The following is a 70,520-nucleotide window of genomic DNA, read 5'->3' as shown; positions in this document are numbered from 1 at the left end:
GGAAAGGAAAGGAAAGGAAAGGAAAGGAAAGGAAAGGAAAGGAAAGGAAAGGAAAGGAAAGGAAAGGAAAGGAAAGGAAAGGAAAGGAAAGGAAAGGAAAGGAAAGGAAAGGAAAGGAAAGGAAAGGAAAGGAAAGGAAAGGAAAGGAAAGGAAAGGAAAGGAAAGGAAAGGAAAGGAAAGGAAAGGAAAGGAAAGGAAAGAAAAGAAAAAGACCTGCAGAAAAAAACAAGTCCATATAGAAAAATTATTATTATTATTATTATTATTATTATTATTATTATTATTATTATTATTATTATTATTATTATTATTTAACTGAAAATATAAAGATGACTGAGGCTGCAGAATTCTTTTTACTAGAAGAAAGTAGGCAAGGCAAGAAACACCAAGGAAGAGCCTAACCACATGAAGCTGGTGCATACTGAAGTGTCTGAAGGACTGCAGCACAGACACCAAGTACATGGGAAAGAGCAGCCTGCAGGTCTCCCCCACACCCAGAAGGGCCGAGGCCCATCCCCCTGTTTCAGCAGTTCCACGTGGCGTATCCAACCATGGCTCATAAATCTCAGCTAATCGGGGCACTTCCTTTGGCCCCCAGATCTTTGTTTAATCACTTTCTCTAGACCACGCTGACTTTCCAGATCTTGCAGGCAACAGCTCAGCACTTCCAGCAAGTGCCCTGACCGAACGTCCCAGCTCGGCGTGGCGTCTCCACGGCTCGAGCTGCTGCTGCCTTCGCTCACCCACAAGGACTGGCAACTGCAACGTCCCCACGGGCTTCCTCGGGGCTGTCTCACAGCGGTGCCCAGCACCACGAGCTAGCTTGGACAAAGGTTTACTGTTAGATACGGCCGCTTGTGCGGTTTAACATGCATCATCTAGCATGCTGACAAAGATTAAATGAGTCATCCTTTAGCAAGTGTTCAGCTGGCCAAGCTCAATCTCGTGGGGATTTCTGACTGTAACTCAAGCTACTTAAATCTGGTCTACATTAGACCCCTGTCAGCCCAAATGGCTTAATTCAAAACGTATGTGGGGGTGTAATTGCACCTTTAAATGTAGGCTCAATGAAACCCAAAGGTACTTGGAAGCCCAAGTGACTTCTCATGAAAACCTCCGAAATATGTAAAAACAAGCAGCCTGCTACTCCAAGGCAGCAGGAATCTGACTCAAAATGCACCTCAGTGAGATCATGTCTCTATCTGATACTGATCCATGGGAAAAAGTTGGTAGCAGTACAAGACACAGTAGCAAAGAGTTTAAATTGTCCATGTCTGGGGACTGTTCTTTGAGCTTTCAGGGAGTGCCTGCTATTAAAATCCTCATGCTGTAAATAGTCCAAAATCAACTATAATTTTAGCTTGTGACTCAAGCAGAAGATAAAAATTATTTTGAAAGCAAAACAAAAGATGCTTCACTTTCGTTTCTGATGAGTTTGGATTGAGGGAGGGAGCACTAATCCACCTACAGAGATAAAGAATGGGACAGCTGGTTATCTCACAAACTTTTAAGCATATTGGCCACAAAACTCCAGGCAATGCAATATCCCTCACATTTTCCTGGCATCTTCCATCACTGGAGGACTCTAGCCTAACTTTTAAAAATTAGACATTGGTACTTCCATGGTTTAATCTTTTTAACAATGAAACTGCCTGGCTAGCACTGCTGGTGAGAATTAGATCTTGAGATGCATTTTTGTGAATGAGGACAATCAGTCAGAGCTGTCAGGAAGGCATTTATTAGGATTACCAAAGCTGTATCCAGAAGCAAAGGTGTTCAGAGGAAACCAAATGCCAAATGCAGCAAAGTTTCGTTGTGCAAAATTAGCAAACAGCTGGACAGCCACACATAAGAGACTGACCACGTGCACACATAGCACATATCTGCAAGGAAAGAGAAAAAAACTGATGAAATATGCTGTCCTAAAGACACTTTCAGAAAGCACTTAGTACAGAGCTCACACTTGTTCCCATCCCACTGGCTGCCCTAAATCACGCTGTGTATTTATACCAACATAAACCATTAAAAATGATGCCCTGTGTGTCACCGACCACTGCACGACAGTGTGATGAGAAACTTCAACATGCAGAAAACACGTGGGCAATAAGCTGCACAGGCAGCTGCATCATGTCTGTCTCCGTGCTTCCTCCTCCCTTGAGCAAATGTGCTTGCAAGGGGCTTGCCGTGGGCAGCAATCTCAGCTAAGACACAGCCACCCTGGGAGGAAATGGAAAAGCTTTTGTTCCCTAATATTCCTGGATGATGTCTCCTAGACCAGTTCCTGAAGCTGGCATGAATTCCTGTGGGCTTCTCTCTGTCCAGCTGAAAGACATAACACTTGTGGAAGCACAAGACAATCTCTCACATTCCACAAACACTCCAAAAACACAAACCAAAACAAAGAAGCACACAAAATCAACCACAGAGGGTGCGAAAAGTGTATTCTCACTTGCCTCTGTACCAAACACTGAAGCAAAAATGTAGAGACACACGAAGGGAGTGAAAGCAGCAGACGCAGGCAGTCGCTGTCTGTCATCAGCACAGCAAATGGTCCCTACAATTACGAGCACAGGCTCTGTCTAGTTTTGGCATCATTCATTGCTAGTGGCTGCTGCCATATAATATACAGATGCTGTAGGTGAAATTAAACCTGGAACACCAACAAGATATATCATTTTAATCCCAATCACTGATGTGAAAGGCATGCTCGTGCTGGAATGCAACAGTTTAAGTGTTGTTCCTGTCAATCTTTAAAAGCATTTGCAGGCAAATCGAGCTGCCCAAATTTTAAAAAACAGAGTAAGGCAATTCAGAGTAATAAAAATGGTGTTAGATGATGAGCAGCAGAGAGAGGAGTTACTGAATTAACACTTAAAATCTTGGGGACTTATCTGTATCTCCTTGTCCTGCAAGAAGCTGACCCTTGTAGTGTTTGATATGTATGGTTCAGGGTAGGAGACGCAAGTAGAAACAGTGGGGGAAAAACTGGTGTCTGTGAGCAAATCCTTGTCTAAACAGTGGGAAACATGGGGGTGATGGCAAGGAAGAGAGCAGGTTCTGAACAACAAATCCTGATCTCTGTGGGGCTTCCCCGAGCCTCAATTAGCCAAGCAATTCCCATTACGCAGGCGACTTTTCCCTCACCATTGCCCCAATCAGCCTGGGCGATGCAGGCAGCAGAAAGCACGCTGTGTTCACAGTCCTACACACGCCTATCCAAACACACCCTTTTTCCAAGTGGGAAGCCTGAGGAAGGCCAAACAAAGGGATTTTTCACATTTCAAGTGTGTGCTGTAAGTACCACAGCTATAGATGAGACAAGAACAGGACCCAGCCTCTCTCTCTACCCCAAACACACCACTGCAGAGACACTGCCTGTGCCAGTACAGTTGCATCTCCTTTTTCTCTGCAAACAGTGCCCTCAGCTCCCCATCCAGCCTGTTACATCAAACACGGGATTTAGTTAATCATATACAGCAAGAACACAACCCTCTTTGTCAGAGCCCTGCAAGCCTAAGAGGCTATTCAGGCAATGGGTGGGCATCACTTGAATGTATGCCACTGACGAGGGCCAACGACTCCTTGTTTCCCTGCCATCAGTCACACCAAGCCCGTGGAAGGCAGCAGCACACCCTCACCTGCCCATCTTTGCACATCGAGCCAGCCAACACCCCCAGAGGGGTCCTGGTGCTGGTCTCTGGCCACGGGCAAGCTGCAGGTGGTGGCCTTTGGCTGAGCACACAGAGGTTGGGGCTCCCTTCTGCAGTGAGGGACAGCTGTGTGCGCTGCCAGGGGGCTGGGAGAGGGTTTCCAGCCCATTGGTTTCAGTCCCCAGTAAGGTATTTCATCCCTCACCCTCCCACTGCATTTGCTGCCTCCCTTCTTTTGGCTTGAATGTTACAGTAATATGAAGTGGGGCTTGATGCACACTCCTCCAACTCCCTCTTGCTGACCACATCATGGCATCTCCACTTGTTAGCTCTACGTCTGCTCCTGGAAACTTGAATGGATTTAATTTGCTTGAGTGGCAGCAACTCAGGGGGCAGTTCCTGGAAGTGCCTCTGTTGGGAATGAACCTCAATGAGGCCAAAACTGTTCCGCAGACAGACCTCACACCTCCTTCTGTTCAGCTGCAAAGCTCATGAGGAAAGCCCAAGACTGAGGTAAGCCCAAAGCAGAGTTGGTAACCCAAAAGACCCATTCCCTACACTCCCATAACTTTGTTTTTCAAAATCAAAAATTAGGGATGAGCTAATGTTGGTTTGGGCCGGTGTGGCCACAGGCTGCCCTGTGTGGGCCGACCTACTGTCATCCCAGGACCTCCAACAGCAAGAAGAAATGTGCGTAGGCAGAATTCCACAGCCAGCCTCAGCCTCAGATAATATCATGGGAAAACACAGGGAGGACCCTCAGGGGAAGCAATCCCATATCCCCAGCAGCCTGCTTGAGTGGAACACGCAAGCTGTCTCCGCTGTACGTCTCTCTTTGAGTTTCCATACGTGCAGTAAATGCCCCGTTGTTTGAGGGCTGACTACCAAACACGCTACGCAGATCCGAGCAATTAGAAAAGTATATTCCACCAGCCAACTGTGTAATTGGTGGGCCATTAAATACAGTGCCCGATTAATAGACTGGCTGTAGATTTGCAGACCCAGCTCTTCTCTCTGCTCCATTTATTGGAAAGAACCAGAGTATGTAACGGGACGTGAGTGCAACTTGTTCCCATTGGTACCACCCATACTGGGCTGGAAATACCATGGCTCTGGGTACGTGCCCTTCGGTACGGTCTCAAGGGAAAAAGGGGACTGAAGTCCTTTTAAGAATGAGGCAAAATTCCCATTACGGAGAAAATTCCCTGGGTGGATGTGTGCTGCCCTATTACCATAGTTGGCTTTGTGTCATCTCTCCGGCCCCTCGGATCTGCAGGGGGCAGCCTCTGGTGGTCTGGAAGAGGACAGTGTGGAGCCCGGACGCTTCTGGGGGGATCTCACACTGCTCTGGCCCTGGAAGAGCTCCAGGGAGATAAGGCTGTCACTGAGCGATGAGATGAGCCCGCTAGGACTGCTGACACAGCGTTTCTTTTCAAATGTAAACATTTGTTCACGGTCCAAGAAAGCATTTCACAGTGCCCAGCCCAAACAGTAAAAAATAAAAAAAGAATCTCCCCTCTCTCCCTCGGTCTTCTTTAGGAATCTCAATTTAAGTTTTATTAGGTTACCAAACTCTGGGGTTTTTCATCTGCTTTCTGCACCATATTTGGGGTATATTTCAAGTTTTCCCCTACAGTCCTTACGAATAGAAGTGTCCTTTAAAAAAATGCAAGCAGAAAAGGAAGCTTCAAGTACAACTTTTGATATCGCAAGACATGATAAAATCACAGGGGCTGGCAGAACTGGCAGGCTGCCCCGTCCTACTCCATCCGTGGCCTATGTCCCTTTGTGAATTGCCCTTTGTTTGCTACAGATTCACTCTAGCGGTTTCTCACACCAAGAATTAAGCCCTATTTTATCCAAACCTGGCCCAGAGGGCCTTTGGCTCCTAGCCAGAACATACAGAATCACAGAATCACAGAATTTTCTAGGTTGGAAGAGACCTCAAGGTCATCGAGTCCAACCTCCAACCTAACGCTAACAGCCCTCCACTAAACCATATCCCTAAGCTGTACATCTAAGCGTCTTTTGAAGACTTCCAGGGATGGTGACTCCACCACTTCCCTGGGCAGCCTGTTCCAATGCCTCACAACCCTTTCTGTAAAGAAGTTCTTCCTAACATCTAACCTAAAACTCCCCTGGCTCAACTTAAGCCCATTCCCCCTCGTCCTGTCACCAGGCACGTGGGAGAACAGGCCAACCCCCACCTCTCTACAGCCTCCTTTAAGGTATCTGTAAAGAGCAATAAGGTCACCCCTGAGCCTCCTCTTCTCCAGGCTGAACAATCCCAGCTCCCTCAGCCGCTCCTCGTAGGACTTGTTCTCCAGGCCCCTCACCAGCTTCGTCGCCCTTCTCTGCACCCGCTCAAGCACCTCGATGTCCTTCTTGTAGCGAGGGGCCCAAAACTGAACACAGTACTCGAGGTGCGGCCTCACCAGAGCTGAGTACAGGGGGACGATCACCTCCCTAGCCCTGCTGGTCACGCTGTTCCTAATACAAGCCAGGATGCCGTTGGCCTTCTTGGCCACCTGAGCACACTGCTGGCTCATATTCAGCCGACTGTCCACCATCACTCCCAGGTCCTTCTCTGCCTGGCAGCTTTCCAACCATTCCTCTCCCAGCCTGTAGCTCTGCTTGGGGTTATTGCGCCCCAGGTGCAGGACCCGGCACTTGGCCTTGTTAAACTTCATGCAGTTGACCTCAGCCCATCGGTCCAGCCTATCCAGATCCTCCTGCAGAGCTTTCCTACCCTCAAGCAGATCGACACACGCACCTAACTTGGTGTCATCTGCGAACTTACTGAGGGTGCACTCGATGCCCTCGTCCAGATCATCGATGAAGATATTAAAGAGGACCGGCCCCAGCACCGAGCCCTGGGGGACGCCACTAGTGACTGGCCTCCAACTGGACTTGGCTCCATTCACCACGACTCTTTGGGCCCGGCTATCCAGCCAGTTTCTAACCCAACGAAGCGTGCGCCAGTCCAAGCCAAGAGCAGCCAGTTTCTTGAGGAGAATGCTGTGGGAGACGGTGTCAAAAGCCTTGCTGAAGTCAAGGTAGACCACATCCACAGCCTTTCCCTCATCCACCCAGCGCGTCACTCTGTCATAGAAGGAGATCAGGTTCGTCAGGCATGACCTGCCTTTCATAAAGCCATGCTGACTGGGCCTGATCGCCTGCTTCCCCTGCAAGTGCTGCATGATGACTCTCAGGAGGATCTGCTCCATGAGCTTTCCTGGCACTGAGGTCAAACTGACAGGCCTGTAGTTTCCCGGGTCTGCCCTCCGGCCCTTCTTGTAGATGGGCGTCACGTTTGCTAGCCGCCAGTCGATTGGGACCTCCCCCGATAGCCAGGACTGTTGATAAATGATGGATAGTGGCTTGGCCAGCTCCTCTGCCAGTTCCCTCAGTACCCTTGGGTGGATCCCATCTGGCCCCATCGACTTGTGCACATCTAAGTGCCGTAGTAGGTCACCAACCAGTTCTTCATGGATAATGAGGGCCACATCCTGCTCCCCATCCCCTTCCACCAGCTCAGGGTACTGGGTATCCAGAGAACATCCGGTATTGCCGCTAAAGACTGAGGCAAAGAAGGCATTGAGCACCTCCGCCTTTTCCTCATCTCTTGTAACTAAGTTTCCCCCCGCATCCAGTAAAGGATGGAGATTCTCCTTAGTCCTCCTTTTTGTGTTGATGTATTTATAGAAACGTTTTTTGTTATCTTTAACGGCAGTAGCCAGATTGAGCTCCAGATGAGCTTTGGCCTTCCTAATTTTGTCCCTGCACAGCCTCGCTACTTCTTTAAAGTCCTCCTTAGTGGCCTGCCCACTTTTCCAAAGCTTATAAACCCTCTTTTTCCTCCTAAGATCAAGCCACAATTCTCTGTTGAGCCAGGCCGGTCTTCTTCCCCGCCAGCTCATCTTTGGGCACGTGGGAACAGACCGTTCCTGCGCCATTAAGACTTCCCTCTTGAAGAGCGCCCAGCCTTCCTGGACCCCTCTGCCCTTCAGAACCGCCTCCCAAGGGACTCCACCAACCAATGTCCTGAGCAGCTCAAAGTCAGCCCTCCGAAAGTCCAATACAGCGGTTTTACTGGTCCCCTTCCTGACCTCGCCAAGAATAGTGAACTCCACCATTGCGTGGTCACTCTGCCCTAGACAGCTCCCGACGATCACGTCCTCCACCAGTCCTTCTCTGTTTGTGAAGAGAAGGTCTAGCGGGGCACCTCCCCTGGTAGGCTCACTAACCAGCTGTGTCAGGAAGCTATCTTCCACGCTCTCCAGAAACCTCCTAGACTGCTTTCTCAGGGCTGTGTTGTGCTTCCAGGATATGTCAGGGAAGTTGAAGTCCCCCACGAGTACAAGAGCTGATGATTTTGCAACCTCTGTCAGCTGCCTGTAGAATTCCTCATCCGTCTCCTCATCCTGGTTCGGCGGTCTATAGCAGACCCCGACCAGGACACTAGCCTTGTTGTCCCTGCCGATCCTAACCCAAAGGGACTCGACCTTGTCATTCCCAACCTCGAGTTCTACAGCCTCGAAAGCATTACATAGCATTTCTTTTTATTTGCTCTTCCTTTCTCAGTCTCCCTCCCTTCAGGGTCCTGTTATTATTATTATTATTATTTTAAATCCTGATTTTACTGATTAAAGAGCTTACTTTCATGTCAATACATTCGTTTTGTACTGCCTTTGGGGTCAGAAGGAAGTACGCATTATTTTGGATTTAAAAGGAGCTGGGAGAAAGCCGAGGAGAAAAAGGGATGTTATAAAACATTCCTTCTGTACTGACACACAGGCACCGATATCAGCGTGGTGATGATTCGGGACTAGGGAGAGAAATGACATTTGGATAAGAGATCGCCTGCAACGGGCCTAGGAAATGTGCAGTTATCAGAAGGACCGTGCCAAAGGAGCCACCGTGAGTGTGGTGGGACATCAGGACCCATCACAGCAGCTGATGGGCTGGGCACAAGCAGCTGACAGAGGGTGCACGGCAGGCCAGTGACACACCACGGGCTTCCTGAGCCCACCACAATGCATGTTGCCATTTCTCTTGCTGCCATAGCTTTAAAATTAGAATTTAAAATAAGAAATTGGTCTCAGCACAAGCCTGGAAAGCCCCGTACTCCAGCAGGCAGACACCTGGTGCCAGGGACAGCTACACCAGGCCATGCCTCTGCCAGCTGTGGTTACCTGCACCTGGCACACACAGGTAACCAGTCTGGGCCAGACTTTTTGTTTTACCTGGACTCATCCATGCTGCAAGCTGCTTTCCACCTGGCTGCTCCTCTCCTGCTGCAGGATGTTGGTTTTCTGGCTTTGCTTTCAATGAACTGCTGTCACACACCAGCACCTTCCTGCAGTCCTTTGCTGTTTGGATGGTGCCCTGACAGTAAAGAAAACACCAGGTCAGGAATCTCTAATCAGAGATTGTCTAGGCAAAGCCAAACCTGCCCGCTAAGCTGGCTATAAACACAGGTGACTCCACAGCTGGATGGAAATCTGCATCTGAAAACCAGCAAATTCTGGCCCTCTTCCAGACACGGAGGTCTAAGATCAGAGATCCTTCAGGTGCACAGAACATGGGCACTGCTGCCTTCCTTGTTCCCATGGCTTTGTGAGCACACAGCCAGTGGAGTCACGAGCATCCCCCAAATCACTTACTGCCCCCTGCACACTCACCCTGGACAAGCACCAAGGCTCCTTGCTCTGACTCAGCCCAACCTTTCCAGCTGTGGTTGCTCTCAAAGTCCCTAAGGCAAAATCTCTGGGGGTGCAGGATAACCAGAAGCAATTGGAAAAGCATCAGAGCCTGGTAGGACAAGAAAGGTTTTCCTGAAGACTTACAGGTCTTCCTTCCCGTCCTCCTATCTGCTCAGTTTCTCCTTCACATCTAGTAACCATTTTCACCTTCAGATTCTCTCTGCTGATCTCAGAGATCTGACTGTGTGCAGACCCCTTACAACAGACACCCAGCTCCTACTTAACCTCGACCATTTCCTTCCCTCCCTTCTCCCTGTGAGATGAGCCCCTGTGCAATTGCCTGGTTGTTCCCTGCTGAGAGCTGACAGCACCACCTTTTCTTTCTCTGATAAGACTTGGACCCCGCAGCATTTGCTAAAGGGCATGGAAAAAATAGCTACATCTACAGAGACTTCAAGCAGACCAAGGGGTGGTATCTCCATCCAAATTTGGAGTCAAATGTCTTTTAAAATCAATTTGTACTCAAAACAACTTCTAATCCTCCCTTGCTCCCTCTCCAGAAATCAGCTGTAATCAGAGGGCACTTTGAGGCTAGCACAGGCTGGAGAACAGAGTGCGCTTCTGCCAGGAGTACCGGGCAATTTATTACAGGAGATTGCACTCAGGGAAGGTGCTCATGTGATTAGGATTTTACAGTCAATTAAATAATAGCCACATTTCTAACAAAGGAGCTGGGATTAAGGAAGGACTCCAGAATGCCTCCTTTCCTTCCCATCTCTGATGCCAGCCTCGGGAATTTCCCCATTATTAACCCAGCTGTTCAGTTAAAGCTAACCAGAACAAGCAAAATTGCTTCTGAAATTTCATTCTAATGGGAATCAGACAGGCAGTTCTGCCATCAGGCTTTTAGGAAAGTACACATAGGAAGCCGTCCTGGGTCTTGGACTTTATCAAAAGGATTCCAGCCATGTGTTTAGTGCAAGGGGTTACGCTGTTGCTGCTCAGGTCATTTCTAACGAGCAGACAGGGATGTCCTGCTTCTTTTAAGATTAACCACTAGCAGACAGCAGATGAATGCAGTGCTGCTGCTTGGAAAGTACACACTCAGCTGTGACTGCTCACACATTTCCAGAGAACACACAGCAGAGCACTGCCTGCACAGTGATCTGAATGTCTCACGTAGTGAATAAGCACACAAAAAAACTTCCCTCCCTTCCCAATCTCTCCCAGCAGGCAGCAGTGCCTCCCTCCAGATTTCAGCGCATCTTTCTTTGGAATTTTCCTTGAGTCATGACCACTGAGCACCTCTCAAGCTTGGCAGCCGATCCCTCCTTGTTCACCCCCTCCTGCCTGAACGTGTCCATTGCTGCTACATTTATCTGGCTTTATCCCTCCTTCCAAGCAGGACAGGGCAGGGCAGGACAGACACGGAGAATCAACAGACCCTCTCCAGGTGCTCAGGGGTTCTGGCAGCATCAGCTCCAGTTTTATGGCAGCATCAGATCCAGTTTTATGGCTTCCCTGTTCTTTATCTCTCTAACGAGCCACCGTGTCTCTCTCCACATCTCACGTCTCTTGTCTGCTGTTGTGCTCCATTTACCCCCAGCTTTTGGCCACGAGAGAGGGTTGTGTGCAGCTGTGAAACCTCTCATTCACCTAGCACGATGCGTTTTGGGAGGGCAGCGTGGGGGCAGCGCTGTAGCAGGAGTTCCTCATTGCTTCCCACACCTTGCGAGGAGCTCAGCTGGCACCTCTTAGAGCTTCTAGCAATCATGCTGTAGGACCATCCACTCGTATGACAATTTTTATTGTGATAATGGGAGCAAAAAACAAATCCCCTTACAACTCTGGATAGCTTCCAAAATACGCCCCTGTCCCCCTCAAGAGTAACTTCAAATGTTTAAGTTAAACCTTAAGAATAATTCATGCCCCATAATTAAGCACCTCATTTTAGTATAAATGGATCTCCTTTTGAATGAACTATTTTGTGTACTCGGGTACCAGTTCTTCTGCCTCCATTGCTTCCATTTCTTTGGTTGCCGGATTACACTGCTGGCGTAGGCATCTGCTACGACTGGGCCTTTTGCCTCCATGGGCAGTGACGAAGAGTCGACCGCTGCCTGGAGACGATGTACAAATTGCGTAAAGCTCTCACTTTCACTTTGTTTTATTGTTGACCATGGCGATGGTTTGGCAATAACTCTAGAGGCTGTACGAATAGCTTCTCTGGCCACACGAGTAGTTGCCATAACTTCACGGGCCCGCAGGCCCTGGGCTTGCGCCTGGGGGGTGATCATTGTTGGGTCCGTACCCATTAGCCGCTGCTAGATCACCTATGGCTCTAGCCATACAGTGGGTGATCCGCCCCAGTTACTTGGGCCAGTTGTCTTGTACAGTTGTCCTCCCATTCCTGTTTAAAAATGATCATCCCTGCCCCGTCAAAGATCAGTCTACAAGTTTGTTTTATATCAAACGGGTGCATGTCGTCTCCCCTGAAAACGCCATCTATGAGGGTGGAGACCATTGCAGAATTAAGCCCTTTATCCGTGATGGCTTTAACAATTGCTTGTACATCCTTAGGGCTTATTGGCGAATGGATCCTCTGTCCCCCATCTGTCACCCGGACTAGGAACGCTAGCATGGCCGATGGAGCCCAGTTGGCGCATGCAATCTTAATTTTCCTCCAATCCATGAGAGGAATTTCTCCCCCTCGCGGTGCTGCTTTATTTCGGATGGGGATATTTTTGCTTTTGACTCTATCTGTCCCCATTTCCTCCTCCTCCTCCGAATTTGAATCAGTATCTGATCCGGAGTCGGAACTCGACTGACTGGTCACCTCCGAGTTCCAGTACCCTTCCGTCGAGCTCCGGCCCTGCCACCACCCTTGCGGGCGGGCTGTTCTCTCCCTCATGGCTCGCCCCGCATTCTGCTCGGTGAGGTGTTTGCCTCACAACAGCACCTCTTCAGATGGACGTTCTGACTGGCTCTCTGCCCCTTGCTCGCGCTTCTACCTCCTCCCCAGTCGCCCCACAACCCTTCTCTTTCTTGTTCTCCTCCACTATTTGCACGTGTTAGTTAGATCTAGCACTTCCTCCCCGTTCCCGCCAGAGGCATCTTCGCCTCACCCTTTGCTTTCTAATTCGGCGCCATCTTGGGCCGCATATAGCGGTGGTCTCGCCCAGACTTCCTCAGATCCTGGTTCCCCAGCGGTGCCCCTGGCTTCCTCAACTAACCCGCCCCATTGCTTATGTAATTTTGAGATGACCTTCACAATGGCTTCCATCTTCCTTGGTGGGCCGGGAGCGTACACGGTGTTATATAGCCTCGGCCCACAATGTGACTTTGGCTTGCTTACATCAAAGACCACACGCTACTGCCCATCAAGGGAGGGGCTCCATCTTTTCGTACAGCACGATATCTTCATGCCGCCAGACCCTAACTACCCACAAAAGAGTCTTCACTCCCCCAAATGTGGGGCTGCTCTTAGAATGCAGATGGGGGACATTGCTCCAAGGTAAATGACCTGACATTTGGATATTTCTCTTCATAGATATTATGCTTGATGAAGACCAGGCATGGCATTGCAACTACAGACTTCTGAGTTCACTTGCTGATTCTCTCCCTCTCGAGGTCCACAAATGTCCACCTTGGATTTCTCCCTTAATTCCCCATTCCGAAAGAATGGCTTGGTCTAGGGGAGAGTCCTTCAATAGTTTTGTTGGCCAAAGAGCTGGAGCCTGAAAGTCAGAAGTCTCCGTCATCCTACAGGAAGAGAGAACGTGACCTGACATGCGTACATGACCTGACATTTGGATATTTCTCTTCAGTATCAAAACCAACCAACCACTCACAAAACCGCCAACACGCATCAATGAAAGAAAACCAAGCACGGCGTGCCAGAGCTGCTCCAACCGTTCTTCTGGTTAGCTCGAAGATGGCATGTGAAGTAGTGGACAATAAGAAGGACAAAGTGATGCTCTCTCTGAGGGCTCTTAGTATCTACGGCCATGGTCTGCCCAAGAACTTGTCTCTAAAGACACCAAGTTCTTTCTGGACGTGCTTCTGCAGCAGCAACAGGTTCTGCCCCGGGGGTCTCTGGCCGGTCTTTTGGGGTAAGGAAAGCCGGGGTGCCAGCTTGGCTGTCTCGCTTTCCGTATGCCCATAGATGGAGACTGTACCCTGGCAACTGTGCACTGATTATGTGCTCATAATGCAGCCAGGCAGGATAAAAGGCAGCGCCTCTTCCTGCCGTCATCACTTCTTGGAAGTGCAGCTGTGACGAACGAGGTAGGATAAGGCTTGTCTCCAATGTTGCCACCAGCTTGTCTCCAACAGTTCCATCCTGTGGACTGCTGATCAAGCTGAACGTTCCTTACTCAGATGAGACCAGTGAATACGAGAAGGTTTAAATTTGCCTTCCTTTTAACAGGCACGAGATGGGTGCAGCGATGTCACAGGTTAAACGGTTCACTGAGAAGACCCTAGCGGTAAGATTAGCTCCTTCAAACTGCAAAAATTCATGCACGTTTTTGGACATAGGTGGTCTAGTGCAAAGCTTGATACTGTTCATATGATAACTGGGCAAAAAAAGGGGGCAAAGGAACTAAAAAGAGAAATGCTGCGGATACTCGAGGCTTTCCTTACCTGCAGCAGAAACTGCAAGCTCTTCATGTGATGGTGTCCGAAGCGTGCAGCTAGCTCTCACGCGCGCTTTCAGGGAGTCTTTAGTGGAGACAAGATCCTCTAGTACCATGGGCAGTGAATATTTGTCCCCAGATAGAGGTCTATGGACCACTATGGTCCTTCTCCCATAGTGGACGTACTTCACTGAAACACAATAACTTCACGAGTGGCCAGCCAAAGTTCGGAATCCCAGTCAGCAAAGATGCTATGAAAGGCTAAAGGCCACTGAAGCCCAACTCCAAATCTCTCTGGTTGTTCTTATTCCCCCAGTTTTCTCCCTGCATTTTCAGAAAGGCTAAGAAGGCTCTACGAAGCCCAGGAAGCAATACAATCTACTGACAGTTTCAGATGCGCAGTCGCCACCAAGTATTTGACTTAAGAATGAATTCCCATCAGCATTTGGTAGGGATTTCAGTGACTGTGAGCAGGTGGAGAAAGTGGCTTCAAGTCAGGTTGAGGCCTCAATTCAAATTCATTCCTGAGAAGCGCAGATGGCACAGTGCAATTTCTTCCATGAGTAGCCTTGGATTGCAGAACCCTAGCGCTTCTCCTGTGCCTCTTCCTCCCCTGTGAACTACTGCAGACCACTCAACCCCTTAGCTATTGGTCTCAAAACAAAGTAAGCAAACAAACAAAAGGCCAGTCAGTCCAACACTGCAGGCTGAAGCTCAGTCTGAAATACAAGCTATGGCACGATGTACCTGTTTCCTTGGCAGGGCACGATGCAGTCACCTGACGTGACCCCGCACAAGGGCTCTTTCCAGCTCCTTCTCAAGGAACGGGAGTCCGCCAGGGCCGCAAGACCCAGCTTGGTGCGCCAGCGCCCACCAGTGCCACGGGCACGGCCACGGGCACGCAAGAGACGCGTCCGTGTCAAATCTGTGGAAATACTCCGCGCACGGGGGCGTATCATGGAAACCATCGAGGAGGAGCCCCTGGGCGCCCCTGGCGACATTGAAAACGTCCCGACTGCTGACAAGGAGCTTCAGAGCCACTTCGACAACCTGGGTGGCAGCAAGGTGAGTGCAAGAAGGTTCTGCACTTGACAACCATTCCCCCACCATCACTGTGGCCTTGTGATTCTAGCACCTCTGTCAACATGAGGAAAGCATGTGCAACTCTGCCAAATCTCCTTGTTTTGCAAGGACACCACGGCAAATGGAAAGGGCGAGATACTGCTAAGCACCATGGTGCCATGAGCTATCAGCTAAGCAGCACATGAATGCACCATTCACAACCTGCAGTGCCACACAAATTCACCATAGAGCAGCCTGGAGAACACTGCTGCCAGCACAGCACCCCCTTCCAATCTGCTGCTGCTTCGTGTCATTTCTGCCCCCGAGAACCCTAGCAGTCTCCTACCAGTAGCTTCTAACTCCCGTCCCCTTGACGTCTTCTAACAGGGAGCAGAAAGTGAGAGCAGCTCACTGTCACCAGCTCGGACTACTCCGTCTGACAGCAACGCAGACGTAGAGGAGTCCACTGTTAAAGGGAGGAGGGCAGTCTCTGAGATGCCCTCAGAAAATGGACAAAGCACCAATGCCAAAGGTTAGTCTGACCACTTGGATCTGCTTTCTCGCTTTAGTTGAGTGCACTCGATCTCTGTTGTGACGAGGGGCAACCACATTCGTGTCATCAGGAAAAGAACGTGGTGTTCTTATTGATGCCAAACAAACTTTTCGGCTTTCTCCATTTTATCTGTGTGTTATGGAGGAGTGCCCGAAGCCCATTAAACACTTGTTGAGCAGAACACAACAGAACGGTGTCCTATGTTTAGAGAAGACAACCCAAATCTAAAAGTAGGATATCAAAAATATGGGCAGCATTCATCCCTTATGAAAAGCAGGAACTTCCTATTCTCCGTTGGTGAAGATAGTTTGGATTTGGAGCCGTGTTGCTTTCGTAACAACACCTTAGCTTTTAAGCGTGGCTTTCAGGTTTCCACAAGTCGAATGCTCTGTGCTTGATGTGTTCCAACGTAAAAGTTGCTAAACGGTTGCTAAAAAGTTGGCGTTCCTGTTCGTTTTGCCTACTGCTTTTCTTTCAAGATTTGAAACACGTGCACCCATCTCCCTCTCCCCAACTATGATGTCTCTTTGTAGTTTCAGAGGGTGGTCGAAAACTTCTCAGAGGACTTCGAGAAGCGCGCCCTCCGAAGCCTGGCAGCACGCTGCAGCTCTTTGAGGAGAATGTCTCCTTAAAGGATCAAGAGGCTCTTTATCAAGCTGCAGCGGACAAAGCAGAGAAGGGGAACTGCTTTCCTAATCAGGTGAGATCCCAATGTCCCATTAGCTTCTTAATTCTACGTTTGCTTTGCACAGGCTCAGACCCTAACTGTCTTTATTTCTACAAGCAAGCTATCAGATGGCTCATGGGGCGGATCAAAATTTAAATCCGAAATTAGGAAACTTAGCTGGCAAACATACTCATCCTGCAGTCTGTCTCTACCAAATGAGATTTGTCATGCTACATACCTCTGGTCTTTTGGACAATCCCTTCTCATTCATGGAATTGCTCTTCTTTGTAGTCCACCTTGGCCTGAACTTCATTGATGAGGGCCCTAGGCGTGAGAGAGAGCAGCAATGCGCTTCTCCTATCTCCTCCTGTTAACAAAACACGGCAGTTTCTTTCCCACAACAACTATTCTTTATCGCCAAATACTAAAATCCTATTCAGATGCACAGTGAGCTTAGAGCTCTTGCTGCTCAAACTGAAGGATTTGAAATCGCTGCGTTATAAAACAGCGGCTGCTTCAGATAAGGTACAGGAAGAGTCCAGGTGTTTTCAAACCACACAGTTCCTGCCCACTGGCTTCTTGATTTCCTCATCGCTTTGGAGTATTCGGAGCAGATTCCTGCGGTTCCTTGGGCAGAGAAGGTTCAAATTCCCTCCTCCTGACACTGCAAAGAATGCTGCACTTAGGCTCTTTGAGAACAGGCAGACTGCCTCCTCAAGGATCACCGTTGCTCGTTCCCAGCACGAGCAGAAAACTGAACAGGGAACAATGCCATTTGTAATACTAAGCAAGGAGGTCTTCCGTGCTAAAGAGCTCGAGGGCAAAATCCCATGATTTGCTTGCTTCCTGAACTAGTGCACCCAGTTTTAGAATGGTGTCCTATGCAGCCTTGTTTGAATGTAGTAATGAATGGGCTTTCCCATTCTTGCTGCTCTGCAGCGGGTCAAAGACGGTGGCAGAAATATGGAAAATGCTTAGGTGTTGCACTCAATCCCCCAGTAAAGCGAAGGTTTTGTGCACAGGTTTCTCAGGAGGGAAATGCCACTCCTCAGACAAACGGAGAGAAGGCTTCTACCACGCTGCAGCATGCTGCTGGAAAAGGTAAGAAGTGGCTCGAGAGTAAAGGCTCCCAGAGGAGCACAATGGACCAAGTTCTTGGCAACTGTCTTCACTCCCCCAAATGTGGGGCTGCTCTTAGGATGCAGATGGGGGACATTGCTCCAAGTTATTCAATGGGACTTAAGAAACAGCTTTATATGTTGCTACACAGAGAGGAGTTTGGGATGAGAAGGTAGCTTCAAATATGTGTGGAGCTGCTGGAAAGAACTGGGCATATGAAGAATTGCCTGGAAACACATGCAAACGCTTGCCCCTGGATAGATAAAATTGTGGACGATAAAGGCTCAATTGATAGCCAAGCAGAATAGGCCTGGAGACCATAAGCACCATGTTGAGGCGCTGCTTCTGCAGTTTAGTCCTGGGATTAGAATTCACCTGGTAGGTTACTTAGGTGAAGACCTAGGCCAGCTCTGAGCCTGGCTAATGCAGGTACGGCAAAGCAGCAGGCAATACCATGTCCCATGTCCCTCAACAACTGATTTCTCTTCACTTTGTTCATTCTGTTCTTTTTTTTTTTTTAATTATTTTTCTTTTTTCATGTTCTTCTGCATTTTTTCCTTTACAGCTGTCAATGTGGGGGCACGCAAGATGGAAGCGCTACGCCAGCCAAAATCTACAATACCTCCAGCGGCTTCCAGAATCAAAGAACTTAACGCAGTCATCAAGAATCAGCAGCATGCTGTGAGAAGTCCACATCACCTCACAGCTGGTGCACCAAATCAGGACTGTGACAGAAGTGAATTCACAGGGGTCCAGGTGTTCCCTAATCTTCGGGAGCCACAGAGGAGGGAACCACTGCGCGAGCCAAAAAGGAAAATCAACTTTGCAGCTTCCAGACTGAAGCTCATCAACGAAATCCATAAGAACGAAAGAAATGCTCAAACATATCCATGCCAGCAAGAAGCTGCCTTACTGCTTTCTGACGCGCGGTGCTCTAAAACCCCAGAAGGTGATGGAAAGGACAAAGATGAAGCCCTCACAGGCCGCGTGTTGTGCAGCAATGCACAACACGTTTCCAATAAAAACTTTTTATAACTTAAAACTAACAGACTTGTCCGAATGTTTGCTGCCTGTCTCTCCTCCTAGCAGTCTCAGCAGTCTTCTCCCATCTTTCTTTGGCTAAGGCATGGAGCAAAAGTGTGCCTAACAGATACTGATGTGGAGGTTTAAAGCCTCTTGAAATCCTGATTGAAGCACTGGCCAGCCCCTGAGATGCACATTTCTGCTGCTGGTTTGTGAATGCAGGGACACTCAGAAGTTTGTTTCTGTGTTTCAAAACCTAATTGTACAGTTTCCAAACCTAATTGTAAACTGGACAGGAAGCAGTGCACATTGCTGCACGGTCTCTTTCATACTACGTGAGGCTGCGTTGAGATGGTATGAAAGCAAGATCACAGGTTTGGCACTTCTGCAGGCAGCTCATTTCAGGACAGTTAGAAGAGCTCGCTGCCTGCCCTGCCTTCACCTTTCACTACAGAGCAGAACACGGCCATCTGCTCCTTTCTTTCAGTGATGTTTTACAACAGTAAAAACATGATCATGCCCTAAAAAGGACGGGCTGACCACAACACAGATAATTATTATGAAAAAAAAAACACGATTATTTTATCATGCAGCAGGAAACACGTGCTGCAAAATTACTCAAAGCATGAGAGTCAGCCTAACACCGGAGCTAGGACCAACCACTGGCCAGAGACAGCCAACTTCCAACTTCTCACAGTTGGATCTTTAACAGCAGATCTATAGTTTTCCAACGCAAAGTTCTTGTGTTGTTTTTTTTTTGTATTTCTGTTTTTTGTCATTTTTTTTTTTTTAATTTTTTTTTTCCCCAAGCAGAAGACCTAATTTTTCTCCCAAAGTTCTACCTCATTTTTATTCAGCCACTGTAACCAAAGGCAAATGCTTGAGGCACAGCCGGAGTTAAGATGCACAGACTGCCATGGTGTGGCCTCCTGTCCTTCTCAAATTACCTTCGTCTGCAAAGGAGAGGAATTCTGGAACTGCAGTGATGACACCAAAAGGGTGACGCTGATGGTATTGGTGTGTTGCTGCTTCAGGAACCATGGATCTATGAAGTGTCTCATTCCAAGTCCCAGGAGAGATGCTGGCACTGTTTCTTAATGTGTCTTTTTAGATTCCAACAAAGACTTTGGATTAGAAAATCAGATCCCAAAGCCAACATTTAAGCAACCTCCATAAGTCTGGCAAGTTGTTTTGGCCAATAGATGTTGCTTTCCTCATTAGTGAGTTTCCCAGCCACCGAGTGACAGTGAAACAGGAGTTTGGGGTTGTTTGTTCATAAAATAACATGTTCTGCTCCTTCTCCCTAAGGCCACACAGACACTCAAAACGAGAACCCCCACAAACATTTTCCAGGAAACGGTGTCTTTTGGGAATCTGAAAGATAGAATGGAAATTGTTGATCAGAATAAGCAGCTGTACATCCCTTGAGGGGACATTCAATGCAGAACGGGATGCTGCCTGACACTCTGTTTATATTGGGTGGATTTATGAGCTTCTCTGATAACAACTGCTATCTGGAGCAGAATCAGTTACCGCCCCCTTTGCTGGAATTTGGCTTGGTTTTTTCCCAGCTTTGAGCACCTCTGGAGAGTTTCTGGTGTAGCTTTGTCATTGTCCAAATTCATGAAGAAGGGACTTTAAATCTAATGGTATCCTGTGAATTTATATTAAATTTATATTAAAGGCTCTATTTACCTCAGAAGAAATCTTCAGACTGGGCCAGAGAAGTAGTAGCAAAGAGATTGTGCACCTTCAAGTAGCAATGGATTGTACAATGATCAGCCCTTTGTGCCAATCATGACTTCTAGCTTCCAGCTACTGATAGGAGAAATGGGTGACTGAGAACAGGCTCCCCGTGAGCGTTATGTTTGCATTTTAGAATCCCAAAACACCAAAGGTATTATCTCAAGAGCATTGTAAATCATAGTCACCCTTTCCAGCAGTCAACTGATATGACTCTCCCTCTCCTTACCCATGCCCTAAAGGAAGAATAAAACTCAAATTGTCCCACCCTCATAAATGATTTGGGATTCAAGAGGAGAGAAAAAAAAAAAAAAGGATTTTATTTGCATGTCCAGAAAATTCACAGGTGGTGTTAAATTTCCCTGCTGCATAGAGGATAAAATCAGCAAGTGTTTAAAATAGTAAATTAGGACACCTGACTGGTTCAACTCTACTGAGTTTACTGCAGATGTTCTCTGAAGTATATCTGCCTTGTATAAGAGTTTATTTAAATAATGCTGCCACTTCACCTTGCATTTTCTGATCACCCCTCAAATCAATTTGAAGTTTTCTACTTTTTTCACCACATTCATTTTAGAGATGGTTAAACTCTAGTATAGGATGTAGTAGCTGAGAGGTCTTGCTCAAAACAAATGTCACTGTCAGATGTAGCAATCAGGTCTCCTGAGCCTTGCTGCCAGCGTGCTGGTTTTTTTGAATGCCTGAGATGCACACTTCAATGGAAGGGCACCAGGAATAGCTCTCTGCTCAGCAGAAAACTGCTGCATATTATTATTGTTTTTTTTTTTTTTTTTAAGGCAATGAAACCAACAAGGGTTGAGTAACAGAATAATCTATACCCACATTACCAGCCAAGATGGGAAGCAAATGCTGGCCACAGTGCTGCCTGTCCCACACCTGCAAAGACTCCTCTTCCCTAGACATGTGCAGCTTTTGGGAAAAGGTAAGGAAAAGCTTAACACTTGACCTCTTTTTACCCTGAAGGGATTTGTGCCTGATGTGGTTACACTTGTTTCACTAGGCAAGAAGGCAACTTGTGAGACATCAATGCCGTATCTGATTAAAAGACCCAATTGGCACCATTACCTTCTGTAGCAGGATGCAGGCTCTCCAAAGGCAGTGCTATGTCAAGATGTGCTGGGTTTCCAGAAATATGAGCTCTGTGCTACAATGATCAAGCTTCCTCTCAGGTAATATACTTTGCAGCTTGAAAGCTGCTTCCTTGATGTTTTTTTCCTCTTTTTTTTTTTTTTTTTAATTTTCTTTTTTATTTTTTTTGTAGTTCACATTTTAATCAGCACCATCTGGGATTAGCTTCCTTTTATTTACTTATTTTTGGGTACAGGCAGTCTTAGATCTTCAGATTTTGGTCAGCCTGCCTGGAAACTTTTCCAAGTTTGAGATTACCAGCAACTGTACTGAATGCTGGGATGATGATTTCAAGAGCTTGAAAGCAGACACAAGACAGGAGCAAAAGTGACCTACCAGCAGACACTGAACTTAACTGCAGTGTCAACTTTTTAAGGTCATTATTTCCTCAGCAGAGCCAGCCAGTGGGCTGTACAGTCACAGATTTGGCTCCTGTGCTTGGCTGAGTGACCCAGCACAAATGACCCAATTTTCCTAAGAATGCAGAGGGAGTTTGCTGCAAGCATGTCTCCATTGTCCAGAACAGAAATCAGGCACAGAAATCACCTTCTTTTAGCCAAACTAATCAAAGGGAGATTCAAATCCCCAGCCTTTCTAGCCCTCATAGGGGAAAGAACTGAGTGAAACAGGGACAACGTGCAAGAAATGATCTCTTGTCACCCTCCCAGTGCGCTACCCAATTTATTTTTAAGTGCTATTTTCATTCAGCCTCAGACATTTGAAATACTTTGCCTAGGGCATGAACTATCACATTTCTCAGCTCAAAGAATATCCAACTATCAACCATATAGAGTTTCACTAATGACTTTATGAAAAATCTGTTTTGTGAAATAAAAAGCATTTTTCTCAACCTTTCTTACCTGATAGACGTTGCAGTTTACAAGAGTGGCCCCAGTAATTTCAGTCTGCATTGGGATGTCAGTGTGTGGCATTCTGGTATGCTGTGATAGATGGGGCAAGATCAAGGCGCTTTTCTTAGAGGTCCATTACCCTAGGAAATCAATAAAAAATTATTTAATGTAGAGCCAGTTGAGTGACCTGAGTATACAACATCTACATTTTGACAAGCATGGTGTGTCCTAGCACACAGTATGTCTGCAAAGTATGACTTTTATTTCCATCCCTAACAAGTCTGGTCTCCCAGCACAAGGATATCCTCCATTTTCTTAGGAAAACATAGAATCAGCTTGGCTGGAGAAAGGCCTCCCAAATCTAGTCCAACCATCAACCCGAGCTACTGAGTCCCATCACTATACCATGCCCCTTATCACCACGTCTTACCGTCCTTCTGATTTTGTCTGTGATGGCCTCTACAGAACTCAAAATCAAAACCATGGCTGCAGCTTTATTCATTACCTACAAATGAAGCAGGTGGCCCACATTGATGCTAAGTCTGTTCTAATTTGTAAAAAAAATTTGTCAGTCTATTAAGCCTAATATTGTCTGCATTTCACAACAGTTCAGAAAGGAAAGGAGAAGATCTGGTGTAGGTTAACAGAAAATGCACTTACAGCTCTGGGACTCTGAAGATCCACATTTTAATCATGACGCTATCAAGCACCTGATGGATGGCCAAAACACATTTTCAGTGTCATCCATTGCTTTCTCAGGCACAAACCAGGGATAAATGTACACGCGTCTCCATGAAGACCACAGAAGCCTGCTGAGGGAAAAGGTGCCCCACACAAATGGAAGCATCGCTGAAGTTTATCACAATTGTAGCACCAAACATTTTTTATTTTAACCACTCTAACCGTTTGTGCCTCAGTCAGGACAAGAGTTGTGCTGGGTGCGTCCCCTCACAGGCGTCTCTGTGAGGAGAGGCCGCGGCTGGCCTGGGCCTGCTCCAGGCGGCCTCACCACAGGGCCCCGGAGCCTGTCCATGGCCCTGAGGACACCTGTAAGGACAACAAAATGGCATTTAGCAGCAAGATGTGAGGGAAAAAGTGTGAGAAACGGCCCCGTGAGCACCAAGGATGAGAAGGAGAGGAGAGGAAATGCTCTGGAGACGGCTTTTCCCTATGGCACCAGGGAATGTAGTGTTGCTGAGCCTGGAAAATGGAGGAGTCAAGACGGAGGCATTTTAACCTTTGTTTCTCAACATCCAGCTCCGTTTTAGTTGGCAATACATTACTTTTCCCCCATGACGAGGCCGTTTTGCCCGTGATGGTAATTGGCACCGCTCTGCTCCTGCTGCCCGAGGGCGATGCGCAGCAAGGCTCTGCTGTCAGCGGCACAAGCGGAGGCTCGCCCCCACAAACAGCGCCTGTTCTGTTCCCTCCTCTCATTACCAACAGCTTACAGATCTCATGATTGCTGCTGGCAGTCCCAGACTGAAGCGTTCCCAAATCTTCAGCAGAAGCAGCATGTTCTCAGTTTTTTTCTTCATAATCCCAGTCCAGTAGAAGAAAACTAGAGAACAGAATTTCCTGACAGAGTAAAACACAGGCATGTGCACTGCAGAATAATTCACTTGGTTCCGTCTGGCCACGTTCACTTTGCTTGTTATCAGTTCTCTGAGAACAGATGTTAAATAAAGTGCCCTTTTCCTCATAAAACATTAAAAAAATCCCACTTTGACCTTATTAATAGTTCTCAATTCTTAGTACCTAAGGCTCTGATTGAGGATTTAGCCAAGGGAAACTCCTGCCTGATATTAAACAATAGTGTATTTCCCAGCAGGAAAAAAATCCTAATTAGTTTTCTATATTTTTTTCATGGCTGATTACTCCAGCATACATGGAGGGAAGCTGTTCCCCCTGGGATGCCTAAACACAAACCGTCATCAGTGCATTAACCAAAAACAAAAGCATCCTTAACCTATTCAGTACTTGCATCAGAGAGGTGTCTTTATTTCTGCGTATCACCAAGAGTGACAGCAACTGAACAAAACACGGGATGGGAATAGACAGCCCTCCCTAACATCCAACCGAAAAACAAAAATGCTGCCAAATCCACTGCAACAGCTTAGCTCAGTCCTGCCTCGATCTAGGCTTTCAGCAGCCTCCAGTATCACAGCAGCTTTGTGCCTTTGCTTGCTTTAGGAAAATAAACTGTAACCCTTTCAAGCTGTTCCAGCTTCCTTTCTGTAAGGAGCACTGGTGAGGCAGCCTCTGCTCCACACTGCCTGGGAGTTTGAGCCTGCAAGCACAGAGCAGCAGTAATGGATATACACGAAGGCAAAAGACACCCTTGGCCTTTTGTATCCTTCTTCTGAGTCACAGTGCTCCTTTTATGAGTAAAGCACAAAGGATGCCAGGAAAGCATTTTGCCTGTTGTGTTCTCTCAGCCTTGGCAGAGTTTTGCCTGTTTGGCACCTTGCAAGCAAAACTGATACGATCGAAGCTGCTAATTCTGTGCTCCCAGCAACAGAAGATGCCGTGGCCTCCTAACCCCAGACCTCCGATCAGAACATGCAGAGATTGTCCAAAGCAGCTTTTCAGCACCACGTAGTTCATGAAAACCCTTAAAAGAAACCAAATCAGCATTGTGAGACATCTACAAGCTCCGATCAAAAAGCAAGGTGTTTTAAGGAGTAGACAGGCTCTGCCTGTGCAACAAAATTTTGGCCAAAGACATTGAAATAGCCCCAGCTAAATCAGCTGTCTTTAGGATGCCACTGCCAAGTCCTTGTAAGTAACAGAAAAGAATTTCATGACTTGGTGCAATGTAACCATGTAAGGGCAACTCTGTCCATCTTGTACAGTACAAGTACAGTTCATTCCCTTTCATGGATCTAGAAGAGCTGAACTATTCCTGTCACAGGAACAAAGAACATTTTACATCACAATACCAGAAAATGCAACTCAGAATTGATTTTTAGAAGGACATCCTCGTTAAGATTCTGCACAAAGTTTTGTAAAACCTCACGCTGTGTGTAGTTCTGCTGGTGCAGATGGTGTGAATTTCGGGAAGCCATTAAAACAGCACTAATCCACTTCCAGTCTAAGTTTAGGATATAACATCATATTTCATAGGCTTATTTTGACAAGAAAATAAAGTGATTTTTTTTTTTTTTCTTAAATTCTGAAATACAAACAGCAACAATCAGTATTAACAGCAGAGGTTTTGAATTACAACATAATTCTTAAATAATTAACACTGCGGTGTAAATTTAATTTGGTAGTTATAGTTTAATGGACATTTATTGCTTACAAAGACAATGAGAGACCTCAAATTCATCCTGAGCTTTTAAGCTGTCAGTTCACTTTGTCTTAATGGGGGAATTCCACTGAAATCCACATGGATGAACAGAGTCCCAGGGGATCAGAAGCAAGTCAACAATACTTAGACTCTTTGGTAAACTTGGCATTTATCAGCAGTAAACAGTTACTGATTTATTTAAAGTCCTACCCTAATACCAAGGCAGAAACAGCTAATTTAAGATACGTCAGAAAGAAACATCAAGTCCAATTAAAACTTATCTCCCTTTACTGTGTATGAAGCAAAGTAATGAGGATTGGACGTAAGCCAAGCCAAGATTTCCCTGGATTGGAGACTGTATTTGTCTTTCCAGAAAGTGTTTTCAGAGATTTATCTGCTGGAAAAATGAATTATTTCCAGGAGAATCACAACAGATTTTTATTTTTCTTTTTTTTTTTTGAGACATCCTTCTTGGTTTACTCTGATGTCAGAAAAAACCTCCAAAACAAATTTTGTTGTTGTTGGTTTTTTTTGGGGCTTTTATTTAAAAGGCATCTGTCTCATGTGCTTTCTGTATTAGTGAATTCAACGTGAAACTTTTTTTGGTCTTTTTAACTGAAACACAGGAAAGTTCTGTCACCTTGGAGGAGGACTAGTAAATTCAAGCGTTAACAGTGGAAAGACAGAATGTGTGACCAAAGATGTTTTAGTTCACAGCCATGTTAGCAAAGGCTAAGAGCTACTTTCAGCCTTCTCTGCTCAGAAACAAATGTTTGCATTACACTGCAACTACACATTAACATGGCCTGATTTAGTGCCTAGGCTCAGCAGATACCATAATCTTCCAAAGAAATATGTTGCAGCTTGAAGTGTCTAAGAAGCAGGCAGAATACGGATAAGGAGAAAGATACCAAACTCGGGATAGTTGATCCTCCTCCTTAGTTCAGAGGCAACAGTACCCCTACTCCAGACTCTCAAGAGAAGCCTGAGGCTGAAGTTTCCCACACCCATATGGATCCACAGCAACTTGCAAACAAGTCAGAAATAAGCCACATGGTAACCAGCTCTGCATGGAGACAACTTACAGCATAAACAGGAAAGTGTCACAAAAACATTCCTATCATTTGAGAAAACTTCCAGAGGGCCTATACAGTGCTTAATATGCCGTTAAAACATAATGAAATTATGTGAGATCCCAAAGGTTCTTTAGTAAAGATACAGCACCTTGAGCACAGCACTTTACAAACACAATACAAAACCTTGCTGGAAGGCCTGATCAAACAGAGACTGGACAGGCCTTGAAACAAGGAACTTCTGGCCAATCTTGGCACACAAACTGGGAGCAAGTTCAGAGGCAGCAGGAAACTTTACTGCAAGATCATGCTGATTCTAAGTGTTTTAAACACCTCAGTTTTGTAGTATTCCTATGATTTCAGCACTGCAGAAAAACCAACTTTATGTCTAATCCAGTATCTAAAGTGAATGCCTGAAACTAACTCAGCAAACTTGAGCATCTATGTGGTCCGGGGTAAACAATTTTTCTTTCACAATGACTGCTTCATAAGCTTTGCAGGCAATCCATCAGTTTAAATTAAAACTAAGTATCTGAAGTGCAAGTAAAACCTTGAATGAACTTTTTCAAACTAAATTATAAAAAATTCTTTCCATGTTATGTCAAAACTGTGAAGTGATGGAAGTTAAACAGACGGGGAATGGATAGATAAGAGAGGCAAAGTCAGCAAATGTGGTATTATTTTAGACTGTTTGCATCCTCCCTGGGTTCTGCTAGTAAGATAACTAAAAAAAATACATCAGCAGGTGGAAAGTTTATCTATCCATTGAAGAGCTTTTAAGTCAGTTATCAAAATATTACCAGTTATTAAGAGTTATTTCTCCTTCAATCATTTCTCTGCTTCTCAGCACCAAAGTCACACTTGAGAGTAAAAAGTAAAGCCTCAAGTCTTTCTCATGTTGAAACGAACTTGCTGGCATGCAAAAGTATTTCTGTAAGTTTTCCATGAAGTCCAGTATTAGTCATTTGCTTACAGAATGTGTACATGGCAAAAGAAATATTGTGAGCCTTTTATCAGCAGAAAAAAGCTAAACCTGGATATCATAACCAAAACAAACTCTTCGTTTTTCCTGTGAAACGGCAGCAAGCTGAATTAAGATTGGTACATTGCAAACAGTTCCATCACAGATTAAAAGAGGAGAGGAGCTACAATTGCAAAACCTATTATAGCTAGAAATACAGATTATAGAGGACAGAGGAACAAACTGGAAATTCTTGATTTTAAACTCTGGCACTGCTCTACAAGGCGATGTGCTGCATGAATTCACAGAATCTGTATAATACACATCCTTCTTAGGCCTGCATTTCTACGTTCCTTTAAGACAAATTGTAACAACTCCACTGCTGTTTATGACTTGAACAAAAGACACAACACAATATACATTTGAACTGTTTATTTTATATCAAACGTTCCATACCAGTTTCTTCTGTTAGAAGTTCCTAGAAGAAAATTAAACAAACATTGTTAGAAACTCTTTAACAGCTCAAGTAATTATTTGGCCAACTGTGTAAACACCCTGTAAATACAGTGTATAGATTTTAACCTAGAAGTTGAATTTAGGTACTGAATTACTTCTGCAAAAGTTATTGAGGATAAGGTAAAAATACTTACTTGGAAACAATTCCATCATTTTTTGCCAGACGCAGAATGGAGTCGTCTGATTCTCCCTTTAATAAAAAAGTGAGCACATAATTGCTATCACACATTAAAAAGAGAGAAGCAGCAGCAGCATTTCATGCTGGCAGTGAAATGCAAACTTTTTTTTTTTGACAGATCACTGCATTACGCAGACTACACATTACACATACACAGACTAGCATTTTTAAAACAAGCTGTCAAATCTTTTGCCATTCTTCAAAATAATAAATAGAATTTGACAAAACAGAGACTTGCGTTAAAAAGAGGTACTTCTGAGTAAATGAGCTCTAGGAAGCTTCACATCACGCTTACAAATTTAAGTTATAATAGTAAATCTCTAATAATTATAAACAGAGTCAGATATCAGTTGCTTAGTGCATTCTTAGAGGAAAAAAATCCACTTGCGTCTTCTAGTGATTTTTAAAAATAACAACAATAACAAACATCAATGGTTCTCCAAACCAATGAACTGAGGAAAAAACAGAAGAAACTCATTCTTGCAAGTGAATTAGTTCACATCTTCACACTGCTGTCATTATCCCAACAAAAGCTCTCCTCTAGAATGTGCAGAAGGCACACTGCATTTCCAGGGCCAGACATAAACCTAAAATATTACTAATCAATATAAAGGGAATCATGATCTTTTTGAGCTCAGGAAAACTTACCATCCTACGGATTGCTCCACAAATGGCGTATGTCTTGAACTGGCCATTGACTCTCCCCGTTACCTTGTCGACCTGTAATTACAAGCAAATTACTCCATACAGATTCTTACAGAGTTCTTGCAAAATTTTACGCTCCTACCTCACGCTTGCCAAAACCTTGGAAATAAATATTACTTGGTCAACTTTGCAAATATTTTTTACTGCAAACTTCAAAAACGCAAGGCAAATAGTTCAGCTAGTATACACAGAGGACCTTTTAATTTTATTTAAAATAAATTAAAAAAAAAATATTGTTTGCTACATAATGCAGGTATAACATCTAATGGATCAGACAGCATTAAAAAAATACAATAGAAAATGGTAGCTCAAAAAAGAGAACACTGGAATTTTACAGAAATGAAACAGTTCAATGTAAACCTGATCAGTGTACTTTACTGTCTTTATTATTATTTTTTTCATGTTTAAGTCAGTATAATTGAAAATAGAGGTCAGGGATGGAAGGTGACACTGTTGTTGAGGGACACAAATCGTTCTAAGCATTTAAGAACCTGAGAACCAAGTTAAAGAAATGGCAATGCAGCACACAAAATGCATAAGCAATCTCATTTCAGTTAACAGAGAACTCATTTCAGCGTTAACAGAAATGCTTCATGCAAAACGTAGAAAATGGTGCTTTAATTAAGCAAAGCAGAACAGAAAAAGAGTTCTGCCTGGGAAACTGCACCTTTCTGAAACTTGGTACGAACTGTAAAGAGCACAGATCAAAAAGAATAAAAAATTGAGACAGGGTGTACGTGGACAGGCTGAAGAACTGTGCTCTTACAGAGAGGTGAAGGTAGAAGGGCTACTGATCTTCCAGAATTGAGCACTCTGTTTTCTGTTTCCTTCAGGAAAAGGAATCCCCTCATTTTTAACTCTAAATGTCTATCCTTGGGAAGTTTTATTTACTTGGTTAAGCACTGGAACAGATTGTTTTCAGAGCTTTATATAATTGTCTGTACAGAATTAGTTTCCAATAGGTTGAAAAATAACTATGGGTGATATGCCAATATTCTTGCATATACGAAAGCTTTCTAGTTCTACATTTGTATGACTCCTAGTGAAGCATCTGGAGATTCATCACAAGCTTTTACATTTCCTAAGTTCTATGAAAATTGAAATGTGTTGCTCTTTTATTTGTCGCTTCCATTGAAAAACTCACCTCAGAAATGTTTATCTGAATAGAAGCATGATCCTTGGCACCGATAATTCGGTTGCTAGCAGAGCTAAGGAATAAATAACAAGATATGTTTTAATAAAAGGAAACGGACAGCGGCAGAAAACAAAGACTATTAAAATCAAACCTACATGAAAATTAAAGCTGTGCAAGTTCAGACGCTAAGAGATTACTGTTCATTGCTCAGAAATCCAAAAACAAGTTTTAAGAACATTTAACGGAAAATTTCACTGGGTAGAGTCATGCTAAGTTGCCAACTATCCCTTTAATTTAATCTTTACAAACGCAGCTCATTACTATTCAGTGCACACATAAGCACTGACCTTCAAAATGCAGAATATTATGTTGTCCCTTTTTATGTGCAAAACCCCCCTGTGATCAGTGGAACTCAGAATGTATTTTCTGTGTCTTTTTTTCATGGGAAGCCAGTAGAGCTCTCAGAAAATGCTCAGGTCACTAACTTCAGTCTTTTTAGAAATCACAGACTTCGGTAATGCTTTCTGCATGTGCTTTATTAAGTTTAACAAAACCCAATTTTCTCTAATCTTAAAAGAGCATCAAAGATGCACTATCAAGACAACAAATAATCCCTGAACTAGTTCACTACAGGATCGTGTAGCTCAGAAATGCTCACACAGCACCAATGCACCAATTTTCTCCTGAAAGCAGCCACAAAGGAGCCGCCACATCCCGAGACTGACGGGCTGCACCTCGAGATGCTGAGAGCTCTCTCCAAACGGAGTTCTCCTTACCTATCCACACAAGGCGAGCGTTCTCTCCAAATCCGCCTTCCCCTTTACGTACTTACGCAAGACATTTATACAGAAACCCGAACAGAAACTTATATTTTTCCACCGGACGCAGCAAGCTAATGGTTTACGGATCCAAGCCGCTGGCTGTTCGGATCTGCCGGTCCCCACTCACCACTTGCGAGGCACGTAGAGATCCACGAACTCCCCGGCGTCGTTCTGCATCTCGCCCGCTGATCCCTGCGGGAAGCGAGGCGCGGCTCAGGCCCGGCCCCACGAGGCCCTGGGGGGGGGGCCCACGCAGCGCTCCCGGCCCTCCCGGAGCCCTCCCTTGGTGCTCCCCCACCCCTCCCGGCCCCCCAGGACCCGGTTCCCAACCCCGGGCCGCCCCCCCAGGGACCCCCGAGCCCCCCGGGCGCCGCCCGCGCTCCGCCGCCGCCGCCATACCTCGCGCGCGGTGCTGAGGAAAGGAAAGGGCGGCCCCGCGGAAGCGGAAAGGCGTCAGAGGGAAGGGCGGGCTTCCGGGGGGAGCTGTGACGTCAGCGGTGTTTTGGGAGTGACGTCACTGCTCATAGGGTTGGCGTGACGTCATCAGGGCACTTTACTTTTGTCCCCCCCCAAAGCCGTGAGGGGCCGGGGAAGCCCCCATTGTGTACCCCCCCCCCCCCCCCCCCCCCCCCAAGCACAAGCCCCAGCAGCACAGCACGCAGGCGTTTGGTTACAAAACACGTAGAAAAGGGGTTTATTTCACAGCATTTCACAGAAAAGGGCACGGACAGGGAGCGGGCAGCAACCAAGGACCTTAAATTAACACGCTAGGACAGAAACCGTGACAGAGGCGGGTGCAGACAGGAACATCTCGCTCCGGTCACCTCCACTGGGCGCTGGCTGCTGCCCTCTGAGGTGACCGGAGCTCCTTGGGGAGAAGCAACATCCAAACACGCTTCGTGAGGGTCCCCTCTCAGTTTATCGATTGGTAATGCAGGAAGAGTCCTTTGCCACACGGTGGCAGCTTTTAGGTGAGAAGAGAAATATTAACACACAGGCAGAACCCAACAGGATGGCAAACTACGCTCTAGCTACAGAGAAATAACAGACACGCACAGCTCGGGTGCCCTGCAGAAGTGGCAGCTCCCTACAGAGGCACCACACCAGAGGTACCAATGTACAAGGCGCAGGCCCAGCAGCTGGATGCTGTCGTGGTGTCCTGAGCTTCCCTGCTCAGCAATGCTGCGTGGGCCTGAGCCAAGATGTAGAGTTCCCTTTAAACAGCATTCTGGCATTTAGTATTCCTTACCCTAAGCTGTTCTTCTGAAGAAAATGCAAACTAAATAACCAAAGGCCAAAGCTTTCCCATTTATATCACGTGAAACCCTACCTTCCATTCTGGGAGGGGAGCTCTAGCCCAAATAAATGCCCACTGCAACTAGATAAACTTCCACTGAATAGAGACTGGACTGCTCCAAAAATAAATACATTTTTCTCTAGATGGCTGAGAACATTACATTACAGAGAACTTTATACACTAAATAAAAGGAAATCCCCAGAGAAGGTAATTTTGTGGCTTCCTTTACACTACATGAAGCGTTTTACTATTTCTGGAGATACCTTTGTGAGGAGTTTCTTTGCTCAGTTCTAGCTCTTCCCCCTCACACAATGAGTATAGGAAGTGGTGGACCACTTTAGTTGCGTTTACCACATTTTTCTAATTTCAAGGCTCTCTATACTCTAGATGTTTAGTACATTGCTATTTCTTGCATGCAATGACAGTTATATTCAGTAGAAAGCTGAACTAGTAGACATTTTTCTAAACTTTTGGAAGATAACTGGCAAGGTTATTGTCTAACTTACCGCCTACCATCTCACTTACAGAGACTGGAAAGTCCTTCTGTGTTAAAGAGAAGTCAGTATCATTAAGTTTACACAAATAACTTGAAGCTACATACAGTTGAACACACAAAAGATTTGATAGTCACTGTAGTTATTATATGAGAATATACATTTTGAGCCCTACTTAAAGAAGAAAGGGCTCCAGTATAGTTCTGGTGCAACTCTAATGACAACAAATTAGCTTCAGGCAAAACACAGCTGAAGAACAAAGATTCAGCTTTGTTTTTGCCTAAAACCAACATTTAATACAAGGAACAGCAATTTACATTACTTTACATATTAGATAGCAGGTAACCTTATGAGGTCTAGTATTTCATTTAGGAGTCAAACAAGTTACAAATTTCTCAGTCATAACAGCCAAGCATCAGTTTTGTTTCTTGCAAATAGGCAGTTACTTGTATCATAATATTGCTTCGGAAAATAAAACCAAGAGCCAGTATCACAGAAGGTTCCACATATAATCAGAATTCATTCCCAACCTGGATATTTTAAAAATAAATGAAGGAATAGCCAATGGTCAAAGAAGTTATTTAACCTCTGGCATAACCATTAGAATGCTGCCTGGCACCAGCTGTTAAGTGGCTGTTCCGATGTGCAACAAATGCTAGTTTTGAGGACCATCACAGTGACGCAATTCTTGGAAGAACGGAATTAAAAAAGTAGCATTTTAAATATTGAGCATGCTTTGTTTGGCAGGAATAGCTCCACACTTATGTACTTGCTCAGAGCACGAAGACCATATATAATACAGTCATACTAAAAAGGTGCTTATTTCAGACTACAAAACACAAATGAAACCCAGAAATTATACATTTTACAGCAAGTTGTTCTTAATTAAAAGCACTTATCTTCCATTTAAGAGCAAATTAGGATGGCAATCACTCTGCAGCTACCTTGTTCAACAGGTGGTATTTCATGACCTTTTGAATCAATCTTTACTTTTTAAATAAAGTGTATAATCTTAAAATACTATAATTAACTAAATTGAAACAGTAATTTCAATCTAGCTATAGATAGTATAGATGCCCCATGTATCATTAGTGCAGATATACTGGAACTGTTTTCCTATATGCAAGGCCAATGTAGGTAAAGAATAAATGGCTATATAAATTCAGGATTTCCCACTAAATAACACAACTAACTTAAAAAGTACTGGTACCAGACCAGCCGGTTTTAGGCACATCTTCAAAAAAAAAAATGAAGTATGTGTTTCATTAATGTAAAAAATGCAAAAAGATTCTTAGAAACATCTAAACCTTATGGTGCACTGGAATGGAAGTGATGCTTCCTTTAGTTTCAAGGACTACAATAAAGGCTTAAAAAAAAAAAAAAAGAAACAATACCATAGGATTCTTCATAGGGAAGAACAGTTTTAGTCAAACTGAAAAGATAAATAAGGAATAATCAGCAGCCATAACAGCTAACTGGTGAATATTTGTGCTTCAAATGTCCAAAAGAAAATAAAGTTCAACGACTCTTCTCGTACCATCTCCCAGTCTTGGCATACGTGTCCATAATGCACACCTTGACAGTTCACACCCACGTCGCAGACTTCAAAGCTAGCTGTAGCCACAGCAGGATGCACAGTGGCACAGAATGGCCAGTGGCAACTTCAGCAACCGTGTTCAGTGACACTATCAGCTGGAAAGTAGCTTTGGTTAAGACTGTTGTGTGAGCCGTCTGTAATGAGGTAAAACTTGGTTTTCAGGAAGATAAAGAGCCAGTTCCAAAGCTACAAGGACGGTGAATTCAAAAGCAATGAGATCTCTTCTGTTGAATCTGAATCTCTCTTCTAATTTCTATGATGGCAATGAAAAAGAGAGAGAAGGGAAAAAAACAGAATCAGTTATCCACAAGATACCAACGCACTATCAGATTAAGTCTGCATCACATATTCCAGCTTTATGCTAAGTCAGAGAATCAAAAGCATCGCCACAGATCAAAAACGTAAACAGCCTTATTAGCTCAGCTGTGACACCCGCAAAACAGTTACTGTTTCTCAGGAAAACATTAAATGAGAAAATAACCTCACTGTAGGATCCATAGGACATCAGACTGCCATCAGTCAGGTACTTATAATGAATTAAAAATAAGCATCCAAAAGGAAGAGCCGTGATGAGAACAAAAACCTACTGAAAGAGCTGGTCTTGAATGCAAACGTGCTGCTAAAGATCTTGCTTTTCATCTTTACCTTGTTCAGTGAAACAGAAAGGTTTTGACCAAACCTGAAACAAGTTGTGTAGTACTTACATCTATAAGGTGTTTGACTTCGTGTTTCCTGAGGTCACTGCTGATCTTGGCTGCAAGCAGAACGCAAGCACCAGCACACAGTTTGCGGTTCTGTTTGTTAAGTTTGCCTTGGAGAACGAGCTTCTCAAAGTAAACGTAAGCCATGGACACAGTAACTGGCTCCAGATTGCATTCTTCACTCAGATTCCGCATTTCTCTCTTTAAACTGAAAATAGAGAGGAAAAAAAAATGAAATAAAAATCCACCCTCTCCAACATGAGAGCTTTTATAAAACACTCTAGAAGCACCTCAGCATGGGAACTCAGAAGAGCATACAGGCAAAGCTCCTACTTAGAAAACCATGACTGGTATTACCTTCAGCTGGAGAAGCCCAGCTGGCTGCAAGCTGGAGCTGATAACAAACTGATTTAACCTGGCTGACATCATCTACTGTGAAAGAACATGCAGGCTGCTGCTGTATGGCTCCTTCTGAGATCCTGAACTTGTTCGTGATTCATATCATAGGACTGAACCACGCTGGCCTACACAATGCCACATCAAAGCTGTGCAGATGGAGACCTGTCTACCACACACCTCCAAGGAAAATTAGGTCTGAGGGGGAAGGCAAATTGGTTTACACCCTTCTCACAAAAGCTAGCCTTTCACTTCAGAAAAAAGGCAAACTTTATGCTGGATGCTCTTTCACTGCTATCATCCATGCTACTCCTACAGAAGATCTCTCCACAAGCACACAATTGAAACAGCTGCAAAAAGGAGCATGCAGGACACTGGCAGAACAGACTCTGAAAGAGCAAACCTTCCCCTCGCAGCTGGGAGCTGCACACAGCCCCAGTGATTCAGCAGTATCGTGTTTTAAGCTGGCTGTTTCAGAAGGCCCTGACTGCTCTCTGAAGGCGCAACAGTGCATCTCACTGGTGAATACTCAGATGTGTTTCCTGGAAGGTGAGGAATCCTGTGTGCATAGTCCTGCCTTCATGAGATGCTTTTCTTTACCATGACTCCACAGACCTAACCTTTTTTTTTTTTTTAATCCTAGAGTCCTGTTAGAGTCTACAGTGATCAGCAAGTCTTGTAATCAAAAGATGAAAATAAGCAGAGGTTCCAAACTGGTTAAGAGTGGGACTGCACAATAGCAAAACAATCAGGTTACCAGTATTTGTTTCAATGCTAATGCTGCTTCACTGTTAATTGGCTATTAATGTTGATGAAACAAAACCCATCTAAGTTGAACTATGAAAACCAACTGTTACCCTTTTCCAGCATCCTAAACATCTCTGTACAAGGCTGTCATCCTACAGTCAGCTCAACTGGCAACAAGAGATTAGCATTTAATCATATATACTATTAATAGATCTAGTATTTGCTCCATACAAGTGGAAGATAAGTCTGCAACAGCGTAGAAGTTCTTACTATTCACTGCGTGTTTCTTACCTCCTAATTTTGCTCAGCGTCAACTTGATGTGAGGAAACTTCTCTCTAAAGGTTTCGTTCATATCCTTCTTCAGGTCTGAGGGCTTCACATATTCTATGACCGTTGTCTGAAACACAGGATGCAAAGTGTATTATTTCTCTTGTGAACAGTACTGACAGCAAAACAAGGTTTCCAAGGACACTTTATTGCAAGGGCAGAACATTTTCTTTAACTCTTAAATTTCCGTAAAGACTCATGTAATACCTCAGGTTGAATTTCAGCCACATAAAATCTTAATTCATAATGAACCAGTAAGCAAATGATTACAATAAATAAGCAACAACACAGAGATATGTAAAGTTGGTCTTTGACAAGCAGTGTACAAAATGATTTGTAGTTTTCTTGATCTGTTCTCAAAAAGCCACAACTACTACTTCCTAGAGGATTTTCTCTTCCCTGTGGAAGTTCTTTACAGGAGGACCTTCAAGGTGCTCACTCACTCCTCTGTTCAGCTAGACAGCTACTCACCATGTAAGAAGCAAAGATGAGAACACGTTTGTGTTTTCCACAGGGCCACTGAGGGTCGTCCAGAAGATTTGGATCATACTCTGCTGCTTCCCCAGCTTCACTTCCTGAAGGAACGAGGAAAGCACAACAATGAGCCATAAGACACAGAGCTTTAAGTTCTGTTTTCTCTTTAATAAAGAGTTCAAACAGCAAACATTAGAAGTGTTGGCAGACCCCATTAGGCAGATAAACTGCAGCTAGTCACCTGTTTTCATTCCACAAATGAAAGAATCAGTATTAGATTTATTTAAAAACAAACCAGCTCCATCATATGCCCAATGCACCATTTTAGACAGTGCAAGCTAACAGTTTGTCGTCCAGAAACATGCACAGAGAACAACTGCAGAAGACTGGATTTTTGCTTATACTCAAATCTAGCAGACAACAGCATCATCAGGTTTGCTCTTTTACACCAGAGAATGTATTCTTGTCACAAACCCTTGATTTATGCATTGTTACAGTGCTAGAAGGCAAGGAGGACCATGTGTACCCACACACACCAGGTGTTTCTTGTTGAGTAACATAAAACTCCACATTTCTAAGGAAATGCTTTGCAGTCCTTGAATTTCAAAAACTAGGCCAAATATACAGAGGATGTAAGGAATGCAAGCAAGTTTCAGTCCTAAGGCTCAGCCTCTGTACTTCATTAAGCCTTCTTGGCTAGGCCATGCTAAAACCAGTCTCCTTCCAAACCCAGCACATTTGTCCCGATAATACACTTCACCACTTGCAATTGTTTCAGAAAAATAAACTCTTTTCATGCTTTTCTGCTGCATGCACAAGTGGTCACAGTGCTAGAAACTGTCCTTACCAAGCTCCGTTCCTGCTGGAATCGTTTTTGCTGTCACAGGTTTGTATCTCGATCCAGGAAGACTCCGTGAAGCACTAGCTCGACATGAAGGAACAGCGCTGTGGCTGTCAGCTTTGCGCACAACTAGGGCATTGGTTGGATACAGGAATTTTGCATAGGACACAACCTTCAAAAAAACAAAAAACAAACAAAAAAAACCTTGTAGTTATAGGGGAAAAAGTATTGAAAGCTTATTTCCAGATACCAAGGATTTTATAACTCAGATCTGCAGAGTTTCTATTTGGGAGTAAAGGCCTTAGAACTGGGGGACACAGAAGGGAAGGGAAAGTTGAGCACAGGGATGCTGTACTTTTGTGACTTCAGGATAGAAGCACTGTAGAGGATTTGGGGGAATAAGAAAAAAGGGAGAATCACATCAACAAAACTCTGGCAGTAAACAGATTTAACTGAAGAGGTATAAGTTTCATCCCTATTTTGTTTTGACAAAAAGAAAATGTTTTGATTAGAATATCATTTACATGTTGCCTGAGATACCAGAGTCAAAACAATTCTCCAGAAATGGAAGCAGAAGTCACCAGGGACTTTCACGTCCTCCTCAGAAGCAGCATCATGACAAGTCAAACATTTCAGATTTTAAGAATCTAAATTTCCACTGCTTTCTAACATTACAGTTCTCACTTTATGCAGTGCTGTGCCATCCAAAAATTAAGTAATTTTCCTGGTATCAAATGGTCACAACAGTGAAAGGAGCCAGCTGACCCACCATCATCCCCGTGCCGGTCACTGGTTCGGTGATGGAGATCAAGAAATAAAAATTATTTCCTTACCTTGCCGTCAGCACCTAGCTCTACTCCTTCCATCCCGAGGACCATCTCAGTGGAGACCGAAACTCCCCCAGAAGGATGTCGCTGCTTCTGTCCTTCCATTTTTAGATCACTAAATGAAGATAAGAAAACGCATAATTGGAAAACGTTCCACAACCTCATCTTCTTTTGTGGTAAACACCAGGCTGATCCTCTACCTGCAGCCAACACCACGTGGTCAGAGTTGCATTACGCAGAAACAGTGCAATCCCTCAGCCCCATCTCCAAGCAAGTATTAAATTTTAAATACTCAAAAATGTGGGGATGTTCACTAACTCAAAAATCATATTTCATCTCATTTTAAAAATCAGATTTGTACCAATGTACCTAGAAAAGGTACTTCTCTTTTTTTTTTTTTTTTTTTTTAAGTATGATCTTCCTGCATAAGGCTATACCATTTGTAATACACTAATTCTCAAATACTTAACAGCAAATGTGATTTACATTACTAGTTTTCCAGGATTAGAAACTTGCCTTTCAATTGTATTTTTTCCAACCACTGTGCACACAAGCTCACACTAAGAATTAGGGCTGCCAGCAGAACTGTTTCAGTGATGGCAGCGTGCAGCTTTGTCACCTATATTCCGATGCAAAAAAAGCAGCTTTCAGTTGAAGCACTGCATTGCTAGCTTACACACAAGCAGAATGACACCGTGCTCAGAAATGCTCTAAAATAACTCCAGTGACCTTGCTGCTCTTCAATTAAATGAAAAAACATTTTCCCATCAACTATTTTTATAGCAAGTGTATTTGAATACAATACAATTCCCACCACTAAACATCCGTTTCCTTCTTCCATAAGTTACATACAGGACAGAAGTGGCAACACAATTGTTTTGGCAGAAGTGTATTAAAATAAAATGAGTATTTTCTGTGGTATACTCGTAGATCAGGCCTTCACAGAATCAACTTAGAGCTCATACGAGACTGAGTAAAGCTGCAGGCAAGTCCACTTGGCAGGTTTTGGTTCTCATATTTGATCATATTTGCAGTTCTATATAAAAATGGAGTACAAACATTTAAAGCAGAATCAATCGGTATCAATTGGGCTAAACTGCTTCTGTTTTTCTTACACTACAAACAGCGACATTCATGGCTTAGGATAGGTGAAAAATGGAAGAGTTTCTTAAACTTAGTTATAGATTAACTACTAAACTTTGAAGACTTTCTAGTAAAGAACGTAGCATCCTTGTCTGATGTACATGGCAACAAGCCACACTGTGCTCAAAGTTGATTTCAAGGATTTCACAGGACTGCAGTGCTTGAAACATGAACAAAGACCTTAAGAGAGGTTTGCCCTTTTCCAGTATTTTCTCTAGAAGTTTCAGTGAACACCAACGCTGCAGCAACATCTGATTTTACAGCGCTGATAGCAAGTTCTTGTCCTTACATGTAAGCAGTAAGTCAAGTACATTCACCAGCTTCAAGCAGAAGACCTATACCATCTATACTCATTCAAAAAGATATTTTGCAAACAATAGACCAGAGATTTCACAAAGTGGTTAATGATGACTCACCTGATTCGTAAACTCTCCCCGTAAGGTAGGATCGAAAAAGCCACGCACAGTGTTCGTTTAGCGCAGATTAATACTATCCTGTAAGCAGAGGGGAAAAGATCAGGATAAGAACTGAGATTCAGAAGTTACAAAACAGTTTTTTATAGACTGTGAACACTGGATTCCTCTTCAATTGCTCTGTAAGTTACACAGATACTGATACAGATTGTGTTTCCAGAAGGCAGCACAGAAGCAGAGGTTTCCTTCTGACCCTGCAGTGCCTCAGAGCCAAGCTCTGTCTCACACCCCAGCTCTGGCATCACCCTCAGAGCTCCTCAGATATCTGTCGTAATTATATATATATAAATATATATATATATATATATTATTTAAAATCAATATATTTTAACAAATATTATATATTTAGCTGGATGATGGTACTACTCCTAGGTCTCACACATCTAACAATAATAAATACAAATGCAACCCATTCTTTCTTTTCTGCTCAGCAGCTAAGAGCCAAGGACTTGGATAAACCAAACCATTCTCCTTACATCCTCCTCAGCTCTGACCTGTCTTTGTGCTAGAGATAAGGATGGTGTTAGGAGAGAATGAATTAACTTCCTCCCTTTCTCCTCAAAGCAGAACAGCAGAACCATCGGAAGATTGCTGCAGATGTAGCACCTACCAGCACCTACTGCCCTCAATATAAGTATGTTTAAAATTAGCAAGGCCACAAGGACATTGCATTATTCCCCTGATATTAAAAATCTAATCACACTGAACTGGAGTTTACTTACGAGCACACACGAGTACAAGGGGCACGGCTGAAGTTACCTGCTGTTTTTTGTGTCATACTGCCTCATGTTCTTGATGAAGTGCATCTTCTTCAAACTTTTGTGCCTTGGAGACCCAGATATATTCTTGGTTCTGCAATTGTAAAAAAGAAAAAAATATCTTAAGTGCTCCGGCAAAGAGCCATGCCAGTTTTATGATCAGATGGCAGCACTAGCATGCAGGACCTCAGATATTGGCGTGGAAGAGGGTGGAGGGAGGAGAGGACTGCATGCAACGAGTTAAGATTAATGCTGCTTTTGAAAAAAAGTACCTTTGTACACTGGCATATTCCACTATGTCTTCTAAAAAGTCTAGAGAGCAGCGCTGGGAGATAAAACGCCTTCTGTAAAATGTACAACACCATGAAGAGTGAACAATATTAGTTCATGGCCTCGGAGTTTATGAACTGCAACAGATCTATGAGCTCTTAGAACAAATGGCAGCTTTTTTTGGGGGATTTGTTTTGTTGTTAGAAGAGTGCTTACCAAGGTGTTTCACATTCCCAAAAAGGCCAAGAACTTGTTACCCCCTCTAGGAACTGTAAAATCTTTCACTTTGAGTACACATTTATACTGACTTCAGTAGCAAGAGCACTCACTGCCTTCAACACAAAAGAACACCTACCTATAAGTTAAACACCTAAAAAGCTTCCCAATATTTCTTACAGGATTTTAAATAAGTATCACAAAAAGCTCCCTGTGTGCATCAAGGCAAGGGAGCGAGTAGTTTTATATTGATCTACCAACACGTATATATACAGATATATCTGTATGATGATGGAACATCTGTATTTGTATTCCTGATTCTGAACACTGTGCTCCTCCAGCAGTAGGCTTCAGCAGACCAAGAGTCCATGACACTAGCCCAATAAAATTGACAGATCTCTCAGGAAAACAATACAGAGGACTATTAGAGGAAGCTAAGCATATTCAGGGCCCATCTGAAATCCCAGAATTGAAGACACAAGGAGAATAATAAGAATCTTGTGAGTTACTTTAGCAAAAATAAGATACTACACAAGAAAAAAAAAACACTGCCAAGTAAGATGCATTATGATTGTCAAAGTCAAATTACTCTTTGTGGGTAGAGATTTACAAATAAATTTGGAAAGTGGCTGCAATTTCCGTAGAAACAAGGCATTCAGATTCAGCTAAAACACTGAATCACTAAATCACTGACACTACAACTACCAAATTCTATTTTTTTTCTGCTTTTGTTTAAGTATACGTCACGCTGTGCTTTTAGTACAAGCCACATGCATTCAAGTCCCAGGTTTTCTTCCAAAGTATCATCATAACCCAACTGATGGTCGGTATTGCCATGGATGCCAATTGAGAAGAAGCTAACTAGATATAATCTGTGGGATGCTGCTTTGACAAGATCAACTTTTGGAAAAACCTCACACTTAAAACTCCACGTATTTTTACCTCTGGAAAAACAATAAATACACTGAGAAAGAAATTATTGCTGTTTACTAGAAGTTGCAGATCTGTAATGCAGAAGATAGCAGTCATGCTGCTGTGGAGAATGTGTGCTCAAGGTTATGCAGGTGTAGACCATGGGAAAGCTCCAAAGTCCTCAAGAACAGTTTCCAGAGCTCTTGTGTACATGAGCAGCCAAACCACTCAAAGAGACCATGGCCAAGCTCTCGTGCTTGGAAGTTAATGTGCAACACTAAAACAAAACCATGGCACCTTGGGTGGTGGGGAGTGGAGGGGGCAAGGAGGTAAGGCAAAATGGGATTTATTAATTGCTAAGAACTATGGACGAGCTTTTACAGCAAAGATTTATAGCTTCAGTTGATTCAAGCTAAAGATCAAAAAAAGCTGCTCAGGATTTAGTCTGGTCTTGAAGCCCAGCACTTAAGAATTTGGAACTTGACAATCTGCTAATCCTGGTGACTTTGCTTTCTATCCTTCAGCTGAGCTGGGTAAGAAACCACACCACACCATTTTGTCGCTACTTAAGAGATACACCAGAGCTGTCCAGCCTATTTTGGCTTCTAACATGCAATAAGAAAACACCTTTGTGAAACGTGGAGGCCAGTCTCAAAGGTCCTGGCATGAACTGCAGTTCTCCATGTCCCCAGGCTTCCTCCCCTCTAGTTCAAGGAGACCAGACTGGATGCAGACAGAAAGCAGCCTTGTACGCTGAGCAAAGGAAAAGCAAAGCTAAAACCACTGACAACAGGCATTGGTACAAAAAGAAGATGTAAAAGGTTCTGTAAAAGGATGCCAGCATAAGGTGCCGGTAAAGGTGCCAGAGTGACCACCAAAGTGCTGGGCCACTACAGTAGAGACCCATCAAAAGCCCTATATCTTCCAAACACTGCTGCATTTCCCCAGCAACAGGGACAAGAGCACAAAGCACCTGAACCCACTGCTCTGTCAGAGCCTCTCAGTAAAATGCTGCTGCAGCGAAAGGAAGATCCTGCCCCTTTGCTCAAAACCACAATGACTCATCCCCACTGTGCCAACAGGAAACTTGATTTTTAGCTACACTTCAGCTTCACTTGAGGACAGAAAATATCTGTCACCTTGGAGAAATTCAACACACTAGGCAAGATACTCTCCTCAAATCTCAAAACAGGGAATACGCAAAGAGGTCTCACTAATCCCAGCCACGCTCAACAGGTCGCGTGCCCAAACATTTTACAAAGAGAGACTTGCTGGATTCCTCAGCAGCACTAATCAGCAAAGCATCTTTATTAGAGCATCCCTGGAGCATGCTGGAAGCTATCAAGACTTCCTGAGTTGTACACACCCAGCCTGCAGACTGTTTGGGTTAGTTTTGGTGCTCTTATGCAGTAATTCACACCTCAAGACCAGGCAGCACAGGATCACTTCAGGAGCTGCTGGATCTTGCCTGATGAAAAAGAGTAGTCGTGTCCCCTGGGCTAAGCAGATTCATCTAGGATAACACCTCTTGTTGTGCTCTGATCCACAGGAGTTCAAAGGATTTTAAGTCATTTACACAGTAAATCTGTTGCCAAACGCGACCTAAATACTAAAGCAGCACACCAAAATCCATACCCGCGCTGTCAGTTATCTTACACACACTCCTACTGACATGCTACTTGATAATTAGAAATCGAATCATCCAATGTTAAAATTTTAATGAGTTCTATGAAGCAGGCTGTAATTTCAATAGGATCCTAAAAGAAAGCCCAGGCCTGTCAGCTAATACCAGCTATTTCCTTGACAAGCTACAGAGGGTTTGTGTGCTTGGAAGTCAAGGCTTGGTCAAGAATTCACTTTTTGGGTGCTTTCCCCACTAGTTTAAAAGCCAATAAAAACAGGACCCACCCAGGGCTTCAACACACACGCAGCGTGTGCCCAGAGATAAGGGACTATCGAGCAGAGGGATTCTGGATTGGGGCTGGGTTTGTTATCTCCACGCACACACACGGCCACGCACAGCCCAACAGCGCTGCTCAATCTGTGGTGAGCTGAACGTGGCCGTGAAAAACACCTCATGATCAGATAAAAACCAACAACTCCAGCAGCAGCCAGCCCACAATTTATCCTTTCTGGTGGACTTCCCACTAAACAAACCCCACTTCTGAGGGCTTCAGACATCTGTCCTCCTCGGGCCCTGCCAGCGTCCTAGCAAGTGCCAGAGAAACTCTCACAGAGGGAGAGGACAATGGAGAGGCAGCACACGGGACTCCTGGCCAGGGGTTTACTCAGCTCTTAAGTGTTCCCAGCAGGACAGGACATGGCTAAGAGCAGTCTATGTATAGCACCGGTAATCCCTCAGTGTCCTGTCTTGCAAATTGAAAGGAAAAATCTGTTTAAGTCACAGCTTCAGATTAAAGACCAGTGACCTTTCAGATGGCCTGCCAGAGTATTTCCCCTTGCCTACCCACAGGCTAGGCCGCACAGGCACCCCAAAGAACAAGAGGAAAGTGTGAGGACGTTGCTGTAGTTGGAGATTCCTAAAACAGCCACTCACAAACAGATATCCTGTAAAATATGCAAGAAGTGCAGCTGTCATTTGGCCCTTTTGAAGTGTCCCTGTTCAGCCCTGCTGGTCCCTGTATTTCTGCCACAGCATGGGGACTGACTGACAGCTCTCCTTCCTTCCTAAGGGAGAAGTCAGAAATTTCTAAAATCTGACTGGGATTCTCTTGTCCTAATTAACCTCCCCTCTCACAGGGACAGGTCTGTGCCCTGTGCCAACCCTACAGCCAGAGGGGCCATTTGATCAGCATTCAGCTGCTTTCTCCCATAACTTTATCTCTGAGCCACGCAGCATCTGGAGTCCGTCTTCCGCCTGACCTCTTAGCATGATTGCTCCTAGGGCAGGGTCAAGCAGGAGAGGAGAAAGCCTGCACTGCTGTCTGACACCACTATTTCAGCCTCTGCACATTTTTCCACTTTAAAAGTAGTACATTCCTGTAAACATTTGCAGAAGGCTATTAAAGTAATTAATGTATTGCTGGTGATGCTTGCTGGGGTGCAGAAGAGTGGAAGTGAACTGCCTCCAAGCTAGAGAGTGCCTCACTGCCCTGCAGGCTGTCTTTTAAGATGCTCAAGTGATCACAGAGAAAGGAGAACAATACCTAAGCTGAGTGTTAAGTTGCTCATATTATCCTTCCTCAATATATCGGCAGCATTCCCAGGAGCTTCTTCTCTTGTCACACTTTTACAGGTGAGTTTAATGATCTCAACACTGCTCTCACTGAACGAGACAACCAGAAGATCACATGCTGCTCACTTTTGCTGAGTTAGAACAAATTTCTATTTGACCACTAAACCAGCCATTCTTTCTCTACTGTAGGAAAAAGTAGGAAGCAAGCCAGATGATCTGAAGAAAAGGAAGGCAAAAGTAGAGGTTGCACTCAACCTAAATTTTTGCTCCAAAATATCTGAGCAAGTTTGCTGTGGGATGGCTGTCCTCACATCTGATTTTCACTTCACCTATGCAGCAACGAAAATCAAAAAGCAGGAGAAGAGAGCAGGAGGCTAAGCCCTGGGACACGAGTGCTCAAAGACACTGCAAAAGCCAGGCAGCAAGACGACTGAGGCCTCCTCTAGCAAAATGGACAGGCACCGCAGGCTTGTTTCAGTTGGAGTCACATCCCTCTGCCGGAGGGAAGGATGCCACGATGCATGCACACATGTATGCACACGCATCCACAGGCACTCTGCTAAAATTAGCAGCTAGGCTTGTATCCTCTGCTACTCTTTAGCAATCCACACTGCTAATAGACAAATTGAATGGACCAGGTCAAGGATTTTTAATTGCAGTATAAAATTAGGGGCTAATAGAATTTGGTTTCTTATTTCTCACTTGAAAGCAATTTTAATATTGATGGCCCTTTGTAAGGTCTTCTACATGCCTCCGTATAATCACAGCTGTCAAGAGACTGAGTTTAATATAGCAAAGATGAAAATCATTTATTGGTTTGTGGAGGCACTGGCTTAGTAACAACTGTCAAAGGTAATTTGCTCAAGAAATCCAGATCCCAAATCTTGTTTATAATAGGAAGACACACCTGTCAGATTTGTTTTGTCAAGACATACTTTAAAGAATTAAACTGTGTAGTTTTCCCTTCCTTACGGGCGAGCCAACAACCTGGTATGAACAACATTTCAGTTTGACTAGGTAAAAATACTGTCACCAAGGGATTAAGGAAACCAGTTCCAGTTTTTTTAGCTTAATTTTTGTCAACTGCTGTTACCTATGCCCAGACAACATTTACTGTTTCCAATCTTGCATTACAGAGTGTACGAGTGTGAGACTCCTTGTTCTTCTCACAGCCCGTGCCTTACTGCCATCAGTGCTCTCATTAATCAGTTTCCTGATTGAAGTAGGAAAGCAGATTGAGTACAGCTCACCGGGAGCAACAAGTTTTTAGTAATTAAAGTCAAGAGAAGTCAGACACTACATTTATATTAAAGCACAGGCAAACCACCGTCACTACCACGTATCTGGGAAAATACATGATTTTAATGAAAATATGCCATGAATGCCCGGTACTGAGCCATTTCTGCAGGTAGATGGTTTCAGATCTCACATGCAACGAAGCATGCAGCAGAGGAGAGGACACCCTGTGTAAATGACAGCAAGTGTACAGCTAATCACTCCTTTACAAGGTCAGCTACCCACTGTTTTATGGCAACACTACTGGAAGCACAGACGTGCAGTGTGGATTGCAAGCCACGGTCCCAGGAGTTCATTCTGACATTTATTTAAAGCGTCACACTGCCAGAGAATAAATACAAGTCTCACAGGGGGGTCTAGTCTAAGACATTTCTCCAATAATCTTCCTTTTAAGGAATAAATCCAAACTGATTAGCCACATGAGCACAGCAGTACTTCTATGCTTCAGAGCAGGTCTCTGCCAGACCTCAGGGTTAAAGAGGAGGTCCAGCTCCTTCACCCTTGTGTTCATATTCAAGGTTTGTTCACAAAGCTGAAGCAGCACCAGGGCTTTCCTGCTGGTTCAAAACAGCCAAGAGAAAACACCGCACTGCTCAAAGAACAGTAACAGCACATGCAAGAAAAAGTAAACGCCATGCAGTGCACAGGACAAATGAGAGGGGACAGAAATAAACTGTAGCTTGAATGAAGGTGGAGGCAGAGTAAATGGAAAGTTTACTAAGCCTGGATGGTATTAAATACTAACAAGGAAAGAAATTACTGTAGATACTTGTCACAGTGTCTGCTACTTCATTGCTGATTCACAACCACGTATGATTAAGACCTAATGCTACCAGGAAACGAGCTTTGTATTCATTGCATTTCATACATCACATTGTGCTTGTGCTAAGAGTGTTTAGACAACCCAAGGAGAAAATAATGCCTTCCAGTAAGTGTTATGAAAGCCATCTGTTGCAATAGAGCCACCAAGCCAGATGCAAGGTCTGCTGTGCCTAGAGCCCACTTCTTGTAAAGTAATTCTAAAGCCCGCTCCTAAAATCCCAGCTGCTTCTCACAAAGCAAACTGGATGTGCTGCCAGGATGCAACCAGTGACTGTTCCTCAAGTCTGTACCAGTTTCTGTAGGTGTTCCTACCGGGGAATGCTCACCAACCTGGTTTCCTCAGTGCTTTGCTCACTAAACACAAATGCTGATCAACAGGCAAGTGAAACGCAACGCGTGTCTTTTGCAACACTGAGGACGTTATGCTAGAAACACTCCTGCACTTCCCTGAGAGATGATGATATCATTTCTGGTGCCTCAGTAAAACAAAAGCCTTCAGCACAATAAAACTCCCAAGTTACGGAAAAAAAAAAAAAAAAGGAGCTTTTACTAGGAAGAAGAAAATTCAAAACAGGTGACAGGAAGAAACCAAGCGAAGGAAAGTTTAGAGCTCTCCCAGAGCTTTAATGGGAACTTGGTTCTTCCCACCACAACATCTGTCATCCCCACTAACCTCCAATCCAGAGGTTGCAGCCTCACCGAGGCAATTTTTTATGCTAACATTGCAACGACCACAACAGAGCAAGTGCAAATCTGTGCTGTATTTCAAGATAATCGAGGCAGATCTGCGGGGCAGGCCGAGCTCCTTACTGCTGTGCCAGTGAACACTGACCAAGAGTTCTCCCAGAGACTCCCCAGCGAAGGTCGCTGCGTGCATCAGGACTGTTCAGAGCTCCTGCAGGAAGGGCTGCCCAGCTCACGGCACGAGGAGACAGCGAGATTTTAGTTTTAAAGACTCTGTACTTCTCATCAGTCAGGGCACTGTCTTGTGAAACTCTTCTGCTTCACTCACCCTTATAAGACTCTAAAGGCCCTCTATTTAACACCATCTTCAGGGGTTAGTATATAATAATTTACAGTAAATTATACACACGATAGCTATAAACCAAAGGTTACAAGTGTTAGAGCTCTTCATCTGAAGAGCTAGCGAGACTGTCTGTAGCTGAGCACCACCCACCTGCTTTATCAACAATACCTCATTCTCATTACAGAACCCAAATTTCATTATACTTGCCTGCACGTCAGATTATGCATTTCTAGATGTAAACTGCAGAGCATGAAGAATTCAGAACAATCTACAAAAGGAGGCTCAAAGATGTCTTGGTGGAAAAAGTGACAGATAGAAAAAGGAGGAACACGAGACACCTGAAGCTAAGTCTCCAAGACTTCATATAACTAAAACACCACATACCACAAAAAAATTAAAATATATTTTGTGAGAGTGCTTTCACTCCATCTTTTTGTTTCTCTTCTGAAACAAAAAGCCCGGTTTATGGCAGCCTGCAGAACAGCAAGCACCACAGCTAGTAACTTCTGCACTGGCTTAGTCTCAGAGCCCTGACAAAGAAGCTTCATCATCCACAGATAAGGTGAGATTGCTGTCCACTCTACTGGCAGCTCTGATGCGAGTTTGAGCAGCCACTTATCTCAGTTCTCAAGAAGGACTCCTGTGCTAAGCCAAGTTCCAGCGAAGAGCACCAGCAACCCAAGCATTTGCTCCAGAAGTGCACCCACGGCACCCAGCACATAGCTCTTGCTCAATGTGAGTGCTGTAGCTCAAAAGGAGGCACTAACGGAGATCTGGGGGTAGGAAGAGAGAGGAGAGAAGCATGTCAGACCGTGAACTACAGAAACTATGTTTTAAGCCAGTACAGTGAGATCCTGCAGACTTCAGAGCTGAGCTACATTTGAAAATGCTGGTCTAATAAAACTTATTTTTTTCGTGACTTGGGGAAAGCCTTGTAAAGTAAATAACCTTGTAAGATGTTAAGAAAGAGCCATGACTGCTGTGACACTATGTAAGCCCTCGGCAGGGCACTGAAGCCCACGGCAGAGCAGCCCCAGGACGAGAAGGCTCCGGTCACCACACGCCTGCAGGACTTGCTGGAGGCCCGAAGCAGCACCCCACCACCTCCTCCTCAGAGTTAAGCCATTCAGGTTCATCATGTAGCCTTCTCTGATGTTAGCTTGAAGAAGCAAGCCCACATATGTGGAGCCACAGCTGTCAGGACACTCGCACGCTGGCCTTGCAATGCTACACAGCCCGCCCACAGGCCTCATCAGCTGCGAGTACAGTTAATTCCCTACACAGACTCCTCTGACTGCAGAGCAAAGTCACTTTGAAAGCCCTCGGACCCCTCTAAATGAAGGGGTTAAATAACCTTAGTGTTGAGAGCCTCTCTTTTGACCTAGAAACCTTCCCAGAGGCATGAAGGATCAGATCTCCAAGCTTCCTGCTGGGCATACTGCTTCTTCTGACCTGGATGAATATACCTGGCTGGGAACGCCAGATAAATAATGGGGGTAGCTATAAATTGTAAACCATTTAATACCTGCAATTCACCTGCAGGTGCAAGTGTGTGTGTGAGAAGGTTGCTGAAGCAAAACGTTTACCAAGCAGCAGACTGCTGCCCTCACATTTCAGCTGAGTTTTAAATAAAGTTCAGACGTCGGATACGTTCATTTTCAGCCCTGAGCAGCACACAACAGCCTACTGTTCATGTCTCAAAGGTCAAAGCTTGCAGCCTCTGACAGATATCGTTGCTTCCTGAAAAGCACCGTGCACGCTCAGGTTATTCCTAATAAGGCTTAGAAATCAAAACTTGGACCTTTAAGCACTATTTCATCCATCTCCACCAAACGTGTGTTAGCAGAGGGTTTCTTTTTAAATAAATGCTTCTCAAAGTGAAAACAGCTGCTGGGCTGACAATAGTATAAGACAATACATTAGCCATCATACGCATGAAGGCCTGACCAAGCATTTTTGCCATTCCATGCAAGGAACGGATTTGATCACACCTACGTTAGTGATACAGCCCCCAATTAACCCTTAAATGCAGAGCTGGTCTAAAGCACTGCTCTTACCAACTACTTTAGACTCCCACCCTAAAAGAAATCTAAATCAGCCCAATTATTTCTGATTTATCAGCACCCACCAGCATTCAGTTCAGCTGCCTTACCACTGGTCATCGAGGGCATTAGAGCACTGGTCGCAAATAATTTAAGTCCCTGAATTTATTCATAGGCCTAGCAAAATGCAGCAAATACATGGCAAAACCAGCTGTTCTACATCACACTGCACTGAAAGTACACAGCAAGCATTGACAGTCGGGGCTGTTGTTCCCATTCCTCATTTCATGCTTTCATAACCTGGCTATTTTCAGGGCTCTTTGCTGTCTGTGTTTCCCCAGAAAGCTCTGCCAGTTTCAGACCCAGCTGCAGAAATTCATTAAAAAACTGTGAATGCCAATTTGTTCACTATCTGCTGTCTCCTCTCCATCCACTGCTTTCTGTTAAGCTTGATCTCTGAACGACCGGAGTAAGATGGAAAGGGAGGTAGGATAACAAGTGGAGTAAGAAAGCCAGCACAACACAGATTTGTAATTTAAGATCCTATTAACAGGAGATACCCTAGGAAAACAAAAGTAGAAGGCTAAAGTCATTAAGTTCATCGAGCTCAGCCAGCAGCACAATGAAACAAAGCATCCAGATTAAACTGTGCCTCCAAGGGAGGGCTGTTGGCACACACCCTGCTCACCACTGGAAGTTTCCATCCCAAAGAAACCTGACAGCTACTGAGCAACTCCGAGAACCTCCACGTTGTGTCAACTAAGCAGGTTTCTTGTTCCTTGGACTGTACCAAAGATCCTGCTTGCTGCTAGCAAACGGCGCCGACTGTAGCAGAGGTGTGGTGGCAGCCTGCCCTGAGCTGCCCGGCCACACCAGCTGCTAACAACCACGGCAAACAACATCGAGTTTTGCAATAACACTCTGCAAAAAGATGACCTCTCAGATCTGGGCAAGCCCCTGTGCTATGAAATCACCGATGGTGGCACAGGACTCACAGCATTGGCCACCTCAAAGAGATGATAGAATCTGGGGTACCCCCCTGCCCTGCCCTTGGTGTATTTGTGGGATGCTCCACTCATGGCAAATCAAAGCAGCCTTTTGTGGTGACCAAAAAAGGATGCTGAGGAGAGCAGCTGCCTCCCGTGGGCACCAGAGATGAGATGTCCCAAGCAGCAATGCAGATTCCACCTCCCCTTTTCCCCTGGTGGCTTCATGCCTCTGTATGTTTGTGTGATGCAAACAGTTCACCTACCTAAGAAGCAGCAACACTGCTGGATGGCAAAACACTACCCAGATCTGAGTCCCAGTAAGAGGAATGACATCATTTGCTTGTTGATTTCTGAACTTTCATTTGTAGTATGCCAAACACAGAAGGGGAAGCAGCACAACCTCCACAAGGAAGAAACTCCCTGAATCACTCATTGTGTATTTGCTGTTCCACAGGGAACAGAGCTGCTCTGTCTCAACACAAGTCAAGGAACCACCCAGAAAAAAAAAAAAAAAGTGTTCCATGTCCCTCACCCTGAAAGCCTTGGCATTGCAGGTAAAGACGTAATTCCAAGGGAATGGTTCAGCTCTGCCACTCCTGTGCCCTATGCAACTGGGAATATTTATGTTGGGTTTAATGCATCCCCAGAGGCAGTGCAAAACTTTTGTCAGAATATATATATATATAAAGTCTGATATATACAGATATATATCATACATATATATATATATATATATATCATACATATATATATAAAAGTTGTGGATTTTCTGCACATTAGTTTGTGACGTTCACTATCCACTCTTCTTTCTTTAAGGACAGAGAAATATCTGTAGATGAACTCTCACTCCACGTCACCCTCATAAGAAGTAGATAAAATGATTAATGCGATGCCATCTACCCTTTCAAACATCTCTTTTCCCAGCTGAAGAATCAGGTTGTTTTGTCATTACTCATACAAAAGCCCTTTTATTCTCCCCATTACCCTCCTTGTGTTTCCCTCAACCTCTTATTTCTGATTTAATCATTTCAGTTAGATTGATTAGAATACTACAGCGGAACATAACATCCCAAAAATTAGATGCCAAGGGAAGAGGAGGAAGGACATAAAACAAGAAAAGCTCTGAGGAACACACATTAAAGAGTATTTTCTTAGTGTCTTATTGAATTGGCATTGAAAAGAAAAAGGGAAGGAAGGAATAATTTACACAAACTCCAGCGGTCCTAAACTCAGTAAGCCCATGCGCAGGCATGCCAAATGTCTCACAGAGACATCACTGTACTTGCAAAGCTCCTGATACTGAACTCTCCCTCAAAGGCCTTATCTACAACATTAAAACAGCAAAATGAGCAGCAGCACAGCTCCAAGTGCTAGGAAGGAGCTGTGTCACAGTGACACCGTGACTTCAGGCTTCACTGCTCAACAAGCAGGACACAACAGCATCACCTGTGCTCAGAGGACATGGAAGTAGCAGGCCCAGCTGCAGTTTTTTCCAAAATCTAAGGAAAGAAAGGTCCCATCTTTCATAGGAAGAAAAGCAGAAAGTACTACAAATAGTTCAAGAAAATAAAACTCAGAGGGAACGCATGCAGGAGGACCCCCACACCATTACTCACTGGGCTACTTTTCTTTGAATTCACTCATCCTCCATCCTGAGGACCAGCAGGACCCCTCCATTAGCAGATGTGCACAGAAAGGCAGCACTGATCACTTGCTTTAGCAAAGCTCCCCAGCTTTAAAGCACAGCCAACATCTTTACTTCAACCTACTAACAAAGCTCTGGAAGCCGCTATAAAGACTGCTGGGACTTAGATGTCTTTGATATTGTTTTGCTTATCTGCAGCCTCAGAGGGCCAGCTCACTTTACAAGGCTGTTTATGCAAGAAGTGGCCTGAAAAAAAAAGAATTCTTTTGGAGCTCAAATCCCCAAGACCGGAGCAGAAGCCTACCTTTCAGAAGATTAGAAAACTAATACTTCCAGGCTGATAGATGTCCCCTGCAAATACAATGGGGATTCTGCACGGAGGGGCAGAATATCCTCCTCTAAAGTTGGCTTCAAAAGTTCCCAGAGTACGAGCAAATGATGAGCACTGCTTGTAGAGTCACTGCACAATCAGGCAGCGGGGATTCAAAGAAGGCCCAGCAGGAAGGGTCACATTGCCCGGAGTAAGAGTCCTACCTAGCAATGCCTCGGCCAGCTTCATCTGGAGACTGCAAAATTCAAAAGCCAGGCCCGGGAAAAGCAAGAGGGAGGGCTTCTGCTGCAGCAGACCTCCAGCCAGACCTCGCTGGGGAAATATTCTCCAAATCTCCCCCACCCACCAGACACCAGCATCAGTCTGGCCACCAACCGCACATGCAAGCAGACCCCTGGAGGGCCGGGTGACCACCCCAGCAGGACCACCACGACACCCTGGGTGCTCAGGGGCAGGAGAGGCGCAGCCCCCGCTCCCAAAAACTGGGGGCACCTTGGCACAGGGATGCAGGGATGCTCCGGCCACCTCGCCCCCTTGGGGGGGGGGGCAGCAGGGCTGGACGATGCTCCCAAAAGCTGTGAGCTGGGTTCCAGCGGTGGGGGGGCTCCATGCTGCCACCCCTACAGGGCGGGCAGGTGCTGGGAGGGGTGGGGGGGCGGAGGGGAGGCTGCAGCCCCGTTTCCCACGCCCGGCTCCCCCCGGGGGCGCCGCTTTCCCACGCTCGCTCCTCACCCCCCCGGGGGCTGCGGGCCCTGGGAAAGTGCGGCTCTTCCCAGGGCTTCCCACGCCCCGCGGGACCGGGCGGCTGCGAGAAGCTTTAGGGGAGGGGGGGGGGGGGAGAAGGTTTATAGGGCCGGGAATAAGGACTTGGGGGGGGGAAAGGAGCCCAGCTAAGCCCTCACTCACCTCTGCCGCTGCACCTCCAGCGCCAAGCCGCCTCCCGCAGCTCCCGGCGCTGGGCTCAGCATCCCCGGCCCCCCCGGTTTAGCGGAGCCCGGCAGCCCCGGGGGGGCGGGCGGCAGCGGGCAGAGCGGGGCGCCCTGCGGCAGCGGCGAGAAGCCGCCCCCCCGGGGCTGCTCCGCTTCCCCTTTCCCCGCAGCAACGGGGGAGGAACCGGGCGGCAGCGAAGCACCGGGAAAGCCGTGGGGAGCCCTCTGCGGGGCCAGCGAGCGCGGCGGGGCTCCGACCACCTCCTCCTCATCCTCCTCTTCCTCTTCTTCCTCCCCTTCCCCGGAGGGCAGAGGAGGAGGAGGAGGAGGGGGAGGAAGGAGAGGAGGAAGGGGAGGCTGCTTCTCGGCGGCCGGGCAGGGCGGGCGGCCGTCCAGGGAGATGTTGGTGAGGAAGAAGAGGGCGGCCTGCCTCCGCCGCGAGTCGCCCCGTCTGCGCGGCCGGGGCGCCGGGGAGCCGCACGCCGTGGCCGCGGCCATTCTCCGAATGAGCCGGGGCGGCTCCGAGCGCGCCGCCGCCGCCGCCAGCCCGCCCGCTCATTGGCTGCGACGCGCCGAGATGCAAATGAGGCGCAGCGGGGCGCCGCGGTCATTGGTTGAGAGGGGGCGGGAGGGGGTTCGCGCGGAGCCCCGCCCTTCCCCGCCGGGCGGCCGGCAACGAGGGGACGCGCGGTCCTAGCGCCGCCGCTCAGAGCCTCCAAGCGGCCCCGGGCAGCCCCGGGGTGCCCCCGGCTCCCGGCCTCCTTTGGGCACGTCCCCACATCACCCCCGCCATCCCCTATTCCCCCTCAGCATGTCCTTTTTTTTTTTTTTTATGACATTTTAAAACTCCCCCATCTCCCCTCTCAGCCCCCCAGGTCCCCCCAGCCGTGTCGCGGTCCCACAGCCGTCGTGCAAGCTCGGGGACATCTCAAACGAGGAGCACTCGTGTGTGTGGGCTGCCCGCTGCTCTAACAGCGGATTAAGGCTGTTATTGCATGCCCCAAGGACGGGGGTACCCGAGTCCCAACTCACCGGCAGCACCCGAAACCTGCACCCAGCAGTGAACGTCCACACTCCCAGGCTGCCAAAGCAAAGCTGAGGCAGTGCAGCGCTGAGCGGGGCCGTATATGGGAAAGGCAGACCTGGAGAAGCCTTGGTTGGGATCTGGAGGAACATAAACTTGGTATTATCTCCGTGAAGTGACTCAAGACATGTCTGCATGGCACGCCACTTCCCAGGCTCGTGTTTATACTGCACAGCATAAACACACCCCTTAGGCACTTGAGCTGATGTCTGCTACATCCCGGGATGATGCTCAGAGCGCTTGGCAAGCTGGGGAGCTGTGCCCTTTTTGCCGCCCTTCCAGGACGTTGCTGGGCCCTGCGGATGTGACCCGAGAGTTTTGCAAGAGCGATGAGGCTGCTGGTGCTGAGCACAGCAGGGTGGGCGCTGGTGGCCCCATAGATTGTCTGGCCCCACAACCACGCTGTGCCTCCCCTCTTGCATGCTCCAAGCAGTGGGTGCTCCCGATGCTATAGCCAGGAGCACGTCAGCCCCGATGTGCCATGAGCAGGGGACTGCTGAGACATTTAAGATTAGGCAGGAGCTCGTGTATTTGCAATGCTGGACCCATGGAATGGCAATTGCTTTTGCCAACCAGAGTCCTGGTTTTAAAAAAGCTGGGTGACATCTCTAAAAATTGTTCACATTCTCCACCAGAAATCAAACTGATGTCTAAGGACATGATCTGAAATGTGGGCATGGAATAAAGAACATATTTTGAAACTGTCTGATAAAATGCATACAGGTGCTCAGTCTTTTCATATGACTGTTTCGTAAGATCCTTTTATTTTTGTTGTTGCATACAGTTGCAAGTAGGACATCAACATTTGTCTTATAGTATTAATAGTACTTAATAATAATAGTAATAAGATTGGAAACATATGCTGTTTTCTTCCAGGCTTTCATTAAAAGCTATTAAAATAATATGGTGCAGTACAAAGTCTCCCCTTAAAATCCGAAGAACAGCCTTGGCATCTTAGAACATTCAATATAGGTCAAATTTTGAGCCTAAATTATTGGGCGGAATCATCTCATGTCACAGCTGTGAAAAAATAATTTGGGATAAAAAGGAATTAAAATCTTTCCTGCTGGCAAGCTTATCAAGTAAGCCAAGGGATGAATGGGCATGGAAACTTAGCCAGGCTTTCTGCAAACAGTTCTTGAGAACCCAAGAATCTAGTAAAAAAAAAAAAAAAAAAAAAAAAAAAAAGATGTTTTTTTCATTCTTTCCTTGTAAAAACAGCTGTAGGATGTAAATCGTCCCACTGAGTCAGCACAGGATGAAGCAGCAAGGAGCCAGCCTCCGTAGCTTTGTGGGCTGCTATCTTCAAAGCTGAATTTGGAGGTCTGAGTGTTGCTGCTGTTAGTGCTGGGGAGCTTTCATCTCCCACTGACAAGCGTACGAGCTCACGGTGTGAGACTGTAGTGGGCACGGTGCTGTGTTTCAAGGAATCCGCTGCCGAAACGGATGGGTGGCACGACAGCAGCACAGCCACCAAGGGCAGGGGCTGGGTGCAACCCAGAGCAACCTTTCCTCCTGCACTGCTTCCTGCGGCGAGGGAAGCACCACGGCAGGGGGACAGAGGAAGCCAGAGCTCTGCCGTGACCAAACTTGCTGGTGATGCAAACCCCCTGATGTTATTTTGGAAGTTCTCAGCTAGAGCATGCTTGAATCTTAACCTCTGCAGAGCCCCAGGACAAACGTGAAGGCAGGCGGTTTGGGATTTACAGCAGGATTACTGCAGGGATGTAAAGCACTGCTTTGAATCTCCAGTACCTAACTCACCTCATTCTGCTGCTGGACTAGCAGCTGGACTGTGTGGGTACATGGCTGGGAAGGCAGGAGCTGCTGGAATACGGAGCTGGTCTGGAGTGGGCCAAGCCTACCAGCCCTTATTGCAACATTATATGGGGAATAGGGTCACCAAAGTCACTGGGAGATTTCTTCCTACGTGCAAGAATTGCAGGATTTGGTCTAAGCATCTGATATGAGACAGCATTTCGAGTACATATGTGGGCTGGGTGTTAGATTTTTGCAAAATCACGGCCCAAACTCAAGCAAAGATAAGCAGGTCATGAATATATTTAGTCTGGGAACCAGTTGGAGGAAATGCTGGTATGGAGACAAAGCCCGAGGACTTTCTGTACAAATTCTCCAGCCTGGGTGCTGTGCTCCCCTCCTGCCGTCCCGTGCTGCTCCGTGCCCTGTGCTCAGGTGTCTCCTGCCAGCTCCTCCCTGCTTCGCCATCTGTCCCAGGAAAAGGGAAATGGAGTGAAAAATGTGGCTTTTGTCTGAAAGCTCGAGCACACAGGAGCATGGTTCAAAACCACAAATAATTCTCCCAGCAGTCATTGAAATGCTTTCTGATTTCTTGTGGTTAGAGCAGCACTCCCTGCGCCCCTAAATCTCCGCCACTGCAGCAGCCCCGGTGAGGCCGTCAGCTTGGGACTTTTCTTATGCTGAACTCAAGCCCAGAGGGACAACGGGCAGGAGAAGCGTGGCCTCTGGGAGCTCCCTGTGCTTCTTGGCATGCATATTATATATGTGAGAAATTATAAAAGCCTTTCCCAACCCCACTCAGGTGTGTTTCAGACCACTCCTCACTGGCTCATCCATCTCCCTTGACTCCCCTCCGGCACCCCACACCTGCCAGCCACATCTGACCCGAGCTGTTGGCCCCACCAGTCCATCAGCCCTGTGACCTGCAGAGGTTTTATTCTGGCTACAGTCAGCTCCAGCTGGGAGCCCTGGTTTCTCCTGGCATCGTCTGCAGCTGTGTGGCCGTGTCCCCTCAATTCCCAGTGCCCACAGCAAATGATGCAATCCTCTTCTGTCGCTGCAGATTTCCAGTTTCAGCCTACCAACATGCTGAGCCCCGGGAGGGAAACATTACCAACAGACCTCTGCTGATAACAGCATGCCTTGGGCAATGACTCAGGCTTTCCTGCGTGACACGAAGTCTTTAAAAAATATGGAGCTGATTGATTTAATCGCGTGGCTCTGCACCAGGGAGGGCTGGGTGCTCACTGCGTGACAAATGTGTGTGGTGCTTACTTGAGGGCTGGTGAATGAATGAATCAAACCCTCTCCCGAACCATGTGGCATGAGAGCTGCACTTCAAGGCGATATTAATAGATCAATAACCTTCATGGGAGGATCTTGTGAGGTGTTTTCTGGAGAGGCCCCGCTGCCGGTCAGCACACACAGCAGTGGTTTGGAGAGAGCAGGGGGTGCAGCACAGCCTTGCCAGCGCTGCAGGTCTCCCAAAGGCTTGATGACAATGCTCAAGGCAGAGTGGAAGGCCATGATGCCTGAGGGATGCAGGGGGATCGTGCACTTATTTTGGCTCAAAAAACCCTGCAAGAAACCTCTGATCCAGATAAAGGCCAGCAGCAAAGCAATTCCCCAAATCTCTCCCTTCCAAGAACCACCACTGCGTGCTGCACTTGCAAAACCTTCCCATTGCTTCACAGCCTCCTACAATGCATCTGCAATCATCCCAAAAACTTAAAGTCTTGCTCTCCAGTTGCCCATATCCCTGCACACAAGGGCTGCCTGCGTTGCAGCTGCCTCTTCCCCACACACAGGGTGCAGCTGACCTTGGGAAGGACCGACACAAAATGCCCATCCCACTCAAATCCCCGAAACAGGACTTAAGCAAGACTTCAGTAACGCCTGGAATGAGGTTTCCTGCAGTGAAGTGCTGAGTGAAGCTGTGTTTCCGAAGCCAGCACTATACATGGGCATTACTCACTGACCAGCTCTCATTTAAGAGGATTTTGGTACAGAGAAGGTGGCTCGGGAAGAGGGCATGGCATAAGGCACCTTCAAAAGACCTACCGTAAAAATACTACTGAATAAGAACATAAGGGAAAGGGGAGGATCTAAGCATGCATTTCTCTATTTTTGGTGCTTTTAGTTCCTGCATTTCAGCAGCCACGTCCCCTCTCGCTTGCAGCTCGTTCGACTTCCTGCTTCCCTGCACAGCAGCATCTCAGTTACAAGTGCGACAGAGGAACCTTTGTGTGGTGGCAATTTTTATTTATTTATTTATTTTTTTTTTTTTCTGAGGTGGAGATTTATATTCACATCTAGGCTTGCACAAACTTATTTTTTACTCCATCTTATAAACCAGTGGCTGAAAATGTCGCTTCACTGCTGGGGTAGGGGGAGGCTGATGCGCCGAGGATGAGGGGCTTGGTGTGCAGTCCCTGGGGCTGCAAGCTGGGAGCAGCCATCGCTGCCGTAGGAATGATTCAGCATATACAAATGCTCAAGGAACAGAAAGCAGAAGACTTGTGATGGTCTGTAATTGGAACTGTTTTGCATGACAGGCGGTAAAGCAGCCAGTCATGCTTTTTTTGATGGGCTAAGAGTGAACAGCACTACTTACGTGGCCGCTCTTTCAGATTCCAGCCCCTGAGCAGAGAGAAATCCAGCTGTGCTCCGAACCCGCTCCTGTGGCAAGCCAGCTCATGGGCCCAGCACCCTGCCTACACTTCTGCATGGATGAGATCAGAGCTACAACCTGCCTGAACAAAACACACGTGAGCTGCCAGCCTTCTGGAAGGACCGATCTGTTCCTGGGACAGCTTCTCTGCTGCTTTATGCACTATGGGCCGTAACTCACACACTCTACCAAGGGTAATTTCAGTGGCTTTTTGGAGACCCCTGCACAAGGCTGCCCTGCGCTAAATGTAAGTGTGGGAACAAAACATTTAAACTCTGAAAAGCACAGATCACTTTGTCTTGGGCACCGATGTCCCTTGGAGTCCTTAGCACAACTCCATAGAGCCACAAAGGAGCGCTGGGGGAGGCAGGATCTGCCCCCACTTGCTCCTGCAATGCACTGCCCGGAGCAGAGCTGCACCTGCAGCTGGAAGCCCTGTGAGGCTCAGAGGAGCCATGGAAAGCTTGGGCTCCTTCCTTATGGCAGAACAGTTCAAGCCTCAGACTGTCTGTAGCTCACTAAATCAATACATGCATTTATCTAACGGGAATTATACGAACGAGAGACTGGCAGTCGTAAGTACAAGAATTAATGGACTTCAGCAGTTATCCACGTGTCTGCAGCATGCTGGTGGTGGGTACCAGCATGCCAGGGGCTGGATAAGAGTAGTGCACAAAGCTTTATTTCCCTTCAACAACTTGCTTGGATGCTGTTTGATTCAGAAAAAAAAAATCATCCTCACTGCTCCATCCCTGGTGCCTGAGCTGCTGGGCACCCTCAGCACCCCAAAACCACAGCCACCAGCAGCACCCCTGGGCAAACCCTGCCAAGCACGGAGCTCTGCAAGCCCTAAACCCTACAAAACCCCTCGGCTTTGGGGAGGCAGCTGTGGGTTGGTTGGGCCAGCAGTGGGATGGGGTCTCACACCTGCATCCCTGCTGCCCTGGTCCCCTCATCCCCTGCTCTGGGGACCCCAGGCAGGCAAGTGGCACTCAAAGGGACAGAAGAACCCAGACACCCCCTGCTTAAGGCTGGGCAGACCCAGGGGACAACCCCTGGCAGCCAGGGGCAAGTTTTGGGATCGCTGGGAGCAGCACGGCCCGGCTGTGCCCAGCAGGCGGCGCTGCCCGACCGCGGCCCTGCTCCCCTCCTTTATTATTATTTTTTTCCTTTTTCTTTTTTTTTCTTTCCTTTTTTTTTTTTTCTTTTTTTTTTTCTTTTATTTCTTTTTCCTTCCCCCCCTCCTTTTTTTTTTTTTCTTCCTCTTTTTTTTTTTTTTTTTTTTTTTTTTTAAATATTTATTTATTTATTAACGTTATTTTACTCTGCTAAAAACAAAAACCCACATTTAATCAGGAGCGATGGCTGCTAAAGGAAACGGCTGCGGAAAAACACCGGGCAGGGCAGATGCTGTCTCCGGCACCTCCGCCTCTGTTTCGGCTCTGCTCTCTGCACGTGAGCTGTGAGCAGCCCTGGCCCCTGCTGCAATGCTGTGGCCGCAGCGATGCTCACCGCTGCTCTTCTTGTCCCATCCTGGGCCACAGAGCACGAGCAGCCCCACTAATTGATGCTGAAGGACAATTTGCCCATGCTTAATGCATCAGAAAAATTGCTTAAGAATGGGTGATCCACGTGAAAACAAGCTCCTGGCAGCACTGCCAAGGTCAGGGCGAGCTGCTGAGCCAGGGCTCTGCTGAGCCGCAGCTGGGACTCAGCCACCCGGCTCTTGCAGGGACACAGGTCGCCCTTCTCCTGCTCTTCTCCCTTCTCTCTCTGGGGACATGTCCCTCCTGCCCAGCCCTTGTGCCTGCTCCCCACAAACTAAAAAGGAAAGCTGTCGGCGTTCTGCTGTTCAGAAAGGATGCAGACTTGTACGAAACCTGGGTAGGGATTTAATCGATGTGGGTTCACGCATGGGGACAGCAGGACCCCGTGGTGCTCAGGCTCTGGGCAGCCACCAGGGAGCTATCCTTCGGGATTGGGGTCTGGAAGCTCTGTTCTCCTGGCACAAAATCCCAAGGAGGATTTGGCCATGGCCCAGGGCTCCAGCAAAATCTCCCCCTCCTGGCACCAGCAGTGGGGCACAGGGCTGGGGGGCACGGGGCGTGCTGCCCCGCCACAGCCACCTGGCTGCTCCCAATCTCACCCGCACCCCTCTTCCTCGCCGAGCCTCTCCTGGGGTGTTGACTGAAGGATTTTGGGGTGCTCTGCTCGTTCCAGAGCCCCGCTGAGTTCCCTCATTCCTGGCACATCAGGCAGGAGCGCGGGAGGGATGCCGAGGTCTCTGAGCCTTCTCCTTCGGCCTGCAGCTCCTGTGCTGCTCCTCGTCCTGCTCTTAGCTCTCCTCGGAGGCGTCGTGGCGGGCAGCCGAGCAGTTCTCCGGCTCCTCGGTGATCCCTGCTGAGCCCTGTTCAGCTTTGACTTTCTTTCTCCCTCTCATTGACTTCTTAGATCCTGCTAACAGCAAGATAATGATAGGAGTTAACCGCAGAGCAATGGCTTTGCATCTGAGAGGTCATCGCGGCCTAGTCCCAAAACAGGGACTGCACAGGAGGAAGCAAAACTCAGCAAAAAAATAGATGAAGAGAAAACCCTGAACGTCCCCATTCAGTCCTCGAGGGTTCACAGGAGCCGGTGCCTGCCTGCCCTGGGGGCACAGGCCCATTTTCCTCCCCATTGCTCCTCTTGGTTTGCCAAGTAAATCATCTCCTCCCGCAGCTGCTGTGGGGCTCACAGAGCTGGCAGCCACCCCCGAGGGCTGGGCACGGAGCGAGGGGCAGTGCTGGCCCGTCAGACAAGGCCCTTTTATGCCTCTACATATCTTTAATTTGCTCAATACTGCCCTTTCTTTACTGAGGGTGCAAAGTGGGCTAGGAGCAGGATATTTCTGACAGGGCAATATTTAAGGCTTTGACAGCCACACTGGCTTATCCTCGCCCTTATCAGGAGCCGTTTTCTGCTTATTCACCTGTAGGAAGCATGGGCACGACACATTCCTTTGTCAGCCAGGGAATGCCTCCATGGCCACACTGGAAAATCAACAGGGCTGGCAGAAACCTTTCTCCGAGTGTCAACAACTCGTTGCTGGGAATTTGGCCTTCTCCAATCGGCTCCTCCCTGAGCGGCTAAGCAAACACGGGGGACTTAGACCTGTTAGCTTAGGTGCTCCGGGGCGCTCTCCTGCCCACCCTGCCCCTGGCTAACCATTAGCAGGGGCTCCTCTGGCTGCAGAGCCGACCTGTGTGGTTTATTGCAGGGAACCGAACGACTGCTGTGTCATCTTGGGCAAAATCTGTGTGTAGCATGGCATTTTTTCATCGTGGTGCCCTTGGGTTTGCCCCTCGGGAAGCGGCTGAGGTTGTAGCCCTGAGCTGATGGCAAGAGGAATGCCTTCTCCGTACCTTTTGTCCAGGGATCCTGTCCTCTTTTCCTCTTCTTCTGTAGTGCGTGAGCTCTGTCTTTGGTGCAAAAGTATTTCCCTTCAGCCTGGGCTTCTTGCAGGACATCGTGCTCACAGGGGGCAGCCACCTGCACCGAGCAGAGGAGCAGTCAGCCTACAAACTGCCCCGATTTCCAGGGCACTAACAGCCAAGGACCTTTGTGACCATGGCCACAGAGTCGTGACAAGTGCTGAAACCTATCCGGAAAGAGTGACATTGCCACCCCTCAGCAACCAGCTGGGTGACTGTGGAAATGGGGCTTGGCATGGGGTGGAGGAAGAGCCACCACCTCCCGCAGGGAGCCGGGCAGGGACAACCCGTCCTGCACCTCCCAGTGCCTCTCGGAACAGGAATCCCCGGTCTGAAGGTGCTGCCAGGCCCAGGCAGCCGAAGCCAAGGGGCTGGGAGAGCAAACCAACCTCGCTGTCCGTCGTGTCTGCCTCATCGGATTCCTGCTGCCCAGACTCAGCATCGTCGTCATCTGTGGAGACATGAAAGGAAGGGTTTTGGCTGGCCTGGGGCTGGCAAGCTGACGGGCATGATACAGAGCCACTGGCTCGTCGTTACTGGGTGTTTCCATTCAGGACACCTCAAAACATGAAGACGTGTGGAGATGGAGCTGATTGAGGCCACGTTCCCCCTGGGTGCCCCCAGACGAGGGCAGGGCTCCGGTGTCCCCATGGCTGTTCATTGAAATGGACATTTAGGGGACACCAAACAGAGGACTCTGGGGACAGACACCCAATAATACTGTCTCTGTAGGGCTTTGCTATGAGAAGTTGGTGAGCACTGTCCCGAAGCCAGTGGCCACGTGCAGGTGATGAAGCCGAGAGGCATTTAAAATCCCAGACTTCTCCTTCCCACTTGAGACACGGGCGGTGAGATGTGTTTGGGTATGAAAGAGCCAGAAAAGACCACATGGAAGATGCTGAAGCTGGCTGGTGGCTCCTGCTGGGGAACATGTGCCAAGGAGCACTGGGAGGAGAGGTGGGGGAGTCACTTCCCTGCCCAGCAAAAGGGTTTTTTTTTGCTGCACAGGTTCCCTGAGGCCACACAGCCCCAGCACATACCTGCACACACTGGGCACATATCCAGCCTCTGCATGGGGCCAGCCAGGAACCTGGCAGCACCCTGTCTGCACACCCCACATGCCAGCCAGCCCCACAGTATGCCAGCAGGGCTGGGGACTGAGCTGTGCCCTGTCCCCTGCCTGACACCCCAAGCACCCCATCACTTCTTGCCCTAAGCCCACCCAGCTCTGGCAGGGGGGCTGCAGGCTGGGCAGCCTCCCTTCTACCCCTGCCCAGGGGGGACATTGGTGTCCCTCTCAGGCACCCCAAGAGCCCCGGTAGCCTGACCCCATCCTCACACCATCCTTCCGGGGGTTAAGGTTCACTGAAAAGTGCAGAAGTATCAGAGCATTGTTTCCTGGGCTTTGTGTCAACCGTCAGGTGCGGGCTGAAGAAAGTCCTGCATTTTCCCACACCCAGAATGTAATCAGCTGAAATTCTTCTGCCATGATGATATCTCCCTAACATGTAAATCACCGAGGACTCCCCCCTCCCTCCTTTTTTTTTTTTTTTTTTTTTTTTTTTTTTCCACCGTGCAAAATCCCGCTCTGGAGAGTGTTCCCAAACCACTCCGACACGCCCAGACCAACTAATCCAGGCGAGCTCAACTTTCTGGCCGAGCCTGTAGGGCCGGTAAGGAGCAGGTCCCAGCCGACGTGCCTCCCGCTGCGCTCCGCATGGCTGCTGCCTCCCACCAACGGGGTAAAACTGCCCCCCTGCCCCACTGTGGTCAGCAAGGAGGGAACAGATTGGGCTGGGGTCACGGCTCGGTTTGGGGATGGAAAGGGTTTTTATTGGGGATGGAGAATGGAAAAGGGGAGAGTGCTCCCTGTCCTGCCTGCTGTGGGTAGCAGCATCATCCCTCCGTGCTCAGGGTGAAACCCCAAGTTCCCTGAGGGTCAAAAAGAGTTGGGAAGCAGGAGCACCCGGTCCCCTGGGAGGGTCTCCCATGCTGGTTAACACCCGCTGTGGGCTGCAGGGACTGCAGGTGGTTGCAACAGCCAGCACAGGCTGTTCCCTGCTGTAGGATGCCTCCACGCGCTGCAGAATTCGCCTTTGGCTCTCGCCTTCTCAGATGTCACGCTTGCCTGGGGCTCCTTACCTGGTTCTCCTGTGTGTGCACTGGCAGCCAGTCTCACCCTGGGCTCTGCGAGGGCCTCTGGGTCGCTCGGTGTTGGCTTGTTCGTGGGATGTGTCCGGGAGAGAGCGAGCTGTAAAGAGCAGAAATCCCATAAATGCCTGCAGGTGCCCTAGCTATAGAAATGCTGCCTCCACAGGCAGGAGAAAAGGGCTGTCCCCGGCCCCTGTGTGATGATGGTGACAAACGCAGGGATGAGAACCAGCTGGTGTGGAGGGAGAAAGGCTGCTGTGTGCCTTTCTGCTGAGCCAGGTGGAAAACCCCATTGGCAAACACGTTCCAGAGCCACCTATTCCCAGGCCATTTCAGAATGGGACATTAACGGTGGGTGTAATGATGCTGACACCGAGCACTGGGCTCCCAACAGCAGGGAAGGAGCCACAGGAGTTGCCAACCTGCCTGGTACTCACCATAGTTTCTTCCTCCTGCTCCTCCTCCTCCTCCTCCTTGGCAGCACCGTGCTGCTCCACTAGTGGTACCCGGGCAGTGCTGGGCCAGCTGCTGTGGGGACGTGAACCATCTCGCTCTGTCCCGTGCCGTCCACAGGGGATGTGCATGGGGCTGCCCCTGGGGCTCGGCCGTGGGCTGCCAGCCTCCCGTGGCTCCCTACAGTCCCTCCAGCCCGCTTCCCTGCCACGACCAGCGTCCGACAGGTCCAGAGGTACGTCCACACCATAGTCCCTCCCTGCCTCCGCCTTTTCTCGCTGCTCAGAGCCATCCCGGCTCAGCCAGAGCTCCTTCTCCTCCTTCCCATCCACAGCATCCTCCAGGAAGGACCTCTCCTCCTTGCACCCCACCGTGACGCTCGGCCACGGGGACAGGGGCCGCTCCTCAGGCGCGGATTTCGGGTCGCTCTCCACCCTAGCCCGTTGGCTTTGCTGCCGCTGGTGCAGGAGGAGATGCTGCAGCCGCTCCCGGTGCTTGAGGAGGTGCAGCTTCCCCTCCAGGTGCTGGTCCCTCATGTACACCACGGCAGCGGGGAGCTTGAGCAGGGCAGCGCGGTCATCCCAGTCATCGGGGGGCCTCATCCTGCCCTCGCCGTCTTTGGCCCTGAGCAGGTGGCCGGGGAAGCTGCCGTCCCTGTCGGCCGGGGCGCAGTTGCCCGCCAGCCCCAGCTGGTGCAGGGAGAAGTGCCTGTTGAGGAGGCAGAGCTGCTCTTTCCGGGCGGTCAGTTTTAGGGTTTCGTAAGACGAGGCAAGTTTAGGTGAGTCTGGCTTGGCTGCTGTTAAATAGCTAAAAGAAACAAGGGTAAAAGAAATCACTCCAGGACAGAGGAACGATCCCCTAATCACCACTGGGAGACTCTCAGAGTGCGGTGCGTGAGCCTGCCCATGCAAGCCGAGTCCTGGCTATCACTTATTTTTTGGCAAGGGCCCCACCACAGGTACCCCCAACAGGCTGCTCGGTCCGTGCTGGCTTTGCTTAGCCCTCTGCACCCTAAAACCCTGGGGAGGAGAAGCCCTGGGAGGTGCTGAGCCCTGCAGAAGAGCCCATTAGAATAGATAAGGAGCAGCAGGGAGGGCAGGAGGGACGGGCACCCGCTGGGGCTGTCTGAAGATGAAGGAGCAGGAGCCCAGGCTGGTCGGGCTGGATTCCAGTCATTGTTGCTGGTGTAAACTGGGAGACCCCCCCCCAACCCTCCTTTCCCTGGGGCTGTGGGCATTGCAGGATGTCTGCAGAAGAAGGTGGGCGAATACCAGCCCCCCAAAAGGGACAGGGCCAAGGATCTGTGCCTGCCCACCACCAGCCCCGAGCGGGGGACTCACGGCTCCAGGCTGGGGCTGCGCTCCCTCTCTGGTGGCAGAGGGGTTTTTCTTGCTGGGGGGGACACTGCTGCCCTCGAAGGACTTTTCTCCAGGAGGCACGGTCTGGAGCCGGGTCTCACCAAGGCGATGGTCCCGTGCAGCTGGTTGGAGATCCTCTGGGATGCCTGCGGAGGGAGCTGAGGGTGAGCGGTTCAGTGGCACACAGCAGGGCTCCGGGTGCTACCCAGATCTGTGCCAGCGTGAGCACAAACTGCTCCTGGGTGCTCCGTACAAATAACATCTTGCCATCAGCTTTTACACGTCTCCACCCCAGAGGTGCTAAGAGATGATCTGGTACAATTCCAGCCACCAGCTGACCTGTAACGTTACTGGGTTTCCCCTTTGTGCTCCCTAGCAGGACCCAAGCTTTGTTCCTTATTTGCTGGGTGCATTTCCAGCAGAGCCCCGGCTGTTACGCCAGGACATCGCGATCTCCATCTCCTGCCGTGGAGGGCTCACCACATGTTCTGACTTGACTGCTCCCTGCCTACCCAGGGATGTCACCGAGCCTTCCTGCGATCCCCATTAATTATCCTCACAGCCTGCCCGCGGCCTTACCAAAACCCCACTTCACCTGCTCTCTCACTTTTATTGTGGCGTTCGGGTAAGCAAAGCCCTTGCCAAAACAAAGGCATCCGTGTGGGTGTGGATGTGGGCTCGGGTTCCCATGGCGAGGAGCAGGGCTCCAGGTCCTGCAGCCTCATCCCCCGGTGCCCAACATCTTCCTATCGCTCGGCACCCCTCGGCTGACACACGCTGTGCTTCAAAGGCACGGCAGGCTGACATCAATGCATGCCAGCCCCTCCGAAAATACCCATATTCATGATGCTGCAGATGGGGAGACATCTGTGATGCTCTCGGGCAGGGCTGCTGTGGTGTGTTTGTACTCCGTACCCAAACCCTCCACGTTTCACATGCTCTCCAGGCTTTTCCATCATTCACAGAGCTCCAGCCTCTTGTTCCTGATTACAGCTCAGGATAAGCTGCCCTGAAAGGTGGGTCAGCGTGATCTCCTTGTGACCAGAGGTTTCCCTAGCAAGAGAGGAACCAGCGTGATGGGCAGAGGACTCGGGGATGCTGGGTGCATTGTCTTGGAGGGTAAATATGGGAGCAAACCAAAGAGGTGTGCTCTCACCATGGGAAACAGGAGCCTACACCAAACCGTAAATGCTTTGCTTGTAGGTAGTGGCGATTTCTGCACCTGGCATTGGGTAGGTTCCCTACTTGGCCTTGGCAAGAGTGTGCTGCCCAATTCTGGGTATTTGTTTTACCCCCTAAATGCCTCCTACTCCTTCTCTATCACCTTATACCCCTCTTGATCCTGTACAGATGACCACCGTAGTGGAGGAAAGACCTGAGGACGTCAGGCTCCCTCCGTCACTCACCATTTCTGAAAGGCTGGCCTCCTGGAGGACAGTGCTTGGGGAAATCCTGCTGCTTGGAGAGCTTCTCTGTCCTGCAGGCTTTTCTGCATAAAAAAAGACACAGCTACCCACCGTGACGGTCCCACAGAGCCACAATTTCCTTCTGCCTCAAGCCAGCACGTGAATGCAGGGACCCTCTGCTGCATGTGTGCTTGGCACCAAGGCTGCAAACACCTTGAGAGGTGGTTGGTGGGAGGCAGCAGCACCCACCTTCACCCAGCTCGAGCCCCGGCACGTCATGGTGGGTGTCCTCTGCTGCCCTGTGAGCCCCTCTCTCGCTGCTGGCGTTCCTGCTCGCTGGGGACAGTAAGGCCAAGGGGGAGCTGGGCTCGGAGCTGCTCTCTCTGGGGATGGCTCCTGGGCACTTGGTCCTGTCCCTGCGGAGAGGGGACACGAAGGAATGAGAAGGGGCAGGAGAAGGAAATCTCCAGGTCGAGAGCCACCGTGCTGGCAGCTCTGAGCTACAGAACCTGATATATAAATATACATATCTGTACACAATGTGGTTATACCGGCTCCTCAGCCTCCTTCCCTTTCAGCTTATCGCTGGCTCGGCTGCAGTCTGCAGCATGGGACGGAGCCAGAGTGACAGCTCAAGGTCTGATTTCCCCACCTGGCCGTGGGTAACGTCGCGGGAAGCCGCAACGTTGGGTAAGCCAAAAGCCAGCCGTGGCTGTTGCAAGAGCTGTGTGAGAACCCGTACGTCCCCGCCTGGGCTTTCAGCCTGGCATAGGGGTGGATTCGAGGCCTGGGGGCTGTCAGCATTTGGAGCTGGTGGAGCTGATGCTCTCGGTCCCCAGGAGGGAGCCGCTGTGGGTCTGAGCCCTACACCCATGGCATGGATCAAGTCCTGGTTGGACTTTGTGCCAAGACATGGGTGTTTGGGTGAAAACCTTCCTGTGCAGCAGCCGAGGGAAAAGCAGAGCTGGCACGCTTGGTGCTCAGCAAACCCAACCGGATCGGCAGCTCCAAAACTCCCCAGGCCTTGAAAAGCATCAGGGCGTAGAAGTGAGAGCTTCTCCTTGAGCAGGTGGTGCTTCTGAGCTCCAAAGACAACACATTTCTAAACTAATCCCTCCGTGCTAATTCCCCCGGACTTTAAACCTAGAGGAACGAGCGGGTTTGTGTTTATTGGACAACCCGACGGGTTGCACAGGGCTATGCTGGGACACCAGCCTGCTGGAGCAGCTCCTCTCTCCTGCAGCCCCTTGTGGTCCTGTGCATGCAGCTCTGCCTCCTGCATGAAACTCATCTTGCTGCCCGTGGATGCTTTTCTGGGAGCTCTGAAATCCCAGGGCAAGGTCTGTGGCCAAGGTGAGCAGCCCAGGGCTTTACTTCCCATCCTCAGTTCCCCCTGGGGGTACCCGTGTTCCCCAAAGGCTCAGTCCTTGGATCCATGTGAAGAAGGGAGTGAGCAAAGCTCAGTGAGGACTTGCAGCATGACAGGTATTTTGCTGTCTTAGCTTCTATGGGAATCCATGAGAATTAGATGCTAAAGACCCACAAGCCCTGGGCTCACCCAGACACAGCCCTGCTCA

General features: G+C 47.4%; 3 protein-coding genes and 1 long non-coding RNA gene across 7 annotated transcripts in view; all 4 read right to left on the bottom strand.

The window, feature by feature from the left end:
- Positions 1–19,239: 19,239 nt before the first annotated feature.
- On the bottom strand, positions 19,240–25,905 carry LOC311445629. Its single transcript, XR_014698552.1, has 2 exons — positions 22,170–25,905; positions 19,240–19,791 (listed from the first exon to the last, which is right to left on the bottom strand). It is a non-coding gene; the product is annotated as an uncharacterized lncRNA (long non-coding RNA).
- Positions 25,906–27,903: 1,998 nt separating this feature from the next.
- Positions 27,904–31,326, bottom strand: RPS21 (ribosomal protein S21; the record flags this gene model as incomplete). Of its 2 annotated transcripts, XM_084537916.1 has the most annotated exons (6): positions 31,241–31,321; positions 30,969–31,033; positions 30,030–30,093; positions 28,829–28,900; positions 28,137–28,192; positions 27,904–27,964 (listed from the first exon to the last, which is right to left on the bottom strand). In XM_084537916.1, exons 2-6 carry the CDS (start codon positions 31,016–31,018, stop codon positions 27,955–27,957), a joined length of 252 nt encoding a protein of 83 aa, XP_084394042.1. In that variant the 5' UTR covers positions 31,019–31,033; positions 31,241–31,321. The 2 variants fall into 2 exon arrangements, with proteins under 2 accessions (XP_084394042.1, XP_084394043.1); XM_084537917.1 differs by lacking the exon at positions 27,904–27,964 and having other exon boundaries at positions 28,133–28,192; positions 31,241–31,326.
- A 180-nt stretch (positions 31,327–31,506) lies between these two features.
- CABLES2 (Cdk5 and Abl enzyme substrate 2) lies at positions 31,507–55,090 on the bottom strand (the record flags this gene model as incomplete). 3 transcript variants are annotated; one of them, XR_014698550.1, is made up of 11 exons in its annotated part: positions 31,507–31,805; positions 34,170–34,482; positions 34,934–35,138; positions 36,365–36,471; positions 36,873–36,976; positions 37,723–37,888; positions 38,550–38,658; positions 40,103–40,180; positions 40,919–41,011; positions 41,190–41,261; positions 54,570–55,090. XR_014698550.1 is itself a non-coding variant. In XM_084537913.1 (10 exons), 10 exons carry the CDS (start codon positions 55,088–55,090, stop codon positions 34,342–34,344), a joined length of 1,596 nt encoding a protein of 531 aa, XP_084394039.1. In that variant the 3' UTR covers positions 31,507–34,341. The 3 variants fall into 3 exon arrangements, 2 of the variants coding, with proteins under 2 accessions (XP_084394039.1, XP_084394040.1); XM_084537913.1 differs by having other exon boundaries at positions 31,507–34,482; XM_084537914.1 differs by lacking the exon at positions 41,190–41,261 and having other exon boundaries at positions 31,507–34,482.
- A 6,937-nt stretch (positions 55,091–62,027) lies between these two features.
- Positions 62,028–70,520, bottom strand: part of RBBP8NL (RBBP8 N-terminal like) — an 18,749-nt gene continuing 10,256 nt past the window's right edge. Inside the window, exons 7-14 of the mRNA XM_084537912.1 lie at positions 69,193–69,359; positions 68,944–69,026; positions 67,520–67,683; positions 66,164–66,986; positions 65,718–65,826; positions 63,965–64,026; positions 63,507–63,633; positions 62,028–62,559 (exon numbers count right to left, since the gene is read on the bottom strand). Coding sequence (XP_084394038.1) covers positions 62,441–62,559; positions 63,507–63,633; positions 63,965–64,026; positions 65,718–65,826; positions 66,164–66,986; positions 67,520–67,683; positions 68,944–69,026; positions 69,193–69,359 — 1,654 coding nt within the window. The 3' untranslated portion in view covers positions 62,028–62,440. The remainder of the gene's footprint in view (positions 62,560–63,506; positions 63,634–63,964; positions 64,027–65,717; positions 65,827–66,163; positions 66,987–67,519; positions 67,684–68,943; positions 69,027–69,192; positions 69,360–70,520) is intronic.

The sequence above is a fragment of the Aythya ferina genome (genome assembly GCF_964211825.1).
Source record: "Aythya ferina genome assembly, chromosome: 16".
Classification (NCBI taxonomy): domain Eukaryota; kingdom Metazoa; phylum Chordata; class Aves; order Anseriformes; family Anatidae; genus Aythya; species Aythya ferina.
Note: the sequence above shows the minus strand (reverse complement) of the source record. Positions and strands in the feature narration are given on the sequence as shown.